This window comes from Vicia villosa, linkage group LG3 (genome assembly GCF_029867415.1).
Source record: "Vicia villosa cultivar HV-30 ecotype Madison, WI linkage group LG3, Vvil1.0, whole genome shotgun sequence".
Classification (NCBI taxonomy): Eukaryota; Viridiplantae; Streptophyta; class Magnoliopsida; order Fabales; family Fabaceae; genus Vicia; species Vicia villosa.
In genome coordinates, this window is record NC_081182.1 from 61,076,996 (window position 1) to 61,148,088 (window position 71,093).

Genomic DNA, 71,093 nt, shown 5'->3' on the forward strand with positions numbered 1-71,093 from the left:
GAGCAAAACTCTCTTAAAAACTTGCACAAAATAGGCAGAGGAAATGAAAGAATGGGAAAGAAAGAGGCATTCTGTTTGAAATTAGGTCACTCCAATTACACTATGGTATTTTATTTGGACTAAAGCAGTCTGAGAAATTGGAATACGGCATAAGAAAGTATACATGATGGGAGCGGTTTCTTATTACCACTATTAAATTCTTTTAATTGTTTTAAAACTTTTCTTCAATTAGTTTTAATAATATTGTTTGAATATGACATGGCAAATTGAATAAAGCTGATTGGTTGACAGTGTAATGTGGTTTTACACTGTCAGTGCACTATCTTTATTCTCTATATTTTAAGTAAAAAAGTTGTTATATTTAAAAATAACATGTTATATTTTAAAAAACATGTTTGATGATTATTATTTTTTCATGATTTAATAATTTATTTGTATGAATTTAAAATTTTATTCAATATGCTAATTCTAGTACTTTATAGTTTGTCTTTTTTCTTTTAATTTTTTTATGATTGTCTTGATTGAAAATGAACAAGTTAACTAATTAAATATTTTATAGCTTACACTTTTTTTATCTCAATAATTCCAAATAAATAAATTATATGAATTAATGCCTCTATCTGATTTCAATAAACTACAATAAAAACAAATTGAACTTCCATAATTCCATTGTCGAGAGTCTAAACTCAAAAGTTGAGTGATGACAATAAAATAAATTGAACTTCCATAATTCCATTGTGGTGTGTATTATTTCTCACATGCATTTCTTTTCTTTTTTTAAAGAAAATTCAAGTTTATTTTGAAAACTAAAAACCGATTTTTAATTTTTCGAAGTTTTTTAATACTTTTCATTTGTTTGCACTGTATTTAATTGAATTATGGGAGGCAACATAAAATTTTAAGTTGAGTCAAAACATATCAATCTTTCATTATTGGTTGATTTACTTAAAAGAAGTAGGGTCGGCTGACTCCATTGTTGTCAAAGTAGATCTGTTCCTGATCACATAGAAGGAGAGTCTCCTTCATCCTCTCAACCATTAATCCACATCCAACAATTGTTACACACCACGCTAGATCAACCAAAATCATTTATAACAGTCTCTTTTCTATAAGTGTTACTTCGAATCACACCCAAATATTATTTATACACGTTTTCATAGTTCAACCTCATTCAAACACAGATATAAGCGTTGAAGTATTAACACTGCAGTTACCATCCATTTTTCTAACCACTAAGATCATAACCACCGTACCAGAAGCTTCGATGCAGTGGTCATCCTCAAACTTTCATCTATTTGTGTTCTAGTACAGAATAGGGGCGCCACTAATCTCCTCCATTATGATGATGCACCACTAATCTCTCCCAACGATGAAAAGCCTCCCCAAGAACAAGCTCTTCAAGGCTCGATAGTGATTCCATAGTAAATAGTTCAAAGAACTCATGCAACTCGATTGTTCTAACTTTATCCCCTTCCTCCGTCTCAATTTTCGGTTCCATCGCCACGTCATCCACTGTATTCTCATTAGCATCAGCCACCTCATGCTCATTATTCAGTTCTCCTGCGACAACATGATTCTCAATAACTTCTAGCTTCGCTCAGGGCACAAGATGTAATTAAGCTTATGATGAACAGTTTCAATTTGGTACAACAACATAATTTGAGACTTCCATTTAAGAGAACCAACAAAATATTCCAACTCAAATACCAACATAGCTAAAGGAGTTGCAATGCAATCACTCTTAAGGCACTTTGAGGAATCCTCCCATTGACGTCCTTGGTTCACAACTGTTAAGAGATCAAAATTTTGCTAAGAAGTGTCATCATCATTATTGTGGTAACAATTCTCTTCCCCATGGGGGCGGAGACAACAATTATAATCCACTAAATGACGGACGTCTAAGAAGATCTTTCTTCCACCTATCTCGAAGAAAACATGAGAATGTCTCCCTACTAACCAATTTTTCTTCCACCATCGATGGAATCTGTTCACCAAACACAAAACTGACTTTTGCATCAATACATTTTTGGAGAAGCCTTATAAGCTGGAAAATTATGATGGAATTGGAGATCCAGATGAGCACGTCGAGCACGTGAATACTATACTAGATTACCATCAAGCTATGAATATAGTTAAGTGAATGTTTTATGTTCTAACTCTTAAGGGTATATACATGAATTGGTTCAAGGTTTTGGAAAATAACTTCATTAACTCTTGGATAAAATTGTGTGACAGATTCACTTCATACTTCACAATCCATAGACGTTAACTGAAGACGTTCTTCGTACTTAGTGCCATCCACTAAAGGAAGAAGGAGAATCTTAGAAAGTACATTGACATGTTTGACAAGAAAATAGTAGAGGTTATAGGAGCTGATGACAAATTGAAGTGTTAGATTTTTTAGAAAGGTCTAAGGTCATACTTTATGTTTTGAGAGAAATTGGGGTTGAAGGAACCAAGAAGCATGAGTCATCTACTTACCCAGGTTCAATCTTATACCAACTATAAAGAGAAGCTAATAACCGAAGACTTCAAGAATAATAAGACATATGGGAATAGAAAACAAGACAATACACCTCGTGAAGATGGATCAATAGGAGGAACAAAGGAACCTCGTTTCATGTTCTCATAGTATAATCCTTTAAATACGTCTAGGGAGAGAATCTTGCATGAATATACTAATATAAAGTTCAAGGAAGTCTGGTGAAATACCCTCATGTCATGAAGGAGTCAACACTCACTTACAAAAAAAAAATTAAACGTTCCACATGCCTCTAGGCACAAAATTTATGTTTGTATCCACCTGAAGGATGTGATAGAAAACTTGATCAAGAAAGAAAGACTTAATTGATACACAAATGACAATAACCTTCAAGAGAACTTATCATTGGACCAAGGCCAACAATCTTCACATCATCATTCCTTGTGTCATAACTGATGTAAAGGAATTAAGAACAATTGTTTCAGGCTGGCCAGAGGTTCAATGAGACCGACTCAATCTAGGCTCAATTGTTTTAGACACGACGCTCCTCTAACTAACACACATGTGGACCTTCATTTCTATTTTTGGGCCTCGCATAAGAGCATAACCTACTTCCATATCTCATTGTTGATCCATATTCAACGGTCGTTCGCACTCTATGTCGGATCAATCATAAGCGATTATATTTGTGTCCTTTATATAAGCATGACTATGAGTCCGTTCATGTATTCTTTACACACACTTGCATAATTCCTCTTTATTCAAATACTCAATTGAACATTAAAATGTTAATCTTACTAATACACCATCTCTAATCATCAAAAATCATAACCATCATTCTAAATTTTTTGTCGCGGTGGTCATTTTAACTTGTAATCTATTTAAGTTCCAATACATAGTAGATTTTAACAAGGGATTATATTCAAAATTGTTAATCAGCTCTAGTTAATTAAATTGGAAAAGAATATGAGTTTTGTAAAAAAAAAAAAATTTAAATTTAAATTATATCTAAAATAATCCTCGGCTAAACTCTCCCGTAATAATTTTTTGTTTTACTATTTTTTTCTTGAATGAACCCATTCTTTTTGGTCCAGGTGGATTTTGAAGCTAAATTGTAATTTTAATATATTTTGTTTAATTTAAGAAAAATTTACATCAATTTATACATCCACAATTATATTAAAAGTCTCTTATCATTTATCACCTTTATTCACTTTTAACTATTTTTATTTATTTAATTATATACTATAAATCTAAATTTTGTGTTTTCCATGTTATAAAATATGTTTTGAATAATTCAATAACGATGATTTTGTAGAATAAAAAGATCCCATAAAAGTCAAATTTTGAAAAATATATTTTATTTATTTATTAATTTTTAAATTTTTAAAAAGAAATTTAAGGATAAAAAACCCATATCTGGATGAATGAGGAAAAAGATGGCCATAAACACCTATGAATATCAATTGTCACTACTGTTTGTTATTATTATTATTATTATTATTATTATTATTATTATTATTATTATTATTATTATTATTATTACTATTATTACTATTATTATTATTATTATTATTATTATTATTATTATTATTATGTGGTTATTTTGCATTTCCCTCTCATAGTCATCATAAATACTCATTTCTCCATCATGTCTCATTTTCTTTCCTCTTATGTTATTTTCAAACATTTAAACAACACTACTTGTTGGGTTGAGGCTTCAAGTGGGAATTTCATTTTACTTTTATTTTCAAACATTTGTATATTTTTTCTTATTTTGATACCCTCATATTTTTGAATTAAAATACGCACCCATATTCAACGCATGAAGTGTCAATCAAACCACCAAATTGCACAGAGTGGTCCACCCTTTTATAAATGCACCATAAATTCCTAACCATCTCAATCTAGCATACTAATCTTGCCCCAAAAAATAACACTAGAAAAATAGATGTTTCACATATTGATATCTCTTACCCGTATTCTAAATTAGCGTTTAACATTACTTTACAAAATAAAATAATATTAGGGAATTATTAAATAATATTTTTTTTGTTAAATATTTATACCTTTTTTTTTATAAACAAAAATATTTATACCTTATAAAATGAATAAATACTTCTGTGTAATTTAATGTTTAAAATTTCATTACTTAATCTATTTATTTTTTGAAATATCATAATTATATATAATATACTAAGATATATATTATTCCAATAAAATGAAATTTTCTCATTTTAGTTACCATAGATTTGTTCTTGCTTTATTTTAACAGGACTTTATGTAGATATTAACTAAACGATCATATTTAAATTGTTAATAAACTTTATTTAATTAGATCAAATAGTTGAGATAACCTGATATTATATAATAAAAAAATAAAATACAAATTTATTTAATTTCAGTTAGAATCATATTCCTACTAGAATAGAAAATTATTGGTAGGTAGAAAATGACCATGAAGATGCTTTTGATGCGATGGTAACAATTTTCTAGTGATTGAAGAAAGTATTTATAAAAAAAATTAATATTCTAACTCTCAAGTCAGTATGAGATTGATGTGAAATTTTGCAAGTATTAGTTGAATTGTATCGGAGTGTAACTCAAAGTTACACTTATATAGAAGGGACAATTACAATTGTCTCTAGGTTGTCTGGTGTAGAGCGCGAGTACTCGTTGGATGTAGATCAACGATTTTGATGAAAGGAGGAGCAGCACCCATGGATAGATATTCACTTGTATGTCATTAACCAACACTCCTTGATTAGATTGGGCATATGAAGTGAGTCGGCATTCATGGTTTGTTGGCCATCCTCAAACAGCTACCCCTAAGTCCTTGTTATCAGCTTAGAAGTGAGGATTGATGAAGTAAAAATAAATGAAGACATCCTAGGAATATGAACCGTTGAAAGATACTGCTCGTTAAGAATGTGTTATGCGGATAAGACATTATATAGTGGTCATGCTCAGTAGGAGTAGTTGACATGGGGAACATGCATGCAAATTAAATGCAATTCGTGCAGGAAAATGTTGTTGCAACGATGACTTCCAATTGCCCACATGCACGTTGGGAAGGAAGATGACAACTAAAGTCCACTCAAGTGCACTTGAGAAACCATATGAGTGGTTGAATGTAAGTTTTGATATTCAATTTTCACATTTTGATCTCTTTGCTTCAAGTTGTTCTAAGAGAGAACTTCATTTGTTATTTGTCCTTTACTGCTGGAAGTTCTTAAGTTCATGTTATTTTCTCTACTGATCTAATTCCTTATTCAAGTTCCCCAAGCAACTGCATTAAACTATCGATATTTTCTTTTTCTCTCTTTTTGTTTATGTTTTTTCATTGTAAGATGATATTGAGTACAACCATTGTCTTTAGTTGGTGATTCTTATAGGTAAAGTTGTTGAATTTATTGTAATTCAAGTTACCATTTAGTAACTTAGCTAAGGTAGTTAGTATTAGTTGATTTTGATTATGCTTGATGTGGAACTTCTAGTCCTTGTGTAAATACCTTGCTTTGTGGTCATTGAAAACTAACATATTCACTCGATTATTATCATATTGTACTTTTCTTTGAACTGGGAAATTAGTATCTAAGAGCTCGATTTAATTTCTGGGAAAGATTAGTGATTGAAGAAATGGTGGAAAAATAATTTTCTAAAAAATCTACCAATTCTTGATGGAAAGAATTGAGACAGATGATTTAAACAAATGAAAGTGATATTAAATGTTCATGATGTGAGTGAATATGTGAAATAAGTTCTTCAACCTTTGGTTGAAAATCCAACAAAAGTTCAGCATGCAACCTTCAAAGAATGCAAGAAGGGATTGTCTTGGTCTTCACAAAAGTTCATCAGGGAACATGTGGCAGTCACATTGGCGGGTGAGCATTGCATACAAATTGCTAAGGATGGGTTATTACTGGCCTTCTTTGATGAAGGATATTGCAGCATTCGTCATGAAATGTGACAAATTCCAGAAGCACATTAATCTACATCATGCATCGACTGAGATCCTTCATTTTATCACGTCGCTTTGGCCATTCAACTGATGGATATAAGTTAAATATGTCTCCAAGATCATAGTAGAAAGATTTCACCGCTTCTTTTGGTAGCGGATCATGTGCAGATATGAGTTATCATTTCAAATAATGGTACTCAATTTCTAACTCCACTTTGGTTGATTTCTATCGCAACCTTGGAGTTCAGACAAAGTTTATATTCATTGTCCATCCACATGCAAACGGGCAGGCTGATTTGGGAAACAAAATGATATTAGGTGGGATAAAGAAAATTTTGGACGAGACCAAAGGACTATGTGCTAAAAAGCTCCAGGAAGTATTGTGGTTGTATTACACTACCCCTCATCCAACCACCAAAGAGACTCCATTTACAATGGTATACAACATTTATGCCATGTTGCATGTTGAAATCGACACGACAACTTGGAGGAGTTCTTAATTTAATAAAAAAGAAAATGAGGAAGGTCTTAAATGTACAACCGACCTAATTGATGAAACCGTGATGTCACCCATATAAAGGAGTGTGCCCTTAAATAAAGTTTGGAAAAAATATATAACTCAAAGGTGGCCCCGATAAAAATGCAGGAGGGAGACATTGGGCTCAGGAAGGTAGTTGTGCCAACCTAATTGGCGAAGCTGAAACCTAACTGGGAGAGTCGATACAACATATATTAGAAGTTACCTTACAGAGCCTACAAGCTCAATGAGCTAAATGGACGACTCATTCCAAGAACATAGAACACTGTTAACCTGAGAAACAATTATAGTTAGTCATTTTTCTATCGTCTATTTTGAGTAAGGCGAAAGGAGATTATCCTGCCGATGTGTGTGTGAGGGAATCAACTTAAAAGTCTATTATAAGAGACTCAACTTAAAAGTCCCACGTGAGGGACTTAACTTAATATTCTAGTTTGAGGGACTCAACTCAAAAGTCTCTCCAAAGAGACTCAACTTAGAGTTTTGCAGAGGAGCTTAAGACTAAATCATGTCTCCCTTTAAAAAGACCTCGTGTTGGAGGGATTGTGCACTGATATATTTGTAAAAGGCCCAAGGGAGGCGGTACAGAGTTCTTTAAGGTGGTACAATGGGTTTCTCCAATAGGCTTCTTGGTCACCCATTTATTTAAATGTGCGTATGTTATCTAGTTATGTCTCCCGTTCTATATATCTCACTAGCCCACATATGAAAACATTGGGAATGACTCGCCCATATCCGGTAACAGTGTGGGAGAGACAATCAAAGAGGTAAGCCACGTTCTCCAGGGTAATAGGAGATAATTGCTCCACTTCTTAAGAGAAATACATGGTAACGAAACCCTTGAGTCTCAATATCCATGCCCAAATTACTTCTATAAATACCTAAACTATTAAGTTGAGGGAAGAATTCAATTCCCTCAGCAAACATCAATATACTGAGCTTTTCACCATCCATGCGTGAGCTCTAACACCAAACAATCACAAGAACCTTATACAAACCTACATAGCTTGGGGTTGTCCCTCATTGTAGTTTTAGTAAGTACAATATGACAAGACATGGGAATTTAATGAAAGATTTGGATACAAGCAGGTTAATTAGATAAAAACTAGCATACCACAAAACATTGACAATATTAGAAATGAAAGATATTGATATCATGAAGGAAGATGAAAAATGGAAATCATTGAAGAAGTGGTATATGTACATGGTATGCTATACAATTTATTAAAGGTTAGTAAAATTGTGCAAAAAAGATATTCAGTGATAGTGAATAATAATAATGCATTGGAAGTATTTTGTATGAATCAAAAATTGATGTTGAAGTGTCCACTAGAAAAGAATGTAACATTTCAATCATCCATGAGAGTAGTAGATATGAAGTGTCTATATGCAACAATGTCCACTCAAGATAGCTGGCTATGATATCTCAAATTTGGCCATTTAAACTTTAGGAGTCTTTCCCTATTAGTTGATAAGGAATTGGTGTTAGGTATTCCTAAAATAACCTCACTCTAGAAGGCTATGAAATTTGTCTAGTTGGAAAATAACATAGGAAATCCTTTATGTCACATGTAGTATATAGATAAGTTAGTTTGCTAGATGTTTTTCATTTAGATGTGTGTGGACCTCTTTAAGTTCTATCACTTGATGGAAATAGGTATTTCATCATATTTGTGGATGAGTTGAACATGAAGATTTTATTATTTTTTATCAAAGCCAAGAATGAAGCATTTTCATTTTTCAAGAAATTCAAAGTTCTAGTAGAGAAGCGATGTGACATAACATTAAAAATTCTTAGAATAGATGGTTAAGGTGAATATAATTCAAATTAGTTTAAAGCCTATTATGAGTCAAATTCTATAATATGTGAGATGATTGCTGCTTATACACCACAACACAATGAACTTATAGAAAGAAGAAATATAACCTTGATTGATATGACAAGAAGTATGCTCAAGCTGAAGAAAATGCCATGGGGAAATTTTGTGCCTACTTCATCCTATCTGCTCAATAGATGTCTAACCAAACAACTAGATAAAGTGCCCGAGGAGGTAGAGAAAGCATTTAGTTAAGCCTTACTCACCTGTTGTAAGGCTTGAGATTATAAGGCTAATTATGGTCATTGCATATGGAATAGGTTGCCTTCTATTTGACTTAGATGTGAAATATCCCTTCCTGAATGGACCTTTGGAGGAAGTTGTGTATGTGACACAAACTTTAGGATTTGAAATTAAAGGCAAGGAAGAAATGGTAGTCAAGCTGAATAAGACTTTATATGGACTTAAACAAGCACCGAGAGCTCAAAATAAGAGGATAGATGTAGTGTGTATGTGAAGAATGTGAATAACTCAATAATGTTGCTAATATGCATATATGTGGATGATTTGTTGATCAATGGAAGAAACATGGTTGAAATAGCCAAATTCAAGGAGAAAATTCTGATTGAATTTGAAATGACTGGTCTTGGAAAACTTAGTTAATTTATAGGATGGTATTTGTTGAAACATGAAAATATTTGGTTATGATTCAAGGGAAGTATTTTTTGGATGTGTTAAAGAGATACAACATTGTTGAGTGCAACTCAGCATCAACCCATGTAGAAACCAATATGAAACTTGAGAGAGATGCAAATTAAGAGCTCTTAGATCCAACTCTATTCAAGCTAATCACAAGATCTTTGAGATCTCTATGTCTCATCTAATAGGTTCATGAGCGAGCCTAAAACCTTACACTTGCTTGCAACATAAAATAATCATGATGTACATCAACAGAATACTCATTTATGAAGTGTTATTCCCTATAACTTCATGTTAGACTAATACTGATCTAGTTGGCATCTTAGATGCAGATTGATGTGGATACAAACAAGATACGAAAAACACCCCATGTTAGTTGTTAAAGTTCTATAATGCTTAAATATTATGATGCTTGAAAAAGCAACCAGTATTTACAGTTCCTACTTGTGAGTCTAAGTATATAGCATGCTCACCAGTTGCTTGTCGAGCAATATGGTTAGTCTCAATTTCGGAGGAACTTGAAATAAATGTAAGAAAGCTTATCATCATTTTCTTAGAAAACAAATTTGCAATTAATTTGGCAAGAAATTACGTGTTACATGGAAGAAGTAAGCACATTGAAAAAAAACTTCATTTTCTTAGAAAGCAAGTCAACAAGAAAGTGTTGAAGATAGTCCATTGTTCAACTAAAAAGCAATTGGTAGATTTATTCACTAAAGTAGTCAAGATTGACACTTTTGAAAAATTTGGAAGAAAATTGACATGGTATCTCTAGATAAATTGAATTAAGGGATGACGTTGACTTGTAATTCAAATTTCCATTTTAAAAGTTGGTTAGTGAGTTAGTAAAGGTAGTTAGCATTACTTGATTTTTGTTATCCTCGATGTTGGACTTATAGAGCTTGTATAAATGCATTGCTTGTATAAATGCATTGCATTGTCTACTATGAGTGTCGAAATTTGTCATAGTCTTGTCCTTTAAAAATGTGCAGTGTTGAGTTTAGGAGTGCCCCAAACGATGTAGGACTTTTTGATATACTAGAACATTTGCCCCTTAGGCGAATATGAACCACAAGCATGGTTGGAAGTTCAACTCTTCTTTCTAACGTTAATATTCTTACCAAACTCAAGCAATTGACTATTGTGTCTATGAATTTCAATTATTAAAGATGATTAAGTGAAATGTTGTGAACTCTAAACTCGCGTCTGGCACTCATATATCTATACAACTATTAATTAAACCGGTTTAGTGAGACCATTATTTTCTTTTATTAAACATGTTACATTATTTGTTAAAACAATTTTATAATTGATTTATTTTATTTTTCATGTTTTAGCAGGAAGCTGCAAATAATGTCAATCTAATGACAAAGATGGATAAAATCTCAATCTTCTTTCGTGTGTGTTGCGGGTAAATCTACACAAAGTTTAATTTAATTTTAGGGCATATTCAGCGCATATATAAATATCTTACGTCAAAAAGTTTGAAAAATGTGTATCTTTATTTTTTTTATTTAACCCATAAGTTATAGTAATTGACGTTTGAATTTCTTTGAAAAAATAAATCCATTCATATGTGGTAGTTCTACTTTTGCCCCTCACTATCATTGCTTTAAAATCTAGCTTCTCATTCAAATCTCTGGCTCTTTTGATTTTTATACAGTACACATAGTTCCACCAATGGCTTTGAATTGTCTTGATCACAGTCGATTACATATCTTGATTTGTGGCATATGGAGGGGACTCATTTGTCTATTGTTAACCTTCGTTTGCAAAATAAATTTTTATAAATTTCCTAAATTGAAAAATAAAATTATTAAAATGACAGTTTTTACATTACTTATTTATTAAATAATATATTGTCTATCAAACCTGTTAAAAAAATTTAAAGAACACCTTATAAATTGTTTTTAAGAATATTTTTATTTTGTTAGCTTTTGAATGGTTCAAAAAATGTGGGTAGCTTTAAATAAATTAATTGTTTGATGAATATATAAATCAAATATTTTAATATTTGAAAAGAATAATGTTACCATATAGTATTTGAGATGAGTTAAATGATAAGAGTATTTGTTTGGTTAAACTAAGATGAGTTAAATAATACCAGTATTTATTTGGTTAAAATAACTCAGTTCAGTTGATAGTTGTGCAGAGACATTAAATATAAAAGCACAGATGCAAAATTATGGATATTCTACCTTATAAATAATATAATTGAATGATATTGACATCCATTTTCTTACTTTTTTTGCATAATAATTGAGATATGCTTACAAAGTTATTTTAGAAATGAAAAGAACCTTATTATTCCAAAACAATGGCCATGAATTGAGGTTAAGTTCCCAAACCATATGGTTCACGTGTATAGCTTTTTGAAGAATACAATAATTGGTTCAACTTTTTGTAAACAAACAAACCAAACCACGTGTCACCTTACATCACCATTCATCATACTCTATAAATTAACATGTTCCCAATATCTGTGTGTGTGCTTCTCTTCATTTTCCAACAACTCCAACACTACTAAACACTGTGGTAAACAAACACTATCCATTTTCCAACCACTAAAATTATCTTCTCTTTTAGTTTTATCATATGCTTTTTTTCATTTTGATTCTCTAGCTGTTATTAATTCTGGTATTGTTTTTTGTTAATCAAATTAATCTAGTGAAAAAATAATAAAAATTATACACACACTATGATATGATACTAAAAGTCAACTATAGTATATAACTGTATGAATCAAGTTAGAACTAACTGATTATGTTAGTTACTAATTAGTTACTAAATCCATATCTGATATCTTGATTCACAGATTTTATTTTCATTCATCAATGGCTCCAGCAGCAGCAATTTCTGAATCTATTAAACCAAGAGGTCACTCATATAGCTACAATTTTTTATGTTCTATATTTAATTCATTTATTATCATATTTTATGTTTGGATCAACGATGAGTTCTACTGAGTCACGATGTCACATCGTGTTTCTGTAGATCTCAGCGCAAATCCAAACATACTATTGACTTTTTTATTATGTGAACTCACAATTTTTTCTTTATTTTTTTTAAAGATGTTTGCATTGTTGGTGTTGCAAGGACACCTATGGGAGGATTTCATGGTGCTCTTTCATCTATACCTGCTACCAAGCTAGGTTCTATAGCCATTGAAGGTATAATCATACTTTACTTTATCACCAAGGAAAAAAAATGATTTTGATAAATATATGTATACCATAAATACTTAGATCTATAATTAGATTTGAAAAAAATCTAAAGATTTGATTGATTTGTTTATGTATAGCTGCTCTTAAAAGAGCAAAAGTTGATCCATCACTTGTTCAAGAAGTGTATTTTGGGAATGTTCTTAGTGCTAATTTAGGCCAAGCTCCTGCTAGACAAGCTGCTCTTGGAGCTGGAATTCCCAATACTGTTGTGTGCACTACAATCAACAAACTTTGTGCATCAGGACTTAAAGGTGATGTGTTATTATTAACTTTGATTTTGGATTATTCTAAAGAACAAATGAGAAGATGTTAAACTTGTTGTGGTTGGTTATTGCAGCTACGATTCTTGCTGTTCAGAGTATTCAATTAGGCATAAATGATATTGTTGTTGGTGGTGGCATGGACAATATGTCTAATGTACCGAAATATTTACCAAATGCAAGGTTAGTTAAAGTTTTACTCTTATGTTATGTCACAGTTCTATTAAGATTGATTTTTGCTGAAGTAATAGTAAAATTTCAGACACGGATCCCGTCTTGGACACGAGACAGTCATTGATCCGATTTTGAAAGACGGTTTGTTGGATGTGTATAATCAAATTGACATGGGAGATTGTGCTGAAATTATTGCTGAAAAGTATGGATTAACAAGAGAAGAACAGGTATATTATTTTATAGGGTTGATTTGATTCAAACACACAGTTTTTTTGCAATGATTAATTATTACACTTCTGTTGAATTTTTTTATAGGATAACTCAGCAATTTTGAGCTATGAGCGTGCAATTGCTGCACAGAAAAGTGGTGCTTTTAAATGGGAAATGGTCCCAGTTGAAGTGCCGGGTGGAAAGGGAAAACCATCAGTTATTGTCGATAAAGATGAAAGTCTAGAGAAAGTAACCATACATATAACTTAAGCCAAAACTGTTTTTGTTATATTTGTAGCAGGAAATTTGTGAAGTTAGGAAGTTATTTTACGTACAAAGTTGGATAAATTTGAATGTTACGTAATGTATGCTTTGTATTTTCTTTTTCTGCGCTAGTATGATCCTGTAAAGTTACGCAAACTCCCAACCGTTTTTAAGGAGAACGGAGGAACTGTTACTGCTGGTAATGCTTCGAGCATGAGGTTAGTAATTTGTATATGAAGGAATATGATCTATGACATTATTATGAGACTTTGTTTATTGAAACTGAAATTGGTTTTGGTTATACAGTGATGGTGCTGCTGCATTAGTTTTGGTGAGTGGAGAGATTGCATTGAAGCTTGGTCTTCAAGTTATTGCAAAAATCAGAGGATATGCTGATGCTGCTCAGGTACATTCAAACAACATATAATCATGAACAATATATGCTGATGCTGATGATGCTCATATGTTTGAGGCTGAGTTTTTCAGGCACCAGAGTTATTTCCAACAGCACCAAGTCTTGCCATTCCTAAAGCTATTTCCAATGCTGGGTTGGATGCTTCAGAAATTGATTTCTATGATATTAATGAAGCCTTTTCGGTAGGATTAATTTTGTGCGAATTCTAGTGATAGTTGTGTCAATTTATTCTGGTGTGAAATTAAATTATTCAAATTGCTGTCATGTGATTCCTTTGTAGGTTGTGACTCTTTCAAATCAGAAACTTCTTGGACTTGACTCAGTGAGTTTATATCTCTCTTGAAACCTTTTCTACGCTCGCTTAAAGGATATAATATGAAGCATGAGATATAATCCTTACTAATTCCCTAATTACTGACATGAAACTGTTTTATTTTATTACTTTGTAGGAGAAAGTAAATTTGCATGGTGGAGCTGTATCTTTGGGTCATCCTCTTGGTTGCAGTGGTGCTCGTGTGCTAGTGACACTTTTAGGGGTATGTATCTATGCATGTCTAAGTGTATAACTATACACATTTTCATTTTATCTTGTTATTATTGTGAGTATAGGAATTTTTTGCTGCTTTCTAGACTCTAAAATGCTTTTACTTTGACTTTTTCTCATCCTTACATACAGTTAAGATTAATTGTCTTATTCATCTACTTGCAGGTGCTAAAGCTTAAAAATGGGAAATATGGAGTTGGTGCAGCTTGCAATGGAGGTGGTGGTGCATCTGCTATGGTTTTGGAGCTTGTTTAAGACTCTGAGGCCAATGAGGGTGAAAAATTGGGATTACAGGGGGGAAATGATGAAGGGACGACAGAAAATAAGTGTTTAATTAGGTAGTGATTATTAAATTTACCTATAAAATTATCCATCATGAATTGTATTGTTTCTGTAATAAGTTGTTGTTGTACCTTGTGATGATGTTTGAATAATGAAATCTAGTATTTCAAATACAAAGGAGTCCAAACTGGTGAAGGAAATATTAAACTACAAAACCAGAGAAATTAAACTAACACAAAGTCATGTTGAAATATTTGTCTTTGCTCTATACAAAATAGAGATATCCTACCATTGAAGTTGAATATAACAAATATTGGTCACTATTTACCTTAAGATATTCAAATATGGATTCTTATCCCATTTGAGGAATGTTGTGATAAGGGAAATTAGGATCTACTACTTCTATTGTCCTCTAAGCTTAAGCAGGAATGGTTATATTAACAATTTCTGCAAAACTACATACAACAACCGGTAACAACTAGAGGATGTTATGTTAACTGTTAAGCAAGTTCAATAAGGGGACGTTTCAGATTTCAAACTCACTCCCTTCCAGAAGAGCAAGCTTCTTGTGCAGCCGTACTTGCTGATCAAAAAATTCCAAAAACAATTCCCTCAGAGCACTAGCTCTCTTGAATTCTTGAGTTCCTGAATATACAACCTTCAAACTGTTGCTAGTTCTATTCTTTCCATCCTGTGCTACATCCTGAAAAGAAACAGTTTTGCAGTAATTAAAAAAATGCAAAGAACTACATTTAGTGGTAAAGAGGAAGCAATAAATTTGTGCATAAGCTACCTCTGATCCAGGAAATGTTCCTATTGATGCTTTGATATTTCTGAGGCCCACTTGTTTTTCAATTACCGTCCATGGCCTGAAAAATAAACAGTAAAGAGGTTTGAGTGGCAAACGAAAACAATCATATACATAATTCTCTTACCTTGGATTATTTGTTGTTACACTACAAAAAATGACAACTATAACAAAAAAAAACTTGGAAGTCTTGTTAAAATAAACTTAAGTTTACAAATCAAATTTACTTTTCCCAGTTGAACCAATAATAAGTAACCAAAGTAAGCTATTTATCAAATATATAACATGGATATCAATGTTTATGAACAATATGCAAACATAATACCTGCCAGTTGAAGAAATTATGATGTGGTTGGGATTTGTCAAAAAGTCACAAAGTTTCTGGAAATCTTGTTCGGTTTGTGACATAATGGCACCCCTGGTGTATATCTCTGATGATAAACTTGAAAATATGAAGACACTGGCAGATACTTGAGTATGTTTGCGTAAGAACTCTACCGTTGTTGATGGACTTAATTCTTTATCAAGATTTCCCATAAGTATCATACACACATTTCTTTTTCCTTCCAACACCATATCTTCCATATTTTCATCAAGGTCAACTAAAACCCAAAAAACGAAAAAAACTGAGGAATTTTTTTTGAAGATTTAAATTAAATTATGATAAAAAAATATAAACAATTGCAGACTGAATAAAAGACAAAGTGGATGAATATGATAAATGGGTGTAGAGCATGCTGTATAGTAAATAAGGTCTGAATCTTTTTATATAAACATGCAGAAGGGTGGAGAAAAAGTGATAAGCGGGTTCCCAAATTCGCAAGGTCTCCGGAGGATAGTAAGCCTTTTTACATAGACTTTGAATCTTATATTGTCGTATCTTAGAAGAATCGTATCTATAAAACTTATAAAACACATATAATAATATAAAGGGTCTTGCTAACTAGTGCCCTCAGGGCAATGGTTAAGCATTCCAAAAAACGAAAATATTTTGTTGAAAAATTTAATATTTCAATTTTCAAGGCATTAAATACGCAGATTACCGAGATAAATTTAATATTTTAAGGTCTTAACCATTGCCCTGAGGGCACTGGTTAGCATTTCCCTAATATAAAATAGAGATCCACGTGAGATATCTCTTAAAAAGGAATACAGATGTTATTACCTTTTAATTAGGAAGAGATATAACATATCAATAGATATGGTAAAAGAAAGAGAGAAACAGTGTTCCAAACAACATAAATGGCAAGGGAACTCATCAATTTGAGAAATAAAGCAAAGATGTCGGCAAATACCAAACTTAAAACAGAATTAAATAGCAAAGCAAGTCTCTGTAAACAAATCCAAGCATTGGATTTCCTTTCTTAGCACTCCAAAAAAAAGATACTACACTTTTTTCATTTCAAGTTCTATAACCATCCATCCATTCAAACTGTACCACAGTCCACCTATCTCAAAAAATGAAGGGCAAGAGGTCAATATGTGATAAATTGTTTATTGTAATTCCAAATTACTATATGCTTATGCAATCCAAATTACTATATGCTTATGCAATCCAAATTACTATATGCTTATGCAATCCAAATTACTATATGCTTATGCAATCCAAATTACTATATGCCTATGCAATTCTCCTACTCATCTGCCTGTCCAATAGAACCTGACATAATTGTAGAGGTCTAGTAAATAAATACATGCATTATATTTGATTTTGACAACCATGGTCACCAAAGTCCTAACATTGTCGCGGGAGCAATCATAAAATATATTTATGAAGCAAAACCAATGAGTTAAATCCAATTTTAGCATTAACATCTGCTATTACAAAGAATGATAGAAATAAACCTTTAGGAGAACCTAAACCTTTCGGAGAACCGTCAACCAAAACAGTACGTTTGGCGCGCCGTCTTCCCTGGAGCAGAATATATGATGTCAAACACAGAAAATACAAGAATCATGTACTATTACTATTAATTTCTTAACATGCAAACAAATGGAGAGCACTTTGGGAACATAAAGATATGCATACAATACTCACCTTTTGCATTCGTTCGAAAAGACTTGGTTTCTTCTTAGTTTCTATTTCACCATTGCAGCACGCCACTATTTCTTGTCCAGATTTCAATTCTATTCTCCTCTTGGCAATCTCCAGGAATGAAGCCACAGCTGGATCAAGCTCAACAATCGGTTGCACAGTGCAAATATCGCCAATTTCTGCCTCCGTCATGTATCCAGTATTTGGCCCATGTAACCAGGACAGTATAAACTTACAATGACACTCTTCATTTTTTTTACGAGAATGCGGGTGTTCTTCCACCTATAAAAACATTCACAATTTCCCAAGCAAATTCAGATTCAGAGTAGTATTGCCTAAAAATCATACCAACTCAACACAAAAACTTGAATTCCCAATCCAAATTCTTCTGCTACAATACAACAGTTATTCAAATCCCCTCAATCAATTAATACACCTCAAAACCAATAAAGGAAGGAAAAAATGACTAACCGATTCAACATTGGCGTCATAGAAACGAAGGTCATTGGGGATGAAATGCTGAGAAGCACAGACCTTAACGCCTTTAACGAGTTTCCGACACTCGTGATCCTGAACCTGAATGGAGAGAGGTCTGAAGCGATTCTCGAAGTCCCGAAGATCTTCCAAAGAATCGAAAAACGATGGTATGAACAATTGATCTTCTTCATCTGTGAATTTCTCGTAGGTTACTCTCAGGGTTTCGTTTTCTTCGAGAGTAACCATGACTGTGTACCAAGCGTCGTCTTCGTGGTTTCTGAACTCCGTGCTGTAATTCATCTTCTTCGTCGATCCAGATGCCTAGTGCATTTGATTTTTACTAGTATTTCATTTTCCTCGTTTCCAGAAAAAGAAAGCGTGAATGGAAATGTTGAAAGCAAAGAAATTGTGAGGGAGGCAAGGAGATTTTGGACATTTCGCACTAATAAAGTTTGCATGAAGAATTTAACTTATCAGATTTGAACATTTCAAGAATATTAAACTATTTTTTAAAGAATTTTACAAAATTATAATTTGGAACAATTTATTTTTATAAATAAATTATATTATTAACTAATTATATTAGGAAAAAAAAGAAATGCACCGACAGAATAAAGTATTTTTACACTAGAGATATGCATCAGAATAAATTCTATTTTTAATTTTAAAAAACTGAAATTAAATGACAAAAATTTTGGAGAAATTTTTTAACTCAGAAAAGGTTCAAAATATTTTTAGAAATTTTTGGAGAAAGTAAAAATGCATAAAATTATTTTTAAACCAATTAATGAATAAAGTGAAAATTAATAAAAAATAGAAAATCATTAAAAAAAAGATTTTTCTACATTTTTTTGGATGAAAATGTGATTTAAAATCAATTTTTTAAAAGAAAAAAAAGAGAGAAAAACGCACTAGCCATTGGACCTAGGTTCATTAATCCAGGTGGCGTATCTGATGGTCTAGATGAGAGAGAACACCATAGTCCTTCGTTAAAAAAACACGCCAGATCCAATTTAAATGCTCCAATCAAATTAAAACAATTGGCAACATGTGATTGGCTCAAACTCCAAACTCACATGAAATGCATTCTCAGTCTCTCCAGTGAGCTGGTCACCGGAGTTTGGAAAATTGTTCCATTAGATCATGAAACCACCAATATTATGACTGTTTCATTGAGATGAACACAGCTACATGCTCCATTTCCATTTATTGGAACTGAACGTGGAGAATTTTGAAGAAAACTCAGTGCAATGCAAAAAACGAAAAATCAAAATTAAATGATGAAAACAAATAACCAATGCAAGGTAAGTTAGGGGAAAGCATCAGGAAGAAACAAACTACATTATGGTATCTCGTTTCATTAAATAAAGCTCTCAAATCTACCTTGTCCAAGTGATGATCGGAAGGGATGAACGGTGGTCTTGGTTAGCACAATTAAGAAGGTCTCGGAACTTGATTCTTGTTGCTATAGCTTCAGAGAACACCAAAGATGTTAATGGAATCAATAAATAGTGTTAAATTTTCTTAGAAATGGTTCACGGTCTCTAAATTTTTTGAGAGAAATTATAAGTTCGAGTAGAGCTTTGGAGAGCTTTCCAAGCTTGGTTTTGAGTGCAGAGGCTTCCTCTATTTATAGGAGGAGTGAATGAAGCTCATACATGTGAAAAAATTTTAGAATTTGTGTGAATCCAAGTGCACCAAATGTGTGACAATTCTTGCTTGTAAAGTCACCGAAATGCAGTGAAATCCTTCCAATTTTGGGTCGTTTTGCATCACTACTCATCACTTATCATTATCAAGTACCAATCACGTGCACATTTTGTTGGTGTAAACCATAGAGACCAATATTTTCGGTACTTGTATCGAATTATTTATCAATAATAAAAGGTATTTCTTTATTATGTTTGTTTTTTTAAAATGATAAAGTCCATAGAATAGCTAGTCCGTATAATGAAATGTTAAGTGTGACTTAATCGTGAGACCTCATTAAACATAAGGACATTATTCTTAAATTATCCGTAGTCGAGCTTTATTATGAAGTGGGATAATATTAAAGCATTGAAACTATTATGAAAATAGACTGGTGATCACATCTCATGGATCATGGATAAGGAGTTATCAAGTCTTGACATAGGTATGAATATTAGGAGTAATAATTATACTGGATTGACCCGCTATGAGAATACTGCATAGAATGTTATGCAAAGTGCCATAAGTTATTCTCATGGTGATAAGTGGTGTATACCATCTGTCGACCTGAAATCATTATGGACCCTAGATGTAGAGTCGACTACTTTATTGTTGATCAAACATTGTCTGTAACTGGATGACCATAAAGACATTTAATGGGTACTCCACAAAACATGCTAAGGGGCTGAGTTCCCTAGATGGAATTTGCCCATCGTGCGTAATAGGATAAATGTCTAAGGGTGCAATATTGAATTGGATAAGGGTGACACGGTCTATGTTTTATGTTCAATATAGACATAAAGGAAAAAGGGTAATTATACACAAAGTATTATGTTGATAAGGTTTTGTCACATTACATGACATTTTCGTAACTTGGGTAGCAGTGAAGTGTTGCTGATACCGCTCACTGTTTATTATGTTAAATTTGATTTAATATAATTGACAACGTCGCGAGAACCTGCAGGGTCACACAGATTAAGACAAATTAATGAGAGATAGAGCAAATAAGGAACATCGTAAGGTATGGTGCACTTAAGTGAATTATAGAACACTGTAAGTTACGGTGCACTTAAGTAGAATATGGAATATGGTAAGGTACCACGAGCTTAAGTGATATACAGTACACCATAAGGTATGGTGCGCGTGCACTTAAGTGGATTTTTTGGCTTGCAGCCCACACAAGTGGTTCTAAAAATAGAACCCTTGTGCAATAGCATTTAATCTTGATGAAAATTTGGTATGTGAAACCCTGGCCGTATTTTTCTTCTCTCTCATGCAAAGTCTTCATTCAGATCAGCTAAAACCAAGATTGAAGAGTTGACTTGAAAAGTTAACTTTTTAGGTCAAAACACTTTGTACAATCTTGCAAACTTGGACTTTTCTTGCATTTCAAGGTACCATGATGAACATATAAATGATTAAATCTTGAAAATCTTTGATCAAAGTTGCAATGGCTTGAGGAAACTTATTGAACAAGGCATGTGAATAAACACACGAACCTTTGAAGTTTCTTGAGAAACAAGCTTCCAAACCTTGAGCTTTCATAAAATTTGAGATTAGAGATCATGCCTTGATGGATTAGCTCTTGAAAATCAATGGTTGACCACACTTTGACCTCGAGGAAGCAAACCCTAGCTAAAGAAACCATGCTTGATGCTCTTGATTCAAAACCTACCTTGCACAAAACTAAAGGAAACAATGTATAGTTTTGGTATTTTGATTAGTGGTTAGTAAAACATAAAGCATATAAACAAAAATGAAAAAGATACACAAAGTGATTCTTGATGATCTCTGCAAAGGCTAGAGGGTTAAAAGGCAACCAAGTTTGAGATCTTCATGCAAAGCAAAAATACAAATGAGGTGGAATCTTAGGGGTAAAAATTATGGTATGACAAATGTGAGTCTATCCAAAAAGGAATGCCCAGGCAGAAAATGGATGTTGACAGAGTTGTCTTGTTGTCATGTGATTTCCTGCATGAAGGATTGACATTTGAATATAGACGATTATGTCATTGACTACCACAAAAAGGAATACTCCAAACTAACTTCATAATACACTTCATTAACTTCAAATTAATCCAACATATATTTGACAAAATAATTTAACAAAATAGATTTTATTAACTAGAAATAACTTTTACATCAAACTTGCATACAATACCTAGTCAAAATAGTTGTTAATAACACTAAATTCATCATTATATTAAAAATTCAAAACACCATTCACATCTTCAACCATTCTCTTATGTTAGCAACCTCACTCTTCAATTTAAAATTTTTTTTTGCCAATCAATCTTCAAATACTTTTTATCAACAATTTATCATCTAACCACTTGAAAAAAATTATAATCCTTATCCACGTGATTTCTGTAATTTCTACCATCCAAAATTTGTAGGCATGGTTCAAATTGTTTATGTTTGTCACATAAACACATATTAACTTTTTGGTCAAAATATAATAGAAATTGACTAATAAAATAGTATTAAGACTAACAAGAGTTTGTTTGTTTCAGCTTTAAAAAAATAGATTTTTTTTTGTATTTTTGAAAATAGATTTTACAAAATCGTTTTTAAAAATATTACAAATTTTTTTATATTCATTTTTTCTAAATTAAAACATTACTTTTGACATCCTATAGCATAATAAACATTATTGAAGACCAAAACATAGTCAAAATTACAATTTTTTTTAAAAGTGGCATTTCAAAAATGATTTTTATGAAAATTTATTTGAAATAACTTCAAAATTAAGTATTTTTTTTTTGAAATTTTGATATCAAAAAAAAAAATTCAATAAAAAGATGAAAAACCTAAAATAACATTTTAAGAATAATTATTCAAATCAAATTAACTTGTATAAAATTTTTTTTACATAAAATCAAATCATATAACACTATAAAAATTATTTTTAAAAAAAGTCAAAACAAATGGACTTTAAATAACATTATTAGTTGAGAAATCAAAGTAAAAACCTTAAATCAAACTAAACTAAAGAACAACATAATTAATTAAGTAAAAGAACAACTATTCAATTGCAAATAAGCTGCTATAAATTGTGGATTGTCGTTTGATTGTCATCATAGGATTATAATTTGATCACTTAGCATGTTCTTGTATGCTGGTGAACATGGTGAGATGCTGTACCTAAATTGTGATTGGCCTAATTTCGAAACACCAGCTAAGTTATTACATGGCTAGTTTTTCCAATAGCATGACTTATATCATCATTAAAACATGCCTATACTAATTTCTTGTACCTAGGAAAAACTACACCTAATTGTTTTTTAAGAGATAGTAGCATGCGCCATTAACAAAAGTCAAAACCTTCCTCCTATTATTCATAAAACTAATATTTTAAATAAATTATTTGTTTCACATTAAGAAGATGATGCAACGTGGAATGCGGAAAACATACATTAAAACCAACATTTGACTTTTATGAATTAAAAACTTTAAAAACCAGAAAGGAATCATGGTATATACTTGGTTGTCGTACGAGATTAAAATTGTTCTCGAGTCCTATGATGATAGGTAGGACGAGACTAAATTACTACTAGTTTGTAGTATAAATATCTGCTTCTCAATCATCTATCTTCATTCACATCATAGCTACTCCAAAGATTGAAACAAACAGGTTAGTCCCTCTCTCACTTTTTATGTATCATATATTATACAACTATTTTAATATGAGTTTACTTATATGAATTCAATTAGTTATAGCCTCTCTTCTAACCAGGAACTTTCAGTTTGCGTTTAGTTTGTTAGTTTTACTTTTTTGAGACAGACATCACATCATGAGTGTCGTTAAAGCTAAGGCAGAAAAATGGAAAATAAAATTAGCATGTTATCTTTTTTCAATGGTCACATTGAGTGTCTCACTCTTCTTTTTCCTTGAGAGTTCCTATGAAAACTACTTGGTTTGAAAATTGATCACATAATGCCATTTTCAATTTGAATAATTAAGGCTTCTCCCTCTTTTTCAAACTACGTGTTACTATGTATTTGTCTTTTTTTTCCTTTCTGACTTTTCAAAACTTACAAAAGATATAAAGTATCTTCATTTTACTTTACCAATTTTTTAAAGAAATTATATATTTGAAAAATTGTAAACCAACTAAATTTAATCATATTTTTTTGAATAGTAAATAAACAAAAAAAAATCCTGACCAGATTTATAATTATTTGATAATTAAAAAACAAAACAAAAAAACACAATTTTTTTTTTTGTTTAAATCAGTCATGTTGACAAATATATGATATATAAGTCAAAAGTCTTTGGAATAACAACAAACAAATATTATTCAAGGGACCAACACAAATTTGTAATTGTCTAATATCATGTTTAAATTTACAGTAAATTTAACAAAATAACAATATATTATTGTGATTTTAATAAAAATTACCCTATTTTTTAGTTATTGTACATATTATAACTAAATACATATAAATTATTCATAAATTATCATTATTAATTAAATTTTTGTATTTAACATCTTAAATAATATTCATACAAGTATGTAAAGTTTTTAAGAAAAAATAAATATTTTTGAAAATATTTAAAAATGGTTTGACAAGCCAAATAAATAGTTAGTGTTATTTTATTTCTTTTAAATTTTTTTTAAATATGTTTTATAAAAATATATTTCAATATTTTTTTAAATAAAAAGTGATTTAAATAGATCATTTCATTGCGAGAATTCTGAATCTCACAGTGGTGTGTGAGTTTCTAGTGGTTATTATCGTTCCATCTATGTATTAAAAAAATCGGTCATTCAGCGTCTTAGAAGCTTCCGAAGAAAATACTATGAAGTAGGCATAACTAATATAGGCTCACCCTATCTGATAGCAGCATATATAGTACTAACTTATAATTCCTTCTTCTCTCAGAGTTATAGTCCTTGTACCAAAGATCTACTAGCTATGGCTCGTGAACAACTAGGAGTTCTAAGTGCTCTTGATTCAGCAAAAACTCAATGGTACCATTTCACAGCCATCATAATTGCTGGTATGGGATTTTTCACTGATGCATATGATCTTTTCTGCATACCAAATGTTACAAAATTACTCGGAAGAATATACTACACACACCCAAATTCACTAAAACCAGGAACTTTGCCTCCAAACGTATCAGCAGCTGTTAATGGTGTTGCACTTTGTGGCACTTTAGCAGGCCAACTTTTCTTCGGTTGGCTTGGAGACAAAATGGGAAGAAAAAAAGTTTATGGTCTAACTCTTGCTCTTATGGTGTTCTCTTCTCTTGCTTCTGGTCTTTCTTTTGGACATTCGGCGAAGGGTACTATTGCGACTCTTTGTTTCTTTAGATTCTGGCTTGGTTTTGGTATTGGTGGTGATTACCCTCTTTCTGCTACAATCATGTCTGAGTATGCTAACAAAAAGACGCGTGGCGCGTTTATTGCTTCGGTTTTCGCTATGCAAGGGTTCGGAATTTTGGCGGGTGGAATTGTTTCTCTTGTGGTTTCAACTGCTTTTGATCATGCTTATAAGGCTCCGGCTTATAAGGTGAATGCTGCACTATCACTTGTGCCAGAAGCTGATTATGTTTGGAGAATTATTCTCATGTTTGGTGCTGTTCCTGCTGGTTTAACTTATTATTGGCGTATGAAAATGCCCGAGACAGCAAGGTATGCACTTTTTCCGATAGACAAATGTTACTAAATTAGTAGTTACGCTTTTCAGATTTATTGAATAACTGATATATCTGATCTCTGTATAGGTACACTGCACTTGTAGCTAAGAATGCTAAACAGGCGGCGCAAGACATGTCAACGGTGTTACAAGTTGAACTTGAAGCCGAGCAAGAGAAAGTAGAGAAGATCGGTGTGAAAGACCACAACAATTTTGGTTTGTTTAGTAAAGAATTTCTTAGAAGACACGGTCTTCATTTACTCGGAACGACTTCGACCTGGTTTCTTCTTGACATTGCTTATTACAGTTCAAATCTTTTTCAAAAAGATATTTATAGTAATATTGGCTGGCTTCCACCGGCCGAAGATATGAACGCGATTCACGAAGTTTTCAAGGTTGCTAGAGCGACAACGCTTATAGCACTGTGTGGAACGGTTCCGGGCTACTGGTTTACAGTGGCTTTTATCGACATAATTGGTCGTTTCGCAATTCAAATAATGGGATTCTTCTTTATGACAGTGTTCATGTTTGCGCTCGCGCTTCCGTATAATCATTGGACTAAGAAAGAAAACAGGGTTGGGTTTCTTGTTATGTACGCAATGACCTTTTTCTTTGCGAATTTCGGTCCAAACTCAACAACTTTTGTGGTGCCGGCCGAGATTTTTCCGGCTAGGTTGAGATCTACATGTCATGGAATATCTTCTGCAGCAGGGAAAGCGGGAGCAATTATAGGTGCGTTTGGATTCTTGTATGCTTCGCAAAGTAAGGATCCAAAAAAGAGAGACGCAGGGTACCCTGCTGGGATTGGAATGAAGAACACTCTTATTGTGCTTGCTGTGATTAATTGTCTTGGCATATTTTTCACATTCCTTGTGCCGGAAGCTAACGGAAAATCTTTGGAAGAGATGAGTGGGGAGAATGAAGAAGATGAAGGTGATGATGCTGTTAGCGTTGAACCACAAGCATCTTCTACTAGGACTGTTCCTGTGTGATCTATTATTAGTATGACCAATGTTTTTTTAATCTAGAATCTCACCTTGTTAAGTATGTTTAATGTGAAATTAATCATCATAAAGTATGGATTATTTATAATGTGTGCAAATGTGTGTAGCATAAGATATAGTTTGGTATGGTGTATCATATCAGAGATAGCCTCTAGTAAGATTTTAGTTTGCTATTCCACTACTGTTCTGTTCAATCTAAAAAGAGTACTTACCATTCTATGTCTTTTGCATGTTCATCATAAAGGGGTTACTATTATTGATGTCCCTAAATATAAGATCTTATTAAAAAAAATGTATTTTATAAAAGAAATTCAAATTTTCAATTATATTTTGTTTTTTTTATTTAAAATAATTTTAAATCATTGACAAATGTCATTTTTAATTGAGTAAAAAGACTATTTTTATTCAAGAACTTATTTTTCTTGTGATGGTGTGATAAATTTGAAAGTTTGAAGTTAACCATGTAAAAAACTTGTGACCAAAATAGTGAAGTGCTCAATACAAAACAAAACAAAAAATTGTTTGGATGCAATCATTCCTCACTTTTTTCTTTTCTTGCTTTTTTTTCTTTTTCAATACAGATTATTTTATCATTCAAAGCTTAACCTATTTCCCTTAGCAATAACTAACAATTACATGAAGTGATGAACTTGAACTAGGTCATGATCATGTCAAAGGGTGATCAAGTTCATTTCATGATCACTTGAAAAATTTCCTGAATCCATTGAAGATTGTTAAGGCTTTTAATTCACCAGTCCTCATATCTCTCAATCTTCTTCTCAATATCTGCAATTAATATTCAAAATTAGTTAGCTTTAGTGATAAACAAATAACATATTAGTATATAATAGTTTTGCAGTGAGCTTGTAATCCAGTTTTGTTGTAATACATGCTTGACAACATTTAAGTCAATATACTAATCATAGTTATTGACCAGATGAGTTTTTAAAATCTTACATATTGAGCACGGAATAGTATCCTCCGCTCGCTCGTACACAAGTCCACGGCTAGCTGTTTTAGAAAGAGTCTCCGGTTAAGTTGTTTCGGAGAAGTCACATCCAAATCCAGCGATCCACTTGCCTGCAGATCGATCAAAGGGAAACACGACTAGGATTAACTTGCTACCTAGAGATTGGCGACATGCTTTTCGAATAAATTTAAAAGTTCCTTATTAAAGTGTTTCCTTGCCTGTAAGAACTTATTGTATTTTGAGATACTAGATTCACAACTATCTAGTATGAACTGCAATGCTTGCTCCTCTATTTCAGGATATCTCAAGTTCTTATTGGAGGTAGTTTTATTTGATGCGATCGCAGCCATCTGTCGAAAGAATCGTACATATGGTTATACAACATTCGGAGAAAGAATTCGCGAAGATAGTTAACGACATACCTCTTCGAATTTCCCTCTCATGCTTGAAGGACTAACAGCTAAATAAGCATAAGCCATTAACTCCAATGGCCAACCAGTGACCCTTAACGGAAAACACTGAGATCTGACAAAAATAGAACAATCGAGTGAGTAGCGAGTTCAATCATGAGGTATAATAACAAAGAAAATTTACGTACTCACCCTGATAATCCATACTTCCTCAACAGTTCCAACTTCTCCTCATAGGACTCATCAGATTTCTTGAGTGAGAATGGCAGCTCAACCGAGTCGCTTGGATTCGTGCCCTCCTTTGGAACAAATCCATAAGATAAGAGAAGCTCCCCATTTGATTTATTCCCATATGAAATAAACACCTGTGTGATTTGATATACAAGAAGTCATTTGTAGTCTGTGGTAATATCGCTAACTTTAAAGACATAAAACACTTCTACGAGGCGCGACGGATTTATATTTCATCTACCTAGGAACTTAATTGTTTTATTCTATGTTAATATTCTAATATTTAACAAATTCCAACTATGAATTTATGTTTACCTGCTCACCTGGTAGATAGGGGCGATCTGTCGTAAAGACAATTCCCTTCGAAGATCTATCGTAATCCAAAAACGTCTCCACCTAAACCAATGAAAAAACAAATAAGAGTTCAACTTGCTGAGGAAAACTTGGTAAGACTTTTGTTAGGGAAGATACCCTACCTCACAATTATGATTCAGCATATCCGCCCAAGGAACCAAGGCCACCTTTCCATCCATTGAGGGTAACCGAACCTACACCGCACTGATATCATGAATTATCTGTTCTAACAATCATCCTTTTCTCTTAAAATATGAAACAGAAAAACTAAGTATCATTGAAAAACAACAGAATATAATTTTGTTTCACTTCATATACCACATTGACTCACCATGCGAGAGAAAAGAATCCCAAATGACCATTTGAAGGACTCAATGTTGAACACCTGAAAGCCATACAAATAACAGATTCAGATTCACAACTAACTTCAGAAACTACTAATTCTCATCCTGTTCAATGTGAGGTAGTTACCTCTTCAGGGAAGAAATCAGGGTATTTCGAAAATATTCTGAGCCTCATATCATTGTATCTGGAGAGTTATAACAAAACATGGGATTATTCATTCAAGAGAACACCTAAGATTGAAGCATTATTATACTAAAAAAGAGAAATGAAAAGACACAAAAACATCTTGAAGAAATATTAGGCCCAAACAATTGGTCCATACGTTCCAACGACATTATTAGTCCTTTCAATAGCTCTTTCCCTAATCTGCGAAGCTTCCAAGTAGCGATCTAGTTCAGTCTGAGACCTGAAATGACAAATTTAAACTGCATTAATATAGGAAAATTTCGAGAGTAGATCCTTTTTCAAACACTGAAAAGAACTTTATGATAAGAGCAACTGAATTCATGTACCAGTATAGAAGTGAGTAAGGTTGACGAGGTAAGGCCGATATATAACTGAACCATTTTGAAGACTCCATGATGCTAGCTTCACTTATAAGGTAAGTTGCAAGCAATGGCCAATCCGGCACTGAATTCTTTTTCAATACTTCGCCAGCTTCCGGACAACTCCACTCCTGATAACCAAACACACACCCAAAGAGAATCATAAATCACCATAACACAAAAAAATCCAAATCAAGTTTTGAGATTCATCATAAATAAAGTATCAAATTTTAGCATGGATTGAATAAAGTAATGCTATTGAGGAAGAAAGAAAGGTTTACAGAATCTGGAGTGATGACAAGTGAAGGAGGAACAAAGAGAAGCTTCTCTCCTTTCCTAATATTCTTCAATGCAACAAGTCCTCTCTCACCCACATCAACTTTATCAATGGCCATCTTCTGAGAAGGAAGACCTGACTCTGACAACCATTTCTGAAGAGAAGAAGAGTTTTCCAGCGAATCATTCTCACAACCCCAAGGAATAGTTTCCATAAATGTTGAGGCTTGACTTGCAGTTGCAGAGAGTGAAAATTGGACATGGTGTCTTCGTGAGAGAGGTAGTTGACATAAACGAAGATGATTCCTCTGAACTGTAGGGTTAAAAGCAGGAATAAGAGTGGTGTTGGTGTTAGTATACATCATCCCCGAAGCTTCAACCATGGCTGTCTCTCACAAAACAAAAACCTTACCTCGTAGAGGTTTGTTCTATTTTGAGTTGTTGTGAGAACACCACGTGCTCCTAATCCTAACTTTATCATTCATGTAATAATAAAATAATATAAATTACCACAGTTGATAAAAATAAAAATTACTTTTTTTTTAAAGCCATTGTGTTGTTTAAAGGATCACTTTTTGTGTATTTTATGAGTAAACATTATGGTGCTGGTGGTAGCAGCAAAACCCAATCTTGTCTCTTGCAACTTTCCAACTCTCAAAAACAAGTATTCAATTCAACCACATACATCAGCTACAACAAAAACAACAACAGCATTGGTTTCACGATGTTGTTTCATCAGACCAAGTAGTTCCTTCAAGCCTGTAATGACCAAAAACCCTTTTTCTGTTTCATTTCGGAAAAAGGGTAGTTTTGTTGTTTGCCATGATTCCGACAGAGAGAGTGAGGTTAGGAACACCGGTGTTGAGGTTGTGGAGGAAGGAAAAAGAGATTGGACTACCTCAATTTTGCTATTTCTCTTATGGGCTGCACTTATCTACTATGTCTCCTTTCTCTCCCCAAACCAAACACCGGTAAGAATAATAATTATACTATTGTTGTTTCAAACAAACATTACAGTCTTTAATATGCTTATGTTTATTGTTTGGTTGTTTGTTATTATTGTTCAGTCTACGGACATTTATTTCTTGAAAAAGCTCTTGAATTTGAAAGGAGATGACGGTTTCAGAATGAATGAAGTGCTTGTTTCTGAGTGGTATATAATGGGGTTGTGGCCTGTGGTATATAGCATGCTGTTACTTCCCACTGGAAGAAGGTATTTCCCTATTTTCACCTTTGTTTTAGGGCTAATTCAGTATAGTTTTCATTCAGGATAAATATGAGTGTTATTCTTACTTCCTGAAGCTGGTTTCTTTTCTGTCTATCTGTTGTTCTGCAGCTCAAAAAGCAATGTTCCTGTATGGCCTTTCCTGTCACTCTCGTTTTTTGGCGGCATATATGCGCTGCTTCCTTATTTTGTGCTCTGGAAACCTCCACCACCTGCTGTTGAAGAAGCTGAGCTTAAAACATGGCCACTCAATTTTTTGGAATCAAAAGTTACTGCATCGGTAAGTTCTCGTCTCAACCTTAGAATACAAAGTTGTTGCACACAGATAATTATGAATATGTTACTTATCTCAATTATGAAACAGATATTGCTTGCTATAGGGTTAGGCCTCATAGTTTACGCTAGTTTAGCCGGGGAAGATGTATGGAAAGAATTTTACCAGTACTGCAGAGGAAGCAAATTTGTAAGTTCAGACACAACTCTACATATAGCTGGCCTGACTCTTGTCCTTGTATTTGTTATTATGAGCTTTAGCAATGCCATATAATTCTCTCTATTATGTTGGTTTTCAAGCAAAAATTACTGGTTTATTAGAACCTAATTAGTTACATTGAGCTAAATTTGCAAATGCTAAAATCTGGTTTTTATGCTTGCAGATCCATCTTATGTCCATTGATTTTACTTTACTCTCAACATTGGCACCATTTTGGGTTTACAATGACATGACTGCTAGAAAATGGTATATTCATTAGCATATGAGTTTTATTTCAATTCTTACCCAGAGATCCTAGATCATAGAAAAGATATTTAATGCTAGTACAATATGCAGGTTTGACAAAGGTTCTTGGCTTCTTCCAGTATCATTGATACCATTGCTGGGTCCTGCTTTATACATTCTCCTACGGCCGTCACTATCAACCTCTACTCCTGCTGAGTTAGAGTGAGTCCATCTGGTACTGCCAACGAATTTGTATTCACAAGTTTAATGCAGTAAGAAAAGCTGAAATTGATTGTTTGGTTTGGTTCCGAATGACGGTTTCATTCTCCAAAATCCACAACAGAGTTGTAGTACCTCAACACATTTTCACCAGTCCATAAGAATATTAAAATTCATCATTTTAGGCATAATCTTTGCAGAAACTTGTTTTCTTCTTTGGCTGTATGTAATAATTCCTTGTAGAGAAGTTATATCACCATCTACATTTTTATTAGCATGGATGAGATTCAAATTGAAAAAAGAGTATTATTATCAAGTGTTATTCCAAAATCCTTATAAATGTTATAGATACTAGTAGAAACCTGACTTCTTTCTATTGCACTTATATACTCCTTACAAAATTTCCAAGTTTTGTTTTCCGTAACATTATAAACCTATTTTGCTTTTACAATTTTACCTAATAGGATCAAACTTGTCCTCATTACATGATTTTTTCAGCTTCATATTTCTTCTCTTTTTTCTTTCTGCATGGTATCAAAGTCTACTAGGGTTTAGAAAAGTTTGCCGCCGTCATAAAAAAAAGTTGGAGCTGATGAGGTTTGAAGTCAAAATCCCATGTGATGCAGATGTTGAAAACGCCGTCAAATGCAGTTCTAGGAAGCCCACTACCGAGTTCGTCACTACTTCCACAAAAATCACCGAAACCAAGCTTGATGGAGAAGAACTATGTGGAGTGAGGAGTGAAAGTATCTAGTTAAAATTAGTCTCGGAGAAATGGAAAGGGATGGACATTTAACAGAAATATGTCCAAAGAAAACAAAGGCATCAACAAAATGGAATATAGAGGATAAACACATTTGGACCTTGTGAATTCTGTTAATAGGCGAATTCAATCGGTTATTACTCACTGCAAGAATCTGAAAGTGTTGTAGAATTTTTGAAATTTATTTTTGGTAAATCTGATTGATTATTCATATTTCTCTTTTCTACAATATCATAAGTAGAAACATCATGAGAACACAAATAGTTTTCAGTCTAGTATTGTGTAACTAAATGACAATTAAATGAAAAGCTGAAGCTGTAGAACCTCACAAACATCATTGACATAGGTATTTCAAGTTAAATAACAGCTCATATATTATTCTATGCCGGTCATGTGGCATGACTATATCATCTATATCAGCACATTAATTACAAAGCAATCCAGCACAGTCTCAACAGCAACCATTATGCTGAATCGGTCTTTGTTATGCAATGTGTTTAACATGTCACTAACAAGTGAAAATACATCAGCCACATTGAAGGAGAAAAATTCAAAATCAAACATAACATACACCAGCAACTTATAGCACATTAACATGAGATTGGATAATACTTCATGCATACAACTTCTCAAGATCATCATTGAATTTGGCTTTCAGCTGTTCTCTCTTTAACTTGAGAGCAGCAGTAACTAATCCAGATTCAGGTGTCCATGGATCCGCCAACAACTTAATCTTTGCAGGGATTTCAGTTTTTTGCAGCTTTGCAGCTTTTGCAGCCTGAAATGAATAAAGTAAAATAAGTCATTAACCATGTAGGGGTTATTAAACTTGCAATGTAGCTTACCATGTTACATTTTGTGCGTATTAACTTAAGAGTGCGGTAGTGTGCTACAAGTGTTGCTTCATCTTCAAATTGATAAATCGTTAATGAATAATATACAGATTGGATAGGCAGCGAAAAGGTAGAGCCAACCTTTGAAATGCACTGCAGGACCTCAGTGACAGCTTCAGGTTTGTTACACAGATCAGGAAAATCTTTGTATTCAACACCAGTTTCTTGAGCCCACTTTTCAAGGGACTGATGTGAAGCAACAACTAGAGCAACACAGTAGCTGTGAAAGGGATCTGCATAAACCATTATATTATCCACATGATCACATGATGCCAGTGCTGCCTCAACCTGCCATTAAGTTAAAAAGGAAAGCCTAATGTTAGACCCTGAAATTTTTACTGTGAATCTCATGTCAGTACTTCATCTATATCTGGATATAGTTTGAGTCACCTTTCCAAGAGAGATATATTCTCCGTGTTGAAGTTTGACGATATCTTTCTTCCTATCGATGATTTCAAGGCATCCATCAGGATGGAATCGCCCAATGTCACCAGTATAAAACCAGCGTAAGCCTTTCTCATCAACCTGTAGTAAGTTGAACAAATCACATGTGCTGCTTTTTATTCAGCAAAAACAAACTTTCGTAAAATTAAAGAAAATTGAAAAGGAAAAATGGCATGCACGATGCACCTAAAAAGTGTGAAAACTACCTTGAACACTTCATTGGTTTTCTCTTGATTATTAAAATAACCAGCTGTCACACTGAATCCACCAACGACAACCTCTCCTCGTGGCATTGGTTTGTCTGACGACCGATAGCCTCCTTCTTCCCAAGAAACAAGCTATACAACCAAATTAAAAACAAAATCAAATTCCACCTTTTTTGAGGCTCTTAAAATAGCACCAACAGCAAGTTATATAACAGCTTAAGATATATTCAATTTGTTATTTCTAATATTTTACTAATTTTTCACTGACTTTCAAACTCCAATACCTTTTATCACACACTAGCATGAAAACTATAATAATTAATGACTATTACAATAAATCGGTGCAACATCTAAAAATAAGTAGAGATTGGAAGTTCAATGTGTTGATATTTTGTTAATGAGATATATGACATACTTTAATGTAACAACAAGGAAGAGGTGGACCAACGCGTCCCACACTGAAGTCATCGGCCTCAGAGAAGGCAGCTCCAGCAAATGTTTCAGTCAAACCGTATCCTTGCCCAATAGGAGCCCTGTCGACATAAATAAATAATTAAATACAAAGAATTATAACTCTAGTCGGACAAAAAAAGTATGAGTCAGAAAATAGAGTTCTTATGTGCAAATCAAATGGACAAGCAATAGGTAAAGAATGAATCTCGGATGCAGCAAGTGAGTGTGGTTGGTCTTTACTTTAAATCAGTATGTCACCAGAAAAACATCAACATAAATTTCTTTAGAAATGGTTGAGTGTGTCTCATTCATAAGACTAGAAAGAGGAGGTGCAATAGATATATGGTTATAATTATTTTATGTATAATATGGATTTTGTCCAAAAAATGATCAAATACCGGTCATTCCGATATACACTATCCTACTATCCCACTTTTGGGGCTGGCCGCTCCGCACCACTATCTGGGATTGACTACTCTGCCACTATCAATTTCTTTAAACTGGATGCAGTATGGTGCCCGCAAATTCCCTTATGTGTACAGTGCAGTTTTTTATACGGATTGCATACCCACTATACAAAAAGGGCAATCTAGTAATATTCCCTCACAAATACAAATTAACCACACTAGTAACTTTTTTTAATATGTGTGAAATTTGCAATAATTAAGGATGAGAGTCATTACCCGACACAGATATTGATAAATTGTTGTGAATCTCCGGATAAAGGAGCACCACCACAAAGCATGAATCGGAGGTTGCCTCCAAGTACAGTGCGGATTTTTGTAAAGATAATGGTATCCCACAACAACTTCTCCAATCCCCAAGCTCCTAGCCAACTTCCTTTTACAGCAGCCAGTCGACGGTTGTATGCAGTCTGGAAAAGACTCTTGGCAAGTCCTCCTTTTTCCTCCACCTAAGTACAACATATATAAGAGTAAGGAAGACAAAATAACTTTAAGTGACTAGTTTAAAATATTGTAGGAAAGTAAAAAAGGAAGAAAAAAAAATTCAAGCTTCTGCAGTTAGTGATAGCAAAGTCACTATCATATTGGAAAATCCAACCCATCAACAATGCATTATGAATTTAAGATAGTAAAATTAGAACACGTAATCTCCAATAAGAAATAAAAATTAAATGTAGCCAAGATAAAAATGTTGATGTGGATTAGTTGACACACCTTTTTTACAACTCCATCTCGAATACGATCAATAATAGCCGGTACCGCTGTCAAAAGGGTGGGCTTTAAGACAGTAACATCGCCCTTGGTTCCTTTCTTGATTTTATTAGATGTGTCGGTCAAAGTCATAGGAGTGCCGTAACCAATTGCAACACCTGCAGCCAGCATAACAGACTGGACAGACAACCACGGTAATTTAGAGACAGCATCAACTACTTTGATGATTAAGACTTAAAGGCTAAAAGAATCACCTCTGCTGCCATTTCAAAAACATGAGCAAGGGGCAAGTACGCCAAGTACACGTCCTTACTACCCAGATTTGGAATCACTGTCATAACAGCTGCTGCAGTGGCTACAATGTTCCCGTGCGTAATCATGACACCCTAACAAAAAGTTAACAGTTTATCAAATCAAAGGAAAACATGTAATTAACCTGATGGAGGTCCTCGTAGCTATCAATGTTAGTAGACAGGAAAAAGTCTCCTATATGTATATAATAACTTAATATGATTCCTGTGCATACATATATTACCACTTAAAAATGTATAGAGAATAAAGTCATACCAATATAAAGTCAGTATTCAACTACTCATAGTTCTTAATTACGAGTTCTTTAGTAGCCATTAGGTTGCTGAGAAAATCAATAACCATGACTTTGGACAATATTTCACAAACATGCAGCAAATCACAAATACGAATAAGAGATTATGCATGCATGGACACATATGAACCCATTTAACAAAACTTGAATTAGTAACAAACCTTTGGCAGACCTGTACTGCCACTTGTATACATGACAACTGCAACAGCATTCTTGGAAGGCAAACTTGGTTCGACAGGACTTTCTTTCCCAAGTTTCTCAACTTCACCAAAAGATGCAATTGTATAGTTGCTCAAACCTTCAGAAAAGACATGTTCTTTTTTGCTATCGTCTTCAAAGTAAATTATATTTTGCAAGGATGTTAGTTTTGATCTTATTGGCTCCAACTTATTCAACAGCTTTACATCACAGATCAGAGTAGATACTTGGGTCTGTTCACATTACAAAGCTTCAAGTGAGAACATGCCACCATTTATATTTACTACAATTAAGCAAAAGATAATAACTTCCTACCTCGTTTAGCGAGTGGATTAACGCATCTTCACCTAGAGAAGCGTAGATAGTAACAACAGTTATACTCTGGCGGAAGCAACCCTGTAGTTTAACAAGTATTTCATTAAAATCTGTAACAGCAGAACCGATAAAGCCAAATGGTTATTGAAAAAATTAAGGAAATTTACCTGGAGGGCAATGAGCCACTCAGCCCGGGTATCAGAAAAAATCGCAACACGGCTATCTATATTATGGCCTAACTTAAGAAGACCGGATGCAAAACTGGACACACGAGCAAAGACCTCTGAATAAGTTTCCCATTCATACTCTCCCAAGTGAACTTTCTCAAACTTCCTACCATCACTAGATGTAACAAACTCCTTTTCTATTAGTTTCCTTGTTCCAAGAAACTTATTATGTGCATGTTTATTACAAGACTGCTCAAACAGATGAGCCACAGTTGGAGCTCCTTTCCAAGGAACCTCAACCAACTCAGAATACCGAGCATTACGAACCGCATAACCCGACTCGCCACTGACCTCTACATGAACACCTCTTGTTTTAGCTCTTTTCTTTCCAAAGAAAAAAACCGAAAACAAGACAGGAACAAAGATGCCAATGATTATAGCTACCACAGTTCCATGTTCTCCGTGATCTTTCCATCCAAAATAATCACAAATATTTAAACTTTTTAACCACAAGGAACTACCCTCTGGATCAGCCATTTAAACAAAACAGAATTTGATCACCTGAATCAGAAATGAAAAATAAGTATTGACAAACTATGAAGAAACTGAAAAATAAAAGAGGGTTAGTTTGAGCAATTAAAAGTAAAGATTTTGATTAGGATCAGTTGAATCAAAATTGGAAAAATGAAAAACAAGATCGAAGGTGAAGGTAAAGTGAGAATACCTTGTTGTTTGTGGGTACGATGATTTGGTTTTAGCAGTTTCCCGAAGTGAGGGTTTTGTTTTGTCTGAATGGAATTGGTAATGCCGACATGTTCTTTAAGAATTAATACGCGTGGCAATATTTGTTGAATATTATGAGACGGTTACAACATTGAATTATGCCTAAAATGCGTTGAATTAATAATTAAGAAGTAATTTCAGTATAATTCAATTAGATATTAAAAAGAAAAAATGGGTGATGCAGTGTTAACCAATCACAACCATTAATCAGGATAAATTGGATTGTAATATTTAAAAAGTCAGGATAAATTGGATTGTAATATTTAAAAAGTTTATATGAGACAAAACGATTTATTTCTATTGAATAACAGTGTAAAACTTTTTTACACTGTCTTTAACCTCTGTTAAAAAGGACTTATAAAAAAAAAATAAGGAAATACTAGTGCTCTAGTTATAGATTAAAAAGGTAGGAGTATGATTTTAAATAAAGACTTATAAATGAAAATAAATAAATTTTTTAAGAAATAAAATATGAGTTAAAAATAATGTATTATCGGCGTATACACTATCATTTTATCATTTAATTATTTCATATAATTTTTTTTAAAATAATAGTATAACTTAATTGTATAAAATAATTTTATATTGTCAGTTTATATTCTTTATTATTCAATATATTTGAAATTAAAATAATTAATTTATTTTAAAAAATTATTTATGTTTTCGGGACAGATTCAAAAATACTAATATAAATTCTCTAAAATAAAAAAATAAATTTATGAAGAAAAAATTCGTTGTACATTATGCCTTATAAAAATATCTAAAAAAATTGAGATAGAAACAAAAATTAAATTGTCTTCTGAGTAAAGTCTTAATAGAATCACTCACAATCAATTAAATTATATGGACAGGATAATATATTAATTATAGTAAATGCAATCTATTAATATTAATAGATATTGATGTAAAATTAAGAGGCAGGGATTCTCTCCCGTATAAAATTAAGAGGAGACAGTTTAGTGTTGATTCTTATCACCTAAAATTAATTAACTGATTTAATAACATACATTTAAATAAAATTAATAGTTATAATTGATCTTTGATAGATCATATATTAAAATTTCAAAAATAAAATAAAAACAATTGTGATTGTCACCGGAGAGATAAATAACCGTCGTTATAATAACTAGTAACAAACTCGTGCTTACGTACGGGTTCTGGTTTTGTACGCACATTTGTTTACATAATATATTTATTTTAAATCAAAATCAAAAATTTTGGATCATAAATACCATTTTTCATATATATAAATATTTAGATCAATAATAGATTTTTTCCCGTAAACAAGTAATATTTATGTTTATGTATCATTTAGAAAAAAATCTAGATCAACAATAAATTTTCGTATATAATAATATATTTTTTCCCATATACCATTTTTTAATCAAAATATTTTGGATCACAAATACCAATTTTGATATATAAAAATATTTAGATCATTAATAGATTTTTTCCATATACAGATATTATTTATGTTTAGGTATCATTTACAAAAATATTCAAATAAATTGTAAATTTTGGTATATAAAAATATTTAGACCAATAATAATTTTTCCCGTAAACCTTTTTTGAATAAATTTTTTGTATCATAAATACCATTTTTCACATATAAAAATATCTATATCATTAATAGATTTTTCCTATATACAAATATTATTTATGTTTAGGTATCGTTTACAAAAATATTTGAATGTAAATTTTCGTATATAAAAATACTTAGATCAATAATAGTTTTTTTTTTCCGTATACGTTTTTTAAATAAAAATTTATCATAAATATCATTTTCATATATAAAAATATTTAGATCAATAATAGTTTTTTTCCCGTATATCTTTTTTGAATAATTTTTTTTATCATATATACCACTTTTCATATATAAAAATATTAAATCCTTAATAGATTTTTCTCATATACAAATATTATTTATGTTTAGAATTGTTTACATAAAAATATTTAGATCAATAATAGTTTTTTTCCCGTATAGCTTTTTGAATAAATATTTTTTATCATAAATACAATTTTTCGTATATAAAAATATTTAGATCAATAATAGATTTTTTTTCCATATACAAATATTATTTTGGTTTATCTATCATTTACAAAAATATATGAATCAATAGAATTTGACTATAAATAATAGTAGTATGCTACAATTGAATAAGTAATACACTTTTTTTCCCGTAGATATAATGTAATCAATAACAAATAATTTTTGTAATATTTAATTGTGCAAACATTATTTTTATTGTATACACTTCATTAATGACATATATTAATATAATAATATTTTGAATCATATAAACAAAATTTAATAATAAGTGACACAAATTTTTGTATTTTATCTAATAACACACATTTTCAAGTATATTTTTAAATTCATTTTAATTGAAATATTTTTTTTAAATTAAAATTATTATTGTTTTCTTAAAAAATATTGTATCTTAAAATAAAAATTATTTCAAATTATATTTCTTTGCTATTAATATTCAATTATTAAAGTTAATTTTTAAAAATTAAATATTATTTTAAATGTAAATTAACAATCATTTAAAATATCATAATAATTTTTTTATTAAAAAATAATTTATTAAAATATTTTTATTAATTATTTAATTAAAATAATAATAATAATAAAGTAATAAAAAGTGAATACTAAAAAAGTGAAAAGTGGGTTGGAAAGTGAAAATGAAAAAAAGAAAAGTGAAAAAGTGAAAAGTGAAAAGTGAGTTGGAAAGTGAAAATGAAAAAGTGAAAACTGAAAATTGAAAAGTGAAAAATGGGTTGAAAAGTAAAAAGTGAGTTGGATAAAATCAAAAAAAAAATATATATTTTTTGCCCCTAAATTATTAATTTAGATTAAGATAACAAAAAGGTATTTTGGTGATTTTCAGAGCAGCAACTTTTTTTATATTATAGACTAGTACTTAAATTAACTTAATGTTAATTTCAAATATAAATTAGACTTGAATGCATTTAATGATTTCTGACTTGTAGTCTTTATTACTAAAATCAGTCAATTTATTTTTTATTTAATATTTTTTATAGAATAAATTAATTAGTAATTGATAATTTTAATTAAATTTTTTATAATTTATTAATCAATAATTTTTAATTTTAATTAAGTTGTTTATAAATTTTTGTTTTATAAATTAATTTAGAATTTAATTAATAAATATTTTAAAAGAAATTACCTATGTTTTGGATCCAAATCATTTCAACATCTCTCAACCTCACAAACATTCAATGTATTGTGTTTTTTAGGTAATTTTCATATCACCTTTGTTTAATGAAACGCACATTTGAAAATTCGAAAATACTTTTAGATTAATTCGGAGATGCATCTTCAAACGCAATAAATATTATATTTTGGCAAATTTTAGTTCATAAATACCTGACCAAAGTCACCTTTTGTTCTTAAGGAGATTGGTTCGGAGATGCATCTCGAATTCTTGTCTGTTTAATTTTTCCATAATCAGTTTTTCAAGTATTTTGGTGTTTTCAATCTAAACTAGGTTTAATTCAATTTAAAACGCCGTTATTTATTTCAACTATTAATAAAAATGAATATTATACAACCACGTAAAGCTTTAATAAAACAAAATATTATAGAACCTAAATATATTAGTACAACCATTGTTCTCAAAGACGATTAAAATTAAACAAAATACAATCAAAATACTCTACTGTGTATTCCTAACCCTAACACCCTAGTTCCTCATCTGCCTACGTTAAGCCACAACACTCCATGCCTCAAAAAGAATGGGACTTTGTTAGGGCGACTCTTCATCTTCACCTCTCACAAACACTCTGGACCCGATGCCCTTACGTAAGCTGCATAATATTCTGACTGTGCGGCAACACATCAACGACACGGTCGTCTAACGCCTGTTGATCTTCCAGGAGCTCCTCATGAGCATGCATAGGTGGACGTCCATGAGCGTCTTGTGTCAAGTAAAGGTGTAACACTTTATAGAACCATGTCATGCAACCCTTAACATAGCTCCACTAATATGTGGCCTCATGAGTCTGATACTCCACATGTACCAGATGATTCTCAAAATCTGCGAGAATGTCATTCTGGTCTCTGCGAACAGTACGAATATAAGCAACCTGGAAGGGTGACCTAGGAATGATCTGCACATACCCTAACTACCACACGCACCGCTCAGGTATATACCTACCTGGACATGATGTTGGTCTCCTATGCCAACCATCTCGAGTACAAGAAAATGAGGTTGAATGGAACTCTGTCCCGGTGAGAACCGTATGGCCTCCATTTTACGTCGTCATGCTGAGTGCGGTCTATACACATGGTACGGCGAGATATCATCATTTCCAATGCTAGGGACAAACTTGCAAGCAACTGGCCAATCATTAGTATATTGTAGGGAACGTTTTAACCTGTGGATGCGGTGATAGTGAGCTAGGATTCATCCCTAAAAACCAATAAGGAAAAAAGTACCAGTAACAAGTGTAAAAAGAAAAAACTAGTTTGTTACTTAATAGTGGGATTTGTAAATTACCATAAGCAGGGTGCATGAACCCGTCATATGCTTTGTCGTCCATTTGCAAGCTTCGCTCAGATTGTGGTACATGTACCAAGCATGCTGCCCCCCAATTCCACTCGCAAATGGACTTCAAGTTGTTGAAATATTTTAGGTAGGCAACATCCACGTAGGTATCACTTTTGTCCACAAACATGGACGTGCCAACCAAGAAAAGGAACTAGCACCTACTGAGGACACACTTCATATGGTTGTCAACCCAGAAATTGTAACACCCTAATTTCCCCCGAATAATTATAACTAAAAATCAGAGTAAATTAAAAACTTCATAGAATCAGTGACATATCTTAACAATGTATCGTTCTCCTCCTTATTGAATTTGAATTTACAGCACCATTATGAAGGCGAGTCAATTTTGACAGGCAACATGGCATCAACCTCGTACACTAGGGTAAAGGACGTTTCCATGGTATTTAAATGGGGGTGGTGTGATATGTACAGAGCACTTTGTGCAGCTGCTCGACCCATAATCCTTTGAAATCGTCCAACTTATTTTTGATCCCTTTCACTATTACTTTATTTGTTCATCATGCATGTTCGAACTCGTGTAGATGACGAGCGAAATGAACTTGGTTTGTACTCCTTAGTTATTGTAAAAGTCAACCGTTGTAGTATTGGCGAATTGAATCCCATTGTTTGTAACGATAATTCATGGTAAACAAAACCTGCACATAATTTTTTGCCAATAAAAGTAATTGACCCTTTCTATCGTAATCTTGGATGCGACTTTTGCCTTTATCCATTTTGTAAAGCTCCGCTCCCACAACCAGGAATGTTAGCTAGCCAGGAGCTATGGGATAATGTCCTAAAATGGCCATGCCCCGCTAATAAAATGGTGAAGGCATTGTAAAGAAATGAAGGAGTTTAGCTTATGCGTATATCTGGTTTTTGTTGCATTTCTTGACAAAAGCCATATTTTTTTCTCATTAGTAAAGGCCAATATTAGCCTGCTCTTAGCATCTAATAAGCCAAGGCCCATCCGCCAATATGGATGTTGTAAGTCCCTTGATGTACTTTAGATAGGACCAGTGCAATTTCTTGTTCACCCAGGCACCTTAACAAGGCTCTTCCCATTTTATAAAATTTTCGTAACATAAACATATATTGTGTTGTACCTTTGCGAGTTCTGGCAATCTTACAAGTACAATGCTTGTTGTTAACACCTGTCGGGCATATCTTCTCTGGGAGGGGCTAGACTATCTTCCCCTAGCAAAACTGTCGACGATGGTTTTAACTACCTTCTCAAAACATCGCCTAAATATCTTCGTGAGAAGATGGTGAAAACAATAGATAATGATGATTGTGGTCCCGGGTCAATTTTTCGAAGACTCCACAATAGGCGTCAATTGTACTTACTAAAAGTACAAATGTATGACAATTCTTAGCAATTGAAGGTTGTCATAAGTTGAGTTTTGTTGTGAGGTTAGAAGCTAACTCACGTAGGGAAGAGAAACTTTCTAAGTGTATTTATGTATTTGAGTTAGCTTGTCCTCGACCACCATAATGATGGGATATATATTCATAGCTCGTAGAATTGAGCTAAAATTTTGAATCACTTTTATAAAAAAATCCTTGAAGGTCCCACGGACTGTTCCTTAGCCTGTCCTTGATTAGCTTCCTATCACCTACGCCTCCTCCCAGGAAGTATCCATTCTTTCCTTTCTCCTGGCTCCTGAAGCTTTTGCATTTTTCAAAGGCCTTCACTCGATCTTAATTCTACTATAAGAACTCGAACCTGAGTCCATTACTATTCTGGTCGAGTTCGTTTATTCGACCAGAAGCTCGAATCTTTACATATTTTTGAACTTCTCCGCGTAATAGAGGTGGACTCTTCACCTGGCAATGTTGAGAAATTACGCTATTCATCCCAAGAAAGATCTGCCCCCCAGTACACATTTCGGGTTTTATGCTCTTCGAGAATTTGTAATTTTTAAAAACTTAAAGGGTTCGGTTTATATATTTTAAAAGATTAATAATATTTCATTCTACATTAATAATCCAAGGACTTTCAAATTCTTTAATTTTAAATTTTATAAAATAAATATTTAAACTCCTATCATTTTAATAATATTCCATTTTTTTATAACACTTTCATTTTTTAATATTTTTTACCCAAACACACTCTAAGTTTAAAACAATGAAGATGCTCCTTTTTTTTAATTAATTATCCATTTCAGAGTTCAACTGCAATCCAACAAATAGAACCATAACAAAAAAGTCCCCAAAGTCCCCAGTTCAATTGTTCAATTTCCAGTTGCAAGACCAATTTCCCGAAATGTAATTTGAGCTAAAATGATATGTCAAAAAGTTACAACAAAATTTATAGAAAAGTTTTAGAAAATAAAAACAAGCACCACTCAAACAAGAATATCAACAACAAAAAAAACACCATTCAAACAAGGTCTTCAAGAAAATATTTTTAGAAAAAAAAACACAACTCAAAGAAGGTCTTCAAGAAAATATACAAAAAAAATAAAATACACAAGGATGGAACATCAAGTCTTAAATCGGTGGGGAATCTACCACAAGAAAACCCATCCTAAAACACCCAGCCACGAATGTTTTCCACGTCTGTTTCTCTTGCACTTCGAAGCTCTTGGCAAATTTTGCATATCCTTGTCAGCATGGCTCACATTTGTTGTTCCCATGCATCAACATTCAAAAAACCAACCAATAGTAAAACAACTTAACATGAATTTAACAACATTATATTATATCCATTATTATAAGTTAAGGAAAAAGGACAATAGATGCTATTAGACTTTCTAAAATGCATTTATCTGCCAGGCAATCTTATCAGAGTCCATATACTACTTCTACATGTTGAGACGATATCTTTGGTTATGATTTTATAATGTATAAAACTACAATATCAATATTCAATAATTGGTTATATATAACCCAAAAATTTAACCCCTCAATAACCATTGGCCATTTCTAGGTAAACAACAAGTGCATATCATGGTATGTTTAAGAGATTTTAGAGGCCATGAGACTTTGAAAGAACAAAGCTTATATAATAACTAGTTGCACCATCTATAATTCATCATACACTCATAAAATCCTTATTTGTCTGAAATATATTTTGGAGATGCTTAGATAGCAGAAGATGCCTAAAACAAAATTCATGAAACGTGATCACAACATTTATGTCCAACAAAACTGCTGTTTGAATATTATTAGATTGCTTATTAAACATTATTTGGTTTCTCATTGTCTCATAGATAACAGCTAATGGCATATAATATTTAGGCTAATATATGTTTAGTCCCTGCAAAATTGAGACGTTCTAAGAATAGTCCCCGCAAAATTGAGACATTTAAAGAATAGACCTTATTTTTCTTGCAACATTGTTCTCTGTTTGAGCTACTAATATATGCCTTAGAAATAAGTATTTAGGTGACTAAAATGTCTTTTTTGATAGGGGGACTAAACTTGAAGGCCCAAATTTTATAGAACAAATATAACTATAATATTAAATCTCTAATACTAACATATGAAACTGAATGTGTATGTCAAGATAAAGGTTCATATCAACAACCAATACTAATTTCAATTTATGATTGCTAACAATCAAACCAACCCTTGGAAGGAAAGGAGACTTCAAGAACCTGTTGAAACTAATTGAGAGTTATCATGGGATTCAGCTAACTAAACATATAACTAAATCATGGTATTTGTAACCTGAATAGGTTGTGTCAACATCTTCAATATAAGCTAACCAAGCATAACTACTGGAAAGATCAAGAACAAAGTACTCTTTCGAACAAAATTCTAATAGGCGTGACCTACAATAGTACACATTCACACAACTTTGTGATTCTAACTAAAACTGATATTCATAATCACAGCAGTCTAACTTGCAAGCATCTGATTATCACATAAAAACATAATCTAACTAAGATCGTATAGGCTGATGACTGATGGGAAGCTCTAGATGTTGTTCAGAAAGCTCTAGATTGATGTTGTTTGGAAAGCTCTAGGTTGATGTTGTTCTATCTTCGGTTGTCTAAGCAATAGAATAAAACAGACATGCTAGTGGTTCATCTGACTTCTAGAGAGTGCCCCCATCTGGAGTAAGTGCCCTGTATCTAGAAAATGCTTAAACCTGCATGCAATTTCTACTGCAAAGCTTAGTCATAAAACTATCTTGTGTAAGGATGGTAACGACTACCACCCCCATATCCTCCCCTACTAGAATAGAGTCCTCCTGTTCCACCAAAACCAGCACCAGGGCCAGATTCATAACCTCCGCTAGTGCCTGAACCACCATAACCTCCATAGCCTGCGCCACCTCTCCCATATGGGCCTAACCCACCACTACCACCATATCCACCACCAAGGCCCCCCATGTAAGACCCATAGCGGCCAGAGTAGCCAAATGATGGTTCTCCTCTATAGCCCCCATAACCACCAGCACCACCACTGCCCCCATAACCACCTCCAAAACCACCACTGAAGTCATCTCCACCTCCATATCCACCATAATCGCTAAGCCTAGCAGTGTAACCTCCAAGCGACCTATAAGAAGCAGGGCCATAACCTCCACCGGGAAAACCTCCATAAGTATCACCAAATCCACCAAAACCATCGTTGTAAGAACGTGACCTAGAGTCATTACCAAATGAAGGAAAAGAAGCTGAACTTGAGGATTTCTTTGGTTCAGCCTTCTTGATCTCAACCTACAACAAAGAATTAAGTCAACCTAAATTCATTCATACACAGAACCTTTTTTCCTTGGTTTTGGTTGGGCAAAGAAATAATAAAACCTGAAGTATGCCCACTACACAAATAATGGAAAAAAAAACACAGATAGACATCTCATTATTGATAACCAACAGTGAACCCCAATTATCAAATATTTTAATATTCCTTTATCACAAAAACAGTTCACCACCTTCCTAAAATCAGAAGCATTGCTAGTTTCAATTTTAACCACCCTAAAAAAACAAACCAAACTCACCTGAGTACCGTCCATATCAATCATGTTCCCATCAGCTAACAAAGTATCAACAACCTTATCATTATCAAACACTACAAAACCAAATCCACGAGATCTTTTAGTGGCATGATCACGTATAATTTCGTGCTCCACAACATTTCCATGCTTAGAGAAGAAGTCCTTGAGCTCATCTGAAACCCACACCAAACACGAGCATAAAATAAGTTCACTAGCTCACAAAACCAAAAATATCATTCAAAAACACTCAACACAAACTAACAACAAATGACACATAAAAACACCATTAACATTAACCAATTATTCATATAAATCAAAGCATACAAAAAACAAAAACAAAAAAACATTGATGATTATTAATTATTACATAACAAGAAATACAAATCAAAGTGCTGGAAGCAAACCTTCAGTTACTGCTGCGGGAATACCACCTACGAAAATCTTCTTAGTTTTGAAATCACTAGTATGTGATGCACCCTTTGGAATGGTCCTCTTAATTTCAACCTGGTAATAGCAAATACAGAATAACTACAGTTAAACATTTGCAATTATTAAGAAACTAAACTACAAAACACAAATCGAAACCCTAACTAGGGTTTACCTGCTTATCATTGATGATGTGATTCTCCTGAATAACTTGATCAACGACAGAAGGATCCGCATAAGTAATGAACCCAAACCCTCGGGGCCGACCGGTATGTCGATCCTTCATGATAACGGAATCCGTTATCTCTCCGTACCTTTCGAAGTACTTCACAAACGTATCTGCAGAATCGAAACTGTAAATTAAACAATAGTGAAATAGAAAGTAAATATAAAGAGGATAAAAAAATTTCAATGTTTCTGACCTAGGGATGTATCTTTTGCTAACCCTCCGATGAAGATTTTCCTGCATCAAAAAAGTGAGAGGTTAAGAATTAAAGGAGAATGATAAGAGATATCGGTGATGAAGCGAAAGGGAGATGGGACGAACCCGGGACTGGCGCCGTCGCCATATTGAGGGTTATCGGACTTTCTTGACGCCATGGTTGCAGATCGAATATTCAGAGAGTTTTTGAAGTGAACCTCGTTGTTTAGGATAAAGAAGTTGAATTGAAGAAGAAAGCTAGGGTTGGTTATTGGTTATTATAACTTGTGAAATAACATCGTTCAATTGGGCTTCAAAAAAGGTTTTGGGTTTGGGCTAGGCTACAAACTTACAAATTCAACTGAATTTTTTTTACCACCTCTATGCCTTCTCACAAACCTTTGGTAAAATTTTAAAAATAATTATAGAATTCAGAGATACATCTCCGAACGCATTCATTGTTTATTATATTTGATTTTAGTTTGGAGATATATCTCTGAAATTATATATGATATGTTTCGGAGATGTATATCTGAAAAGAGTTCTGATACTTCAAATGAAAAACAAAAAATAAAGACAATATAAACGAGCACTCACATTTTCTCGATCTGGTGTCATCACGTTTCAACTTATGAATCGGTGAAATTTATGTGTCACTTCTTTCGCATCTCATGGTTACAAATTCTTGTCTTTAGTTAGAACCATTGTCGGACCTTCCGATTACAATGTAAAAACCAAATTTCTCGGCCTCCGTGCGAACTCACTCAAGCATATGTTCACGAACACTAAACAGTTGTTCATTTGTAAACTGTTTACCAACATCTATCTCGACATCAACAGGTCTAGCAAACATTTTAACATCACCAGTCACCTCATTTGGTTGAACATCATCATTTGCTTCATCCGATTTTACATCATCCTTCCCTGCATTTGGTTTTACATCATTACTTACAACAGCTTTGGGAAATATACATGGGCGCACCATGTAACATCCGTATAATTTTAATATTAATTTAATTGGATTATTGAATTAATAATTAGAATTATTGGGGATTTTGTGAAAATAATGGTTTATGGCATTTGGGCCATATGAGTAATTAGTAAAAGAGGGAGGGTAATTTTATAATCCTTTTTACTAAATTATTATATTATTTTCATAAACATTTGGAACCGGGAAGGAAGAAAGAACGTGAAAGAACGAAGGATGAGAACACGAGGAACTGAAAGAGATCTGTAGAGGGAGAGACCAAAGATCAAGAATTCTTATCTGAGGTAAGGGGGGGACTCTCCGTTTAATCTCTATTATCGTGTTATGAGTAGTAATGTGGATTAGGAATATTATTTGGTTGATTGATTCCAATTTCTGAGACATTTATCTGTGTTCATCATTTGGGTTTGAACTGTAATCCCTAATAACTGATAGATTAGGATATGATGAATAGAATTGGTTAGAGAATCATATGCTATGGTTTGTAGATGTATTCGTACACTGTTAGATGCATTTTTCTGGTTTTTGGACTCGAATTCGTGGACTGGTATGAGTAGAAACGAATGGGTTTTGGTCTGATACGAATTCTGCAGGTTACTGGGCATTTTCTGGTTTTTCGCGTATGAAACAGTGCCATACGCGTATGGAAGAGGTCATACGCGTATGGGGGACACTCCCAAGGGGCTATACGCGTATGATACGCAGTTGCCCTGTCCCAAGAACCACGTGCTGGTGTTTTGCGTATGAGGGCGTATGGGGATGCTCATACGCGTATGGAATTTTGGAAAGAGGAAAATTATTCTGGTGATACGCGTATGGCGAGGCTGATACGCGTATGGGTTGGTTTCTAGGCCATTTTGAGTTCTGGTGAATTGCGTATGATACGCGTATGAGGCAAGGTGATACGCGTATGGGCGCGTATGGGTCATATGATACGCGTATGACGTCCTGTGTGTGAAATTTCTGCTTTGGTGATTTTCTGGAAAGCCCGATGATGTGTAATTTTCGATTGGTATGTTGTTTGTGTACTGTTTGGTACTGTGTAAACCTTGTGATGTGATTCTGTGGTTTACTGATGATCGATGATATTGAATGATGTGATGTATATATGAACATGCTTATTATTGATGATGATGATGATGATGAAATGAGTATAGATGATGCTACTCATAGATTGGTAATGCTGGAAGTATGTTATATATATGTTGCATGCATTCACGAACATGAGCTGAATCCTATATGATGAGAGGATTCAGCGAGGGGCAGAATTCCCATTGTGTGGAATTTGTGCTGGCAGGGCCGTTTCTGAATTGATGATAGATCGGTCGGTGGATGATTCCACTGGTGATGATTGGTACCACATGCATAGTGTCAGTTTCATACATGTGCATGACTTGTTATAACATGATTGTATATGTTATGTGTTGATTGTCTGTTTATCTGTGGATACAGGAATGGTGATTGTCTGAATATGAAATGATTGGGTGAATGATATAACTATGATATGTTATTATTTATGGTGTGATAACATTGGTTAACTGTGATGAGACTCACCCTTACTTGTTGTCATTTTCAGATTGAGGATAGCGGCGCGACTTGGTGAGGATTAGCTCATAAGTCGGTTTCTAGTTATAGTGTCGGTGTCATGCTCTGGTAGATGTAACACTGGGAACACGTTTGTTTTGAGTTGATCATAACTCTATTTGATTGTTGATTGAGTCAGACACGTTAATGATGAATGTTGACTCTTTGTGTTTTTAATTCCGCTGTGTAAAACATGATTTTATTTAATGAGTTATAAATTCAGTTGTTTTCAGTGAATGCATGACAGGTACCGACGTGTGTTTTTTTTAATTATTTTATAAATTGTGATACCCCTTGCATGCCTACTCTGATTTATTAATTGTTTATTTGCCGCGGGTTATTAGAGGGGTGTTACACACCACATCTAATATGAACCAAAACAAAAAAAAAATGTTTAAAAAAATCACAGTAACAGGAAAATTCGTAGATGTGTCTCCAAAACAAGTGACAGTTGAATTCGGAGATGCTTTTTCGGACTCAATGTTCATTTTTCAAGTCAAAAACAAGATTAATGCAGACAATAAGATATGAAAATAATGAACTTTACCTAAAATTATAGTTTCTTTTGCTCCTTTTTTTATGCGATAAAACACAAAAAATGATGATTTGGAGTCAAAAAGTTGATTAAAAAAGAAAAAAAACTAAGGGTTATGGGTTATGAAGGAGGTATGGAGTATGAGAGAGATGGTCATGCAAGATGGTGATATATTCAATTTCCTGCTTGACATATTCAGAGATGCTTCTCCGAAAAATTCACTAAATGATTTAATGATAAATCTCAATGAAAAATGCTTAATAAAAGGGTTCAAGAGTGTTTTCGAAGATACATCTCCGAATACATCTCAAAAATATTCGGAGATGCATCTCCGAAGTAAATTTTGGCAAAAATGATTCATTGTGCGATTGGAGATGCATCTCCGAAATTGTTTTAGGGCAATTTTGAGTTTTCAAAGGAGTGAGCCACACCATAAGGGTGGAAAGAAAAATTGTCATTCAATTTTGGGAAATTTAACATTTCACTCTAAAATTATGAAAATTTTACCCCATACCTTTACACTTATTCTCGTACCCCTACTTTTTATCAAAAATGTTAACTTTTCCCTTGTATTTCTTTACACTTGTTCATTCAAGCTTTCCAAAAAATTGCACTCGTACACATGTGTACCGGATAACATTTCAAATGAGTCATGGTACGTAACTTTTGTATACAAGATAACTTGTAATAATTTATCCAGTGCATTTTTTTTATTTCAAACAACTTACAAAATTTATTATGGTATTAAAAGAGTTCAAAAACATATTAATTGATGAAGTGGCTTAAAACTTTTATGTACATTTAAAAAAGAGTTCTGAAACAAATTAATTAGAGTTGTACTAATAACAATCAACTTTTAGACACATCTAACAAATTTAAATAAAAAATAAATTGAAACATTGTTTGTAAGAGTTGCAGTGTCTAAAAATGACTTTCAACCATAACACTTTCAAAAAGATTTCTAGTGCAATATTCCAATAAATCAAATCATTTTCAAAAAGAGTTCCGGGATTTTTCGTGTATCAAATATCTTATCCAAAATATTTCGATAAGTAAAAAGAACTTGATAACTTACTCTTTCAATTCTGCTTTGTTGAATAAGAGAAAATGAATGAAAAGGTGAAAAAATTAGACAAATAAAACATTGGTAATGCTAACATGTGCCTTAGGGGAAAAAGTGCGATTTTTAAGACCTAAATAAGGAAACTTTATCTTGGAAATTGTGTACTGAATTAATTACAAATATATAATTAATTTTATTTTTTATTTTATTAAAGACAAACTTTCTAAATGTAGGTTTTTTAAGAAAGGGCATTACCATAAAACATTTATACAAGGGCATTTTGGTCAACAAATATAATGTAGGTAAGAAGAATAATAAATGTAGGGGTATGGGATAAAAATTTATAAAATTATATGTGGCACACTCAATTTTTCATTTGGGCTAAATTATTCCTCACATTTTTTTCACTAATAAGGTATTGGAAAATTTTCTCTCTCGAGCAAAAAATTCGGTAGTGCATTTAAAAATTTTGGTATGCATTATTACCAGAACATTTAAGAAAATCAAGTAAAACCATGTTAATTACAAAATTTTTAAAAAAATTGGTAGTTCATATTAAGTAGGCTTTTAAAAAACGAAATCAACACTACCCAATTTTTTGATAAATTTGCTATGTTTGAAAAAATTCTATAGTTCATATTCGAGAGGTCAATGAAAAAACATAGTTAACACTATCGAATTTGTTTGATGAATCTAGTATAGTTGTAGTTTTTTCGATATTTGAAATGCTAGTTTCAAAAAATTATGATTTAATACCGGATATTTGAAAATACAATATTATAATATGAATTTATACCTGGTTTTTGAAAAAAAAAAGTTTATAAAATCATAGTTTTTTTTAAAACAAATCATGATTTCATACCGGATTTTACAAAAAAATAAGGAAATAGTGAAAGTCGTTGTTTTTTTAAAATTCCGGTATATTAATCCAAAAATCTTGAAAGTCGTTGTTTTTTTAAAAATTCGAACATTTATATTTGGGATATTTTGGTAAAGTTGTACATAGTGTAGGGTGTTTGGTATAATTATAAGGATTTAATGTATAATTCCCTCAATTTTGGCATTACTCTTTGCACCCTTAGTGAGTGATGTCCACCCGCCCTAGTGAATGGTGTTCACCCATATTGGTGATAAATCAATAATACTTGTCAAGAAGTGTTTAGAGGTAAGTCTGAAAGTTAACTTCCTGACTCACCCTTTGTTGAAGCAAGAAAACGGCAAACAAAAAGTAATAGGTATATTATTACCGGGTGATATAGGTTATATTGTATTGTTTCCACAAGGACTAGTGCGAGGGAAAAACTACTGTTCAACGGTTTCAATCCTTCTAAGTTTGGTTTTGGATACGGAAGGTAAAATGCGGGAAAAGTAAATAAAGCAAATAAACATTTTATTGTAGCTCAAGAGAATTCATTTTGGAATCGTATTTAATTATATCCGTCGAATACTTAAATCTGAAGATCTACCGCACCACACCTACAATACACGTCAAAATCACCAAGCATCGCTCGAGCCGTACCATAACAGAGGTTATGTCTAACGCAAAGTTGCGAACAACCATATCATTCGTATTGGCAATTTCCCAACCGACACAAACAACACGGAGGCATTAAGCTCTTATACCCATAAAGATTATTAGCCCTAAATTTATGTATTGAGTTTATAAACTAATATATATCATCCTTAATCAAAATTCATGAAGTATATTTCTACAACAACACAAATTTGAAGCATTTAAGCAAAAAGATCAAGAACAACATCAATAATGATTTGTAAAGCAAATATACGATCCCAAGATCAACAAATGTATATACAAGAAGAGAAAAATATGCATACAACACCCATCATTGGAATGGGTCACAGGGAAGAAGGAACACAAGCGGAAACTTCTCGCGTTGTCGGCACAATCGAAAACAACCTGCGATCAATCGACATAATGAACCATTCAATGATGTTGCTTAAACCTCTAAACTACAAAGAATGGATCAGAGCTCGACTTTGTCAAAGAAGAGATGATAAAAAACATGAAAAATTTGTTCTGAGCTATTTATACAAAATCTCAAAACGCAGAGCGCGCGATGCGCCCTCTTACTTATGTACCAAGCCGCCATAGTGCGCGATGCGCCCTTTAGATCGCCTGACGCGCCCTTCGGACTGCCAAAAATTATTCTTCAACTCTCAAACCACGCGACGCGCCCTCTATGTGTGCAACACACCCACACCAGAACTTATTGTCTACCAAAAACGTGCGTTTAAAGCCGTGTCTTCGACACTTTATTCCTCGAGGCTCCGAATATGCAACACTTCCTACAAAAAGACATAAAAACTATCAAGCAATACACAAGTATAGGAACATACAATTATTCGCAAAGTAAACGTAGTTACACATAAAACGACGTTTATTCAAACAATATTGTCAAAAAAAATAGACAAGTGCAACAAAACTTATGCACAAAAATAGATACAGTTTGCACTTATCACCCTTCCATCAATCATTTGTCAAAATGGGGGTGTCTCACTTACACAGTGTTTGATAGGAAGTTTAATAGAATAATTTTGATATTTAAATAAGTTTTATTAATATTTTGACGTATCAGGAATTATTTTATATTATTATGTTTTCTAAAATATTCTTAAGATTTTTTGGGGCTTTTAATAGATTTTAGACTTTTATTTAATTATCCAATAAGAGTAATATATATGTAAGTGTCTATGACACATTAGAAAATGTAAAAGGAAATGAATTGTATTTATTTTATTCGCTAACTTTAATTGTCTTTCTTAGCTTATCTTCTCCATATAGTAGTGTCGCGGCGGGAAAATTGAGATTAAGCTATTGATTAACTTGACTCAGAAAAAAGCAAGAGTCGCTACTAATCTTTATTATTTTCAAATGAATGGGAAAAAAGTGGATAAAACCCATAAAAGTTTTAAAATAAAACTAATAAAACAGAGAGAAAAGGGTACGAAGGTTGGTTATGCAAGGGGAATGTATTAGTACCCCTCACATCCATGGTACTCCATGGGAGCCTTTTTGAAGATACATGTTATGAAATAAAAGATTTGTGTGCAAAAGATTGATGGGATGAGAAAAGAACATTTTTTATGGTTTTATTTATGCTCTGCAAGACGTCACTTCTTGTGCCTACATGCCCCTTTTGTGCAATAGGGAAGTCAGATCATTTGTAATTCTGCTCATAAAAAAACATGATGGTTTGTTTTGATTTATTTTTAAATGAAGAGACACTTTGTCATCTCAAATGAGAAAACTCAACTAATGAACCATAAACATGAGAACAAATGGATCTTTGCATCACAATGAAAGAAGGGCTCCAACCGGGATAGAGATTGACTAGTATGCAACTAGCTCTTTCAAGTAGAAAAGAGTCAACCTTATATCAATCAATATCATGGGGATAGGGTAAGTATATATCAACTATGACAATTACTTATGCATAATCTTTTAGTGAATATTTTTAAAAGAAAAGCCGAATGGCCAGAAGATTTGAGTGAGATTTTGTGTTTTGTTGGGAGAACTATCTCAAGTGGTTCCCTTAGGCAAAAGATACTTGAACATTTCCTCCCTTCATTTTGAAAGAGTTTTGATATGCTTAAGATGTTTTAGCATTGACTAAAAAAAATTGACAATCACTTGACAAAGTTAAGGTTTATTGTGAAAGAGTTTAAGTTTGAAAACAAAAAGATTTTTGAAAAGAGAGAAGAGATTTTGAAATTTAAGAAGATGGGCAAGAGATGAAGGGACTATTCTAAAGACCAGAGTAAAAGTTGAGGACAAGAAAGATCTAATTTACAAAGAAGACAAAACTTGACATGAAATCAACATAAGCATTCATTCCTTTGAATTAAGCCCATAAGTATCAGATAACCAAGCAATCACAGATAAACCAGGCCAAGTATCAGATAAGTTCAAATAACAAGCCAAGTCAAAGTACTTTAGATGAATTATAGTGTATTAAAGGATTTTGTATCAGATGATTTGCTTCAAGGTATCAAACAAAGTAAACATGCATCATATGAAAAGAAACTGTTAAACAACCAAATATCATAGAAAGATCCCAATGTCTTAAGTATAATGATCCAGATGAAACCATAGGTATCAGATGTACATTCTAAGACAAGGGGTCTATCATAAGTCCAAAAGTACAATTCCTTAAGCAAGGGATAGTAACCACAATCCAAGTCAATAATTAAGTTTTATAGGCCCTCAATATAGATTACCAAGCAATAAGAGAGAAACTAGAATTGTAGTTAAGTGAGTTAGAGGAGTTGCAACTTAACGCGTACAAAAATACAAAGCAATACAAATAGAGGACTAAAAAGTGGCATGGTAAGATAATAATGAAGAGGGAGTTCAAAGAGGTGAACTGGTTTTGTTGTTTAACTCGAGACTTAGATTGTTTCGTGAAAAACTCCGACCGCGGTGGTCTGGACCATTTGTGGGAAAAATGATGACACTGTATAGAGTGATAGAGTTTTAGTGCGAGTCTAAAGGCTCGTTCACCATGAACAGACAAATGCTGAAACACTACATCACTAGAGATGTGGTGGAACAAGAAGTGAAACTTATAGTGAAAGAACCTCCCTAAGTGTTTGACACTCATGGATAGTCGAGCTAAATGACTTTAAATAAATCGCTTCGAGGGAGGTAACCCGCATTTTTATTTTAATTGGTTTCATGTTTGTCTCATTTTTGTATGATCATTCATTGTTACACAGAGAGAAGCTCGAGCAAAAGATACCAAAACAACAGGAAATTGAGAAAAATCAAAGCGGATAAACTGAAAAACAAAAAAAAAAAGACAAAAACCAAAAAATGAACCCCCGTATTAAAAATTATGGCCAACTCGGTTGGGTCGTGTCAGCTGACACGGGCCGTGTTGTCCATAACAGGCCCATCTCTCCTTAACACCGTCTCCCTGAAATTCTAGGAACAAAACGACCCCCATGTCAGTTGGCACGAATAGTGTTGCCCGGGTACCCCTATAAACCCCTCTCATACATAAAATCTGAGAGTGACATGGGATGATCGTGTTGTGTGACACAGGTCGTGTCACCCCCAACGCCCCAAGTTTGATTTTTTTTCAAACTTTTTCTTCCTCTCCCCATGTGGCCCCATCCACCTCTCACTTAACCAATAAATTCCACTTAACTTATTTTAAAACCCTTTTTTCAAAATTTTCAGATTCATTTTATCACTGTCTCTCTCTCATCTCCTACCTCAATTTTCCATTCTCCTAAACCTCTCCAAAAACCTATATTAACACAAACATAAAGATTTAAGCTTTATCATCTAAACAATACCAAACCTCAAACCCACTTCACAAAAACTTCACGAAATCCTTCTCTGAACCACGTACTCCGATCATAAACCCCAAACACCAATCTCAAAATTTCTCTCAGTTCTCTCTAAGAACAACCATGACACCAAATAAAACGGATAAAGTGAAGCAGTCAGACATCTCAAAGGCAAAGAAAAGAAAAGACAGCTCGTTCAGAATCAATCCTCGTGGTTTCAACTTCACAAAATAAGAACACCATACAAGGTACGAACTTCACTCTCATATGCATATTAACATAATTAGGTATGCCAATGACAACACATTAGGCACTTTAGGCTTTAATGAATAGGTTTATAAGTTGTTTCATAATTTATGGATGTGTGAAATTTTTCATAGTGATGATAGTATTAGAGGTCCCTACAGGATCTTCTGTCACACTTCCCTTCTTTATAATGAGGTTTTTTGAGTTTCCCTTGATCTCCCTTCTCTTTTACTTCAACATTGAGGTCAATGTCCATTTTAAGTTAGGGGGAGGGGCGTATTTCCCTTTTATATTATTATGTTTTTGTATTTGTTACGCGTTGTTTATATGTTGCATGTACCCTAGTTAGATCTTCCCGAATTAGGACCGTTTAATTTTTTTCTAAAAAGTTGCCGACTATAAGAAAATCGATAAAGTATATAGAATTAGATGAATGAGAGTCTGGGTTTAGGGACCCCAGGAAAGTTTGATGAAATTAATGTTACTTGAACACCCAAAGTCTTCCGAGTAGGATATGAGTCTAACATTTTTTGTACCCTAGTATTTACTTTTGAGATGTACTTTCTAAGTAGTTTATTCTTGATAGTATGACATATTATTGATTCATGTATCATAATATATCTATTAAGGAAAAATAATACAACGTTAAAAGGATGAAAAATGGCGTTAAAAGACAACTGCACATACTAAGTTGATAAGCCTCACCCAGTTATTCAGTCAAACGGTGGTTGAACCCCATCATCGACCCAAAAGGGCAATAATAAACACACATTTGTGTGTACAATCACCTGCAAATGAAAAGCAACTAGTTTGGTCAGGTGTTGTAAATACTTAAATAAAAATCCTATATCGATCTTGTGGGTATGTGATTATTATTATTGCCTTAATTTAATTGTCCTGAACAAAAAGGAAGGAAAATCAGAAAGAGAGACTTAAGTACAAAACATAGATAAAATGGTATCTGAAAATTAGACTTTAACCTGTAGTTTTGCTACAGTTTGTGTTATTTTAATACCTCTGGTGTCTAGCAAGTACAAGAAAAACTAGGTCTTAGTCGATTTGAACAAAAATTTACGTATGAGTACTGGTGATTTTATTTTCAAAGTTTTTTAGAAGTTGAACCGCTTGACTTGAAAATTACCTATGCAAGCTTTGTTGCTTGAGGACAAGCAATAATTTAAGTTTGGGGGTGTTTGATAGGTGGTGCATGCAATGTGTTTTTACCTTGATTTATTTTTGTTTATGATGTGTTGTTATTGTTTTATTTCCTTTTTATGCGCCTCTACGTGTTTTTAGTGCTTTCATGCAATAAAGAACTATTGGGCCAAGCTAAAGTGGAAGTGACCAAAAGTCGCACGTTTACGAAAGGATCCATTGGAAATTTCTTGTGGCCAACACGGTGGGCCCGTGTCAACTGACACGGGCTGTGTTGACCTAAAAAGCTTCCCCATACAAAATTACAGAGAACAACATGTATGGTGTAATGCATGACACGGATCGTGTTGCACAACACACCCCTTAGTGCCAGCTAACATGCCCCGCATTGGAGCCAACGCCATATGCAAATTTTTGATATTTTGTAATTGTTTTTTGGCTGTTGAAGGCTTTGAACTGTTCCAACTCAGTTTCTAGTGGTTTTATTGGATAGTTATGTCAATTAAGAAGATTTATAGTTGATTTCATGCATAAGTAAGAATGATCTCTTACTTAAAAAAGGACCTTTACAATACTATTATATTTTCAACATTTGCCCTAAGGTGGTATTTTACATTTTGGCTACATTTTACTTTTTGTCAAGTACTCAAGCCTTGGAGCTTTACTATTTTAATTTGAAGTTATTTTGTCTTCATCAGGTTCTAAATTTATTCATTACAATTGTTATTATTTGAATTATCAATCAACTTGCTTGCTTGTTTGATACGCGCTTTATCTATGAGTGAGTAGTCCAACAGAGACTAAGGGTCACGAGACTTGTCTCACGATATATCCAATTTAATATATATGAATTGATTACGAGAAATTTGCTTTACATTTTTTTTTAGAATCTGAATTTTCAAAACTATGTCTTTTACGAAAGTAAAGATTACTTATATACCAATCATATACTGAAAGGGCATGCTTCTGTACTTTGGAGCATATTAATAAACAACTAACTACAAGATACAAGAGTGTTCAGACTCAATTAAGAAAAGTTCCAATTTTTATAGGTGTGCGACAATTTGCCTCTAATAAATAATTCAGGCTAGTGAAAGTAGACAAATTATTCATCATAGACAAGACATATCAGAGGGGACCCCGGGCGAACAAGTCGACATTTTTATGGAGTTGGTTAATTAGCTCATATTCTTCTTTCCATTACTTATCTTTGTCAGCTGATGAGCTAAATGGCTTATTCGGATCTCCTTCAAATCCTCCGTGGGCGTGAATCTTTCAATGTCCACGCCTAACTTGAGAACCCAACAATCGAGGTTCGCGTTTAAGACTTCAGGGAGGGGGTGCCCACAAGGGCGAGCTAATCCCTCTTTGTCTCTAGGCTATTTTTATAGCAATCTTGAGCGATCTGTTAGTCTCCTTGAATAATACAGACCCACCCTTTGAGCGATCTGTTAGTCTCCCATGCCACATGTTGTCTTTAGGGTCACCTGGCCCCTTACTTGTACCTTTTACCCAAACAACCCTGTTAATGAGCCAATAAACACTTTGATGTCCTTAGGATTGAGCTAAAACTTTTGAAAAGAATCCTAGAACATGACGTTAACAGACCTCCTAAGATTTATCAAGGCTCGCTTGATATCACAATTACCATGTTGCACATTGATGACTAGAGGGTCATTATCATGATGGTTGATTCGAATGACATCTTTGTTGGAAAAAGTGATGTTAACCCTTTCTTCCCCTCGTTCGTCTGTGGGAAAACTATGAGATATCACATTTGCAACAAACATCTCCTTTACGTATTTCCACCGGGATGGGCTGGAACTGCCTCCACCAACGAAACCCTTAGCTATGGTGTTTGCATTAGAGCGTACACTTTTACCGGTCATCTTCGAAAGAAAGATGGAAGGAATGAGAATGAAAGATGATTGACACAAGTTTATTTTATCGAGCCCCACGATGGGCGCCACTATATTGGTAAAAAAGTACTAGTGTGCATAATATCTCTAAAAGGATATAGGATACTCAGAGGCCTTGGTAGGTTTACAATGATTTTGGGTGGTTATGGATTGTCTGCGGCGGGAAGAGGTCCTGTATTATGGTTTAAAATGTTTTTGAGGACCCGATGACGTGAGGTGAAAGACTCTATATGTAAGTGTGGTGCTTATGATATTTTATAGAGGCATTCAGGCCTAAGATTTCAATGAGAAGTATCACCATCAACTAAGTAAATGGTGGACCATTGAATCCCTATTTTTCAGGGAAACATGGACCAACAAGTGCCCCGACTTCTCTCGTGCAAGAGATGTCTTTCCTATGTTTCCCCTGTTTGGGCGAGTGGAAGGTACTTAGGGCTAGGCGATACCTCTTGGCAGGCGACTTATGGTCGTCGCCCCTTGTAACTCGGTGAACTGACTTTTATTTTTATTTCGCAAACAATGTTGCGGTGAGCATGAGTCGCCACCGACTTTTATTTTATCCAATTAGGAAAGGTATAAAAGAACAGGAAAGACCTTAAGTAAATATTTGAGTTCGGGGGGTAGGTTATGAAAAGGGAAGGTGTAAGCACCCTTTTCATTCGTAGTTATCTACGGGCTCTTAGTTGCTTAGCTCACTTTTGTTTGAAATGTTTGATTTGTTCGAAAAAGTAGTGTGTGTTTAGAAAAACACTTTTGTTTTGAAAATGTCTAAAAAGACAACGTTAGGAAACGGGGTGTGAAATGTATTTGTTTTGAATTGTTGTGAGTAAGCACTTAAGAGTTCCTACCCTAATTCATAAGGTCTTTCCTATTCATTAAGACTTTCCTTGGGCGATAGCACTATCCCTACCATTTAAGGGTAGGTAGTCCTATACATTGGATGTACGGGTCATCGAAGGGTCATCGAATCGTCATAGAGGATATCCGTACCATAAAGAGGGTAGGTAGTCCTATGAGACGTGAATAGTCATAAAGGCAACCAGTAAGGACACCTTAGCCATCGTAGGGACCATCACCTTGTAATCGAGGGACAAGATCATTTATACCGAAAGGCGACATCGAAGGGACTATGATCTTTAAGTCGGAGGGACATGGTGATTTTGAATCGAAGGCAGCATAGGCTAAGGCATCCCTACGCTCGAGGGACTTGACCATTATTTTCCGAAAGGCAACCAAGAGGGGAAACCCTAGAGGTGAGTGTGTGAACAGTAAAGTGTGTTATGTTCAGAGATATTATCCTGAATTAAGGTTAGCTAGCGATTGATTTTACCTTGTCATACAATCCTAAACCATACATCTAAACAGATAATAATTTACAGGAAAATAAAAAAATGCGAGAGAGTAAAGATATTCACTATGATATTTACATTTTTTTTACCTATGTACATTCTACTGTCTCAAATAAAAAAAAAAAAACATGCGTCATGCAAATGATTTGGAGGTGAGAAAAGAAATCGTGAAGAAAAGATAGAAAAAAAACAAAAAAAGCTAGTGGTTAATTAAATTAAGTTAAAATTATTTGATTAAATCCTATATTAAAATTAAATATTTAATTATTTAATTAATTAATTAACCTAAATCCATTAAATTAAATTAATTAAAAAAACAAGTTATATTTAAAATTATCAAAAACCTAAAATCTACTAATTACTTTAAATTGTAGAGGTTAATTGATTTTTTTGTGATTTTTTAGTTAATTATTAGTTTTAGAAAAATCTAATTAAGAAATGTAATAAAGGTTAGAAAAAAACAATTAAAGGTGCTGAAATCAGGTGTGGCCGTTTTCTGGGAGTGCACCATGGAGTTGCGTCCCTTGGCCCTTGGATCTGGAATGTGAGTGATCTGACAGCCTAGCATGAAGGTGTATGGAGAGGACGCCTGACTTATATGCATGTGATCTGCAAGAAAATTTATTCAAAATAATATAGAGGAGGCCGGGTATCGAACCCGCATCACCAATGTCAACAGCATGCGTCCCTTGCCATTTGTTCCACTTTTGTTATCTGTTAATAAACTAATTCAAAGTATTAATATTAAAAAAAACAAAAGCAAATGATGGAAAAGTCAGAATAATTCAAATGGGGTCCCACAAGACGCTGGTAACGAATAGGAATGGGAGAGAGTATTGGATTCGCTGACTGGCAAGTGGGGGGAAGCCACGCGTCTGGCCAAAGCCCAACGCGTCAGTCTTCATCTTCAACCTCCGCTCCTGCGGATTTTTCTGCGAAATCCTCCATGGATTTACCTGCGGAAAATCCTCCGAAACTGAAAACCTGCAAAAACCGAGTCAAGCAAGATCGCAAATAGCCCATATCGACCTAAAATTATCTCCTGAATACGAAAATGGCATTGGTTTGGCTCGAGGAGGTCTGGAAGTATGAACCCGAAAAGCTTCTTCTCTCATGCCCTAGCAATGGTAATTTTAGTTCTATGCATCATGGCTTTATTCTAATTGTCCAGATCCTCTCTAAGTCACACAAGAAGCTCGAATATACAATTAGATTCCATTAAAATACGTTAAATAATTATAAACGAAAACTAAATATGTATGAGTGAACATGAACATGGAGCAATCGTTATATGCATTATGGGGCTTCAAATATGATTCAAACTTACCCTCCTACCTCTTGGTATGTGAATGGAATGATTAGTTTGAGTGGACTATGGCTGGAAGCTTCAGAATGAAAGTTGGCTCTTTTATGTGATTCTTGGAATTTTGAATGAGGTTTTGAGGCAAAGATTTTCGTTCTCCCCTGGTCTCATTATGTTCAGAATATATAAAAGGGAGAATTAAGGTGAGAGATATGAAACAGAATCATTGTAATCAAGGTGTGGTAATGACACGATTCCTTTCCAAAACTTTTTGAAAACCTTCCATTTTTGCATGATCTTGTCCTACACTTGCCTTGAACGAAATTTGAACCTCATATTTGAATTTTTGGGCCTCCATGTTGATCCAAGTGCAAGCCCATATGCAAAGATCCATTTACTTACCATTTTATTTGATTTACTTATTATTTAAATGAATAAAAATCCAAATAAATAAAAATAAAAATCATAAAAATGTAAGAGTGGATTTAGAGGTCTTGGATAATGTTAAGAACATGTTTCAAACCATAAATGATAGGCCCATTTGGAAAAAACCCAAGATTGCTCAGTATTTGCTAATTAGGGTTTCAAGCTTTTTTCCTGAAAATCGACCAACTTCTGCTAATCATATCTCTTTCACATTTTATCATATGAATATGTTCTAGGACTTTTTGGAAAGCCCAAGATGTTCTCTACAAGCCACTTTGGAAGCTTTTTTCCATTTGGAGATTTTATCTTGACGATATGGCTTGTGCGAGAAAACTGCTTTTTGCGAGTTCCTAGAAGGACCTGTAATGTTTGGGCTTATATCTCTTATGCGGAAGCATTTCTTGACCTCGGGCCCAACATAAAAGTTGTAGATAATTGAATTTCCTTGAGAATAGGCTTTGGTTGGGAAATTTTTGATGGACCATATGAGAGTTATGATCAGTCAAAGTTCAGTTGACTTTTCTCCTTAAAACCCTAATTTAGTAACTTCCTCTTCTAATGATTTTGGATCTTTTTTCTGATGAATCATGATCAAATTTGATCAAATTATAACATAGAAATTTTGATGTTTCCCAAAAATCAGGAATTATGACTATACTTTGACCATAGTTGACTTCTAGGTCAAAAATAGTCGACTGTTGATCGTTTGAGCGGTTGATTGAGCAATCTTATGAATCAGGGCTTGAAACTTGGCATAGATATCCTTTGATGCATATGGGAAACCTTGAAGTCCACTTGAGGTGTCAAAAATCTCTTTTCATTGAGAAGAAACAAAACCCTAATTGGGGCCCTTTTGCTTAGGAGAAGGATGAGTATGCTCAATTCTTGTGTAGCCTTGTGCATTTAGAAAGTCATGTGAGTCAAAATATGATGGGCAAATTTTGGGGTATGACAGCTGCCCCTGTTCAATCTTCTTAAATCTGAGGATGTAGAGTGGTTTGTGCGCCAGTCGGAATCTGAAGATGGAAGAGGGTTGAACACTAGAATACCCGGGAATTTGCCCTTGCAGAGGCAGGGACTTTTGACGGGGATGGGCTTACAGATGCCATCAAGATGTTGACAGGAATATTGTCTGAGATGGGCTCAAAGATGTCATCTAGGTGTTGACAGAGTATTGTCTAAAGCAGACGCTTTTTAGACTGAATCATATGCATTGATTGTATATGAAGGAGAGATTCATCAAAATGAAGTAATGTCTTATATAAGACTACCTGAAGAGGTTCCTGGATAGGTAGATTACTGAATGATGTAAAGAAAATTAGACTTTAAACAAAGCTCGGGAAGAAGTGTCTTGTAGAAGATTAGCAGAGAAGATCCTAAAAAGGGCAAGAGATGTCCTAGAAAAGATTGGATAAATATGTTAAAGAAGATTACCTAAAAAAGTGGAGATATGTCTTAGAAAAGACTACCTAGAAAGGCTCCTAGAAAGGATGAGGAATATCTTAAAAAAGACTACCTAGAAAGGTTGATAACCGTCTTAGAAAAGACTACCTAGAAAGATTGATAAACGTCTTAGAAAAGACTACCTAGAAAGGCTCCTAGAAAGGATGAGGAATATCTTAAAAAAGACTACCTAGAAAGGTTGAGAAACGTCTTAGAAAAGACTGCCTAGAAAGGCTCCTAGAAAGGATATGAAACGTCTTAGAAAAGACTGCCTAGAAAGGCTCCTAGAAAGGGTGAGAAACGTCTTAGAAAAGACTGCCTAGAAAGGCTCCTAGAAAGGATATGAAGCGTCTTAAACAAGACTACCTAGAAAGGTTCCTAGAAAGGATATGATATGTCTTAAACAAGACTACCTAGAAAGGTTTCTAGAAAGGAAGAGAAGTTCTTTGATTGTTTCTGAATTATCTTTGAAGAAAGACCCAGAATGAAGCCTCAGAATTGTATTTGTGTCTGAAATGAGTGTCAAAATTAACTCGTTGATACGATCATCTTTGCACCATATTAGGATGATAATGTTCTTTTGATTGTGAAATGACCTGAAAAGGCAAAATTAGTTTTATGCAATGTCATGATGCATGTATTGTGTGATGAGGTTCTCGAAATAAACGAGAATGTTGTATGTTATGTATGTAATGTGAATGAGGTTCTCGAAATAAACGAGAATGTGGTATGTTATGTATGTATTGTGAATGATGCATGGATGGACTATATAGTCGAAGCATATTGGTAACTTTGTATAGCAATTGCTGGTTGAGAAAATAAATCTTTGTATGCTCCTGGAGATGATGACAAGGTAATTGTGTTGAGAATTCCTGTCTTCTGTTCGAGGATACCCAGCTGGGGATTTTTATTACCGCTTGGGGATGAAAGTAGCTTGAGTGATTTGTCCCTGACGCATCCTTGGGACAAGAGAGGAGAATAATCTTCGAGTGTCTACTTTTAATGGGGATAGTAAGTTTGAACAAACCCTATCGGAGAAGAAGATTGTGTCGGAGAACCGGTAGTGCTAGAGACGTAAACTCTGTTGGGGAACCAAGTCTTTGTTGGGGATAGATTATTTGAAGAAACCTTCTTGAAGGTTGCTATGTGGGGATATATTGTGAACACTTCTCTGTGGAGAAGATTCTCAGAGATTTCAGTTTTTCCATTGCCCCGGGGTCTTTGGGTACTTGCTGTTAGAAAACATTTTAACCATATATGGTCCTTCGCTTGTGGGAGTCTACCAGTCCCTGAGTTCGGTAACCTGGTATGCTTGATTCTTGAGATTAATGGAATTAGAACTTGGAAGGAGATACTGACCCTGGTGCTAGTAGCTAAATAGCTTTTGCTGAGATTTGTGACTAATGCAACATGCCCCAAGTGATAGGCTAGCCTTTCTGGTTATTCAACTCCTTTGAGAGATTCTATGAATTATGACTCGATTGCCCCTGGTAGATGGGATAATAATGTGTCATGCCTCTTGTATATACAAGGTTTTTAGCTGACTGAGTCAAGCGTACAAAACATCTCTGCAACTTTATCTGTCGGGAGGACTTTTAGTCATTAGTCATGCCCCATGCAGATTCTTCCTGATGCCCAAACATTGGAAATTATGTAGATAAAATTATTTTATAATGACACTCATATGAATGTAATGCATACATCTGTCTTGAAGTTTAAAAAGTTTTTTTTTAGTAAAACGAAAGATGTGAGAAAGCGATATTTGTAAAAACATGATATTAACTCAGGAGTTATGGTAAACCTTAAGGAGTCAGGATACCTTTGGTAACAGTACGCTTTCGAACTAACCATGCTTCAGTTAGGACTTTCAAGGGTTGTAACATGGCTTGGTTCACGGGTTTAAGAAGCAAAGGATAATGGCTCAAAGTATATTTGTACCCATCCCAATCTTCATGATGCTCTCCAGCCCTATGCTCAGCTAACTATGCGTTCGTGCTCCAAAAGACTTTGGAATTGTAATACTGACAGTTTGTGATGGTTCAAAAACCTGAAGTTTGTTTAACAGACAGTCATCTATTTCCCTTTCTTTTGTAATATATTTTTGTTGAGGATTTGTAGTAGCCTTTTTTTGACTTTCTTATCCCTACTTTTGCTTGAACTGTTTATTTTGAGATTACAGTCAGCGGGATGTTTTGATTTTTGATAAGTCTCATTCATAGGTTTTGACTTAACAGTTTTCTTTTTCTTTTTGGATGTTGACTGCCTGATGTTTAATGATTATAAGAACTCATCACCGATCTTGTAAAAGAACTTCCGGCATAATTGAGTTAGCTGAGTAACTACCCTGCCCCAGGTTATGATTAAGGGTTTTAATTTGTACATGAAAGAAAACTCCTACGCCTTAGGCTCAAAGGGGTTGACTAGAGATTAACATCCTTATATCTCCACTGTTTGGGAATTGAAACAATGCCTGTACATCGTCAGCACAGTCTGTTCAAAAGCATACTGTATGAGGTTGCGGTATCGTTTTCGTCATCCTCCCTTAAAAGGCTTACAGCTTTAGCGAGAGTTAAATATCATAAAGAAAACCAAGTAAAAACAAAGTTTAACATAGCGATAGGAACATAAATAAATCAAGACAAACATATGCAATGCATTAATGATTATGATAAAATAAATAAAGTCTGACATAAGACAAATGTTTAAACAAACAGGAAAGGGATTGCAAATGCGAGTAAATTAATGATCTAAATAGCCATCCTTTAGACTTTGTGTGGCTTCTCTGGTTGGCCAAATTCGACGATCCCTTCTTCGATCAAGTCTTGAATTTTATGTTTCAATGGCCCACACTCTTCTGTATCGTGACCAGGACTATTTGAATGGTAAGCACATCTTGCATGATGCTTGTACCCAGGGACGGGATTAGCAGGAGCTGAGTAAGGAGGCAGTAGAGTTATCAGATTCCGATCGAGCAAGTGTTGCAAAGCTTGAGCCAATGGCATGTGTAGTGGGGTAAATGACCTCTTGGGTTTTGATTTCCAAGTACGTTGGCCACCTTGTTGCTTGCGTTGATCTTTTTGTTGTTGTTGTGTTGGGGCCTGACTAGAGACCAGGACTGCCCCAACAGTGTTGGATTCATTCTTCTGATTGTATGGCTTTTTCACAGTACCAGAAGAAGTAGCCACCTGAATTTTTCCGCTTCGGATACCACTTTCAACACGTTCTCCAGTCAGTATGAGATCGGTGAAACCAGACGAGGAGCTTCCAAGTAAGTGGCTGTAGAAAGGACCAGTCAGTGTATTCATGAACATATCAACCAATTCTCTGTCAGCTAACGGGGGTTTAACTCTGCCAGCCAAATCTCTCCATTTCTGAGCATACTCCTTGAAACTCTCTTTCGGCCTCATAGACATGCTTTGTAGTTGCATGCGAGTCGGTGCAAGATCGACATTGTATTTGTATTGCGTGTAGAAAGCAACAACCAGATCTTCCCATGTATGAATGTCGGCACCGTCCAGTTGATAGTACCACTCGAGTTGAGTTCCAGATAGGCTCTCTTGGAAAAAGTGGATCCATAGCTTCTTGTCAGCAGTATGAGGTTGAATCTTCCTCACATATGATTTCAAATGCAGCTTGGGACAGGAAACTCCGTCATACTTGGCAAAAGTAGGAATCTTGAACTTGGGAGGGATGATAACTCCAGAGATGAGTCCTAGATCCTCAAAATCCAGTCCAGGTACCTTCTGAACTTCCATGGCTTTCATACGTTCTTCCAGCAACTTGTATTTGTCATCAGGATGTTCATCCTCATGGTAGTAGTCTTCTTCTTCTTCAGAAGGCTTGGCAGCATCGTGGTTACTTTTTGCCTCAGTCCTGATATTAGTATCATCATCTTGCTCATCTTCGTCACCGTCTTCAGAGGCTTCGGCATCCCTGAGTTGTAAGATCGGTCCATGCTTTTTCCCCAGAGTCTTCTTACCCTTCTTCTTCTTCTTGGTAAGGAGTGCTTTCAGTTCATCTTGCCCCTTGGACAAGTTCAGGATCAGATCTTGAAACTGGGCGTTCTGAGCTTGAAGGTCTTTGACTGATTGCTCGAGATTCATGATGCTGAAATAAACAGCGAGGAGATGAGAAACCTGTGGTGGAAACCTGTGATGCAATGTTATGAATGCAGATGCAATACTTTCAAGGATCTCTGGAAATTTAGTTAGCACCTTTAGAAAATGATTTGGTCGCTTCTTCGTTTGAAGAACCCTGATTTTTGGGTGTTCTTCTTTGAGAATCAAGCTCACCATATCAAGTGGGTCATCGCCTCTGATTCGGGGTACCTCTGAATTTGAAGGCGTATGGCTAGAGGAAAATAAATCCTCTTGCCCCTTGATAGGTACTGTATCTTTGAACCGGAAGGTATATGGCCGGAGGAAAGTAAATCCCCTTGCCCCTTGATAAGAATTTTGTCCTTGATAAGAGCACCTGAAATTGTGCGTCCTAAATTCCTAAGATCCTTGAAAGGGTTAGTTGATCATGAGATGTTATGATGTCATGATGTCATGCGAATGCAATGCATTAGGCCACACACAAGGTAGTAAGGACAAATATGTCCTACAATCAAAACCTCCAAGGAAAACAAGTCACACAAGAGTCCTTGGGTTAAAAGGCTTGCATGGAGTCTGACCAGGTAACTACCCTTCCCCAATAGGTACTTTTAAGGATGAGATGAAATCAGCAACAGGTTCTACCAGGTTATCCAGAATTGTCAGCCCTTCTAAAGCACCCTCAGACATGATGCATTTGCACCATGCAATGATACTTTGAGAGAGAACCTATCTGAATTGTAGCATCGGGTAGCGACTAGTTCTCAACATTTGTCAAGAGTAGTCCCCCCACTACGTTCCTAAAGGCCATGATGGGTTAGAGGGTAACTAAAGGTCCTTGAGCTCCGGCGCACCCAAAGTTACATACATAGACCTCCCTCATTTGAGAAAGGTGTGCATATATCTATGGAGTCCTAACTCAAGCGTGAACTTCATATTGACTCATCTCCCACATATGTGAAAGAGGTCGCCATGACTATGCCACTCCTATCTTAAGTGTACTTGAATCCGGGTATAGGATTCGTCCTTCATTTAATTCCCAAGCAACCTTGAAAAGTAAAGCAAACAAAACAAGCATATTATATGATCTAAGCTCTAAGGTAACCCCTCTTTTTATTTGTCCCCAGCAGAGTCGCCAGTTCTGTAACTCGGTGAACTGACTTTTATTTTTATTTCGCAAACAATGTTGCGGTGAGCATGAGTCGCCACCGACTTTTATTTTATCCAATTAGGAAAGGTATAAAAGAACAGGAAAGACCTTAAGTAAATATTTGAGTTCGGGGGGTAGGTTATGAAAAGGGAAGGTGTAAGCACCCTTTTCATTCGTAGTTATCTACGGGCTCTTAGTTGCTTAGCTCACTTTTGTTTGAAATGTTTGATTTGTTCGAAAAAGTAGTGTGTGTTTAGAAAAACACTTTTGTTTTGAAAATGTCTAAAAAGACAACGTTAGGAAACGGGGTGTGAAATGTATTTGTTT

General features: G+C 33.9%; 7 protein-coding genes across 8 annotated transcripts; 3 read left to right on the top strand and 4 right to left on the bottom strand.

Annotated features, from left to right (window-relative positions):
- Positions 1-11,940: 11,940 nt before the first annotated feature.
- Positions 11,941-15,047, top strand: LOC131661624 (acetyl-CoA acetyltransferase 2-like). The gene is made up of 13 exons (XM_058931227.1): positions 11,941-12,032; positions 12,313-12,374; positions 12,569-12,667; positions 12,799-12,972; positions 13,059-13,164; positions 13,244-13,382; positions 13,471-13,614; positions 13,762-13,847; positions 13,936-14,035; positions 14,116-14,226; positions 14,325-14,366; positions 14,494-14,580; positions 14,754-15,047. Exons 2-13 carry the CDS (start codon positions 12,332-12,334, stop codon positions 14,841-14,843), a joined length of 1,221 nt encoding a protein of 406 aa, XP_058787210.1. The 5' UTR covers positions 11,941-12,032; positions 12,313-12,331; the 3' UTR covers positions 14,844-15,047.
- An 81-nt stretch (positions 15,048-15,128) lies between these two features.
- On the bottom strand, positions 15,129-18,618 carry LOC131661625 (uncharacterized). Of its 2 annotated transcripts, none has more exons than XM_058931229.1 (6): positions 18,185-18,618; positions 17,717-17,995; positions 17,542-17,590; positions 16,004-16,280; positions 15,664-15,739; positions 15,129-15,573 (listed from the first exon to the last, which is right to left on the bottom strand). In XM_058931229.1, the coding sequence occupies exons 1-6, from the start codon at positions 18,488-18,490 to the stop codon at positions 15,397-15,399; spliced, it is 1,164 nt and encodes a 387-aa protein (XP_058787212.1). In that variant the 5' UTR covers positions 18,491-18,618; the 3' UTR covers positions 15,129-15,396. The 2 variants fall into 2 exon arrangements, with proteins under 2 accessions (XP_058787212.1, XP_058787211.1); XM_058931228.1 differs by having other exon boundaries at positions 15,137-15,573; positions 17,524-17,590.
- A 4,743-nt stretch (positions 18,619-23,361) lies between these two features.
- Positions 23,362-26,748, top strand: LOC131661627 (low affinity inorganic phosphate transporter 1-like). The gene is made up of 3 exons (XM_058931231.1): positions 23,362-23,513; positions 24,767-25,521; positions 25,614-26,748. The coding sequence occupies exons 2-3, from the start codon at positions 24,800-24,802 to the stop codon at positions 26,515-26,517; spliced, it is 1,626 nt and encodes a 541-aa protein (XP_058787214.1). The 5' UTR covers positions 23,362-23,513; positions 24,767-24,799; the 3' UTR covers positions 26,518-26,748.
- A 236-nt stretch (positions 26,749-26,984) lies between these two features.
- On the bottom strand, positions 26,985-30,121 carry LOC131661628 (ribulose-1,5 bisphosphate carboxylase/oxygenase large subunit N-methyltransferase, chloroplastic). The gene is made up of 12 exons (XM_058931232.1): positions 29,666-30,121; positions 29,352-29,515; positions 29,162-29,245; positions 28,966-29,023; positions 28,826-28,879; positions 28,617-28,688; positions 28,456-28,536; positions 28,102-28,274; positions 27,922-28,024; positions 27,718-27,849; positions 27,487-27,609; positions 26,985-27,315 (listed from the first exon to the last, which is right to left on the bottom strand). The coding sequence occupies exons 1-12, from the start codon at positions 30,041-30,043 to the stop codon at positions 27,229-27,231; spliced, it is 1,509 nt and encodes a 502-aa protein (XP_058787215.1). The 5' UTR covers positions 30,044-30,121; the 3' UTR covers positions 26,985-27,228.
- A 109-nt stretch (positions 30,122-30,230) lies between these two features.
- Positions 30,231-32,390, top strand: LOC131661629 (uncharacterized). Its single transcript, XM_058931233.1, has 6 exons — positions 30,231-30,631; positions 30,728-30,873; positions 30,997-31,165; positions 31,250-31,348; positions 31,542-31,624; positions 31,715-32,390. Exons 1-6 carry the CDS (start codon positions 30,260-30,262, stop codon positions 31,827-31,829), a joined length of 984 nt encoding a protein of 327 aa, XP_058787216.1. The 5' UTR covers positions 30,231-30,259; the 3' UTR covers positions 31,830-32,390.
- A 544-nt stretch (positions 32,391-32,934) lies between these two features.
- Positions 32,935-37,919, bottom strand: LOC131661626 (long chain acyl-CoA synthetase 8). Its single transcript, XM_058931230.1, has 12 exons — positions 37,765-37,919; positions 37,041-37,601; positions 36,874-36,954; positions 36,522-36,791; positions 36,011-36,142; positions 35,760-35,933; positions 35,265-35,494; positions 34,544-34,661; positions 34,129-34,260; positions 33,869-34,003; positions 33,560-33,766; positions 32,935-33,363 (listed from the first exon to the last, which is right to left on the bottom strand). Exons 2-12 carry the CDS (start codon positions 37,575-37,577, stop codon positions 33,199-33,201), a joined length of 2,181 nt encoding a protein of 726 aa, XP_058787213.1. The 5' UTR covers positions 37,578-37,601; positions 37,765-37,919; the 3' UTR covers positions 32,935-33,198.
- Positions 37,920-44,760: 6,841 nt separating this feature from the next.
- On the bottom strand, positions 44,761-48,475 carry LOC131661630 (uncharacterized). Its single transcript, XM_058931234.1, has 6 exons — positions 48,322-48,475; positions 48,197-48,237; positions 47,950-48,113; positions 47,753-47,852; positions 47,352-47,521; positions 44,761-47,070 (listed from the first exon to the last, which is right to left on the bottom strand). The coding sequence occupies exons 1-6, from the start codon at positions 48,372-48,374 to the stop codon at positions 46,534-46,536; spliced, it is 1,065 nt and encodes a 354-aa protein (XP_058787217.1). The 5' UTR covers positions 48,375-48,475; the 3' UTR covers positions 44,761-46,533.
- Positions 48,476-71,093: the final 22,618 nt, after the last annotated feature.

Excerpts from the sequence above, each read along its gene's own strand:
- LOC131661624 (XM_058931227.1), top strand. The coding sequence starts at position 12,332 with ATGGCTCCAGCAGCAGCAATTTCTGAATCTATTAAACCAAGAG. Across the intron at positions 13,165-13,243 it reads AAATATTTACCAAATGCAAG|ACACGGATCCCGTCTTGGAC; the intron begins GTTAGTTAAAGT and ends GTAAAATTTCAG. Across the intron at positions 13,615-13,761 it reads AAGATGAAAGTCTAGAGAAA|TATGATCCTGTAAAGTTACG; the intron begins GTAACCATACAT and ends TTTCTGCGCTAG.
- LOC131661625 (XM_058931228.1), bottom strand. The coding sequence starts at position 18,490 with ATGAATTACAGCACGGAGTTCAGAAACCACGAAGACGACGCTTGGTAC. Across the intron at positions 17,591-17,716 it reads TTTTCGAACGAATGCAAAAG|GGAAGACGGCGCGCCAAACG; the intron begins GTGAGTATTGTA and ends ATTCTGCTCCAG. Across the intron at positions 16,281-17,523 it reads AGGTTTAGGTTCTCCTAAAG|TTGACCTTGATGAAAATATG; the intron begins GTTTATTTCTAT and ends TTTGGGTTTTAG.
- LOC131661627 (XM_058931231.1), top strand. The coding sequence starts at position 24,800 with ATGGCTCGTGAACAACTAGGAGTTCTAAGTGCTCTTGATTCAGCAAAA. Across the intron at positions 25,522-25,613 it reads AAAATGCCCGAGACAGCAAG|GTACACTGCACTTGTAGCTA; the intron begins GTATGCACTTTT and ends ATCTCTGTATAG.
- LOC131661628 (XM_058931232.1), bottom strand. The coding sequence starts at position 30,043 with ATGGTTGAAGCTTCGGGGATGATGTATACTAACACCAACACCACTCTT. Across the intron at positions 28,275-28,455 it reads CCTATCTACCAGGTGAGCAG|GTGTTTATTTCATATGGGAA; the intron begins GTAAACATAAAT and ends CAAATCACACAG. Across the intron at positions 27,610-27,717 it reads AATACAATAAGTTCTTACAG|GCAAGTGGATCGCTGGATTT; the intron begins GCAAGGAAACAC and ends ATCGATCTGCAG.
- LOC131661629 (XM_058931233.1), top strand. The coding sequence starts at position 30,260 with ATGGTGCTGGTGGTAGCAGCAAAACCCAATCTTGTCTCTTGCAACTTT. Across the intron at positions 30,874-30,996 it reads TTACTTCCCACTGGAAGAAG|CTCAAAAAGCAATGTTCCTG; the intron begins GTATTTCCCTAT and ends GTTGTTCTGCAG. Across the intron at positions 31,166-31,249 it reads AATCAAAAGTTACTGCATCG|ATATTGCTTGCTATAGGGTT; the intron begins GTAAGTTCTCGT and ends ATTATGAAACAG.
- LOC131661626 (XM_058931230.1), bottom strand. The coding sequence starts at position 37,577 with ATGGCTGATCCAGAGGGTAGTTCCTTGTGGTTAAAAAGTTTAAATATT. Across the intron at positions 36,143-36,521 it reads GCAGTACAGGTCTGCCAAAG|GGTGTCATGATTACGCACGG; the intron begins GTTTGTTACTAA and ends ACTTTTTGTTAG. Across the intron at positions 33,364-33,559 it reads TCCTGCAGTGCATTTCAAAG|GCTGCAAAAGCTGCAAAGCT; the intron begins GTTGGCTCTACC and ends TATTCATTTCAG.
- LOC131661630 (XM_058931234.1), bottom strand. The coding sequence starts at position 48,374 with ATGGCGTCAAGAAAGTCCGATAACCCTCAATATGGCGACGGCGCCAGT. Across the intron at positions 47,853-47,949 it reads ACATCATCAATGATAAGCAG|GTTGAAATTAAGAGGACCAT; the intron begins GTAAACCCTAGT and ends TGCTATTACCAG. Across the intron at positions 47,071-47,351 it reads TTGATATGGACGGTACTCAG|GTTGAGATCAAGAAGGCTGA; the intron begins GTGAGTTTGGTT and ends TCTTTGTTGTAG.